The 60,948-nt window shown below is 46.3% G+C and overlaps 2 protein-coding genes across 3 annotated transcripts; one reads left to right on the forward strand and one right to left on the reverse strand.

Moving 5' to 3' along the window:
- The first annotated feature begins 25,360 nt into the window (after nt 1-25,360).
- Nucleotides 25,361-53,570, forward strand: IGBP1 (immunoglobulin binding protein 1). 2 transcript variants are annotated; one of them, XM_064574203.1, is made up of 6 exons: nt 25,361-26,068; nt 26,433-26,723; nt 36,206-36,401; nt 38,006-38,085; nt 38,807-38,919; nt 53,101-53,570. In XM_064574203.1, exons 1-6 carry the CDS (start codon nt 25,878-25,880, stop codon nt 53,247-53,249), a joined length of 1,020 nt encoding a protein of 339 aa, XP_064430273.1. In that variant the 5' UTR covers nt 25,361-25,877; the 3' UTR covers nt 53,250-53,570. The 2 variants fall into 2 exon arrangements, with proteins under 2 accessions (XP_064430273.1, XP_064430272.1); XM_064574202.1 differs by having other exon boundaries at nt 25,364-26,068; nt 53,098-53,570.
- LOC123842832 (microtubule-associated protein RP/EB family member 1-like) lies at nt 45,018-46,209 on the reverse strand. Its single transcript, XM_045872025.2, has one exon. It carries the CDS (start codon nt 46,146-46,148, stop codon nt 45,231-45,233), a length of 918 nt encoding a protein of 305 aa, XP_045727981.2. The 5' UTR covers nt 46,149-46,209; the 3' UTR covers nt 45,018-45,230.
- Nucleotides 53,571-60,948: the final 7,378 nt, after the last annotated feature.

The following is a 60,948-nucleotide window of genomic DNA, read 5'->3' on the forward strand; positions in this document are numbered from 1 at the left end:
ACCCACTTCATCATGTTGCTGTGAGGGTTAAATGCACTAACGTGTGTAAAGTGGCTCAAAACATAATAAACACTCAACACTCAATAAATATTAGCTATTAGTATTGCTGTGTTTATTAGTCACCATAGTTGGAGGGCCCAAAGGCACAAACAGTGTAACCTATGAAAAGTAGGTTAGGCGATGGAATATTTGAGCAGATTTGGGAAAATAACCTACCTGGGGAGCAGAAAAGACAGTCTTGTGACCAGAGGAGAGCTCACAAGGCAAAAAGGGAAGTGGCAAAGTGAGGGCTATACCCACTTACTAGGGGCCTGACAAGGTGCACTAGAGCTACCCCCGATGAAGTTAGTGATGGAAGACAAAGTGGGGTTGGTGGGAGTGGTGGGGAGGTGGAGATAAAACTGCTGCTCTGCCCTCCCCAGGTGGATGGGAACCACTGTTTAGACCCTGCCTTGTTTTGCCTCAGATGGGAAGCCCAGGTTCTAAAAATATGCTCAGCGAACAGAAGTCCTTTATTACTCATCTGCAGAGAGGCCTGCCCTTACATTCCAAACTGAGCCTCTTGGGCAGGTACTTGGAGCCCTGTCTCCAGCCATGGGTTCAGGCCAGTGCTTAGCCTCTTGTTCTCTCTTTATGCACCTTTGCACTTGATCCTGCTTGTTAAGGGGAGCACAGATGAGCTGGGGAGAGAGCTGGAACCCAGGTCCCATGAGAAGCAGTTGAAGGAGCTGGAGCTGTTCAGCTTGGAGGAGACTGAAGGCAGGGTCGTTTCTGTACCTCTAAAAGGCTGTTACAAGATAGCAAGAGTAGATGGGTGGGGTGGGGGCAGAGCTAGGACCCATAAATGGATAGAAACCATAGGGAAGCATATTTCAGCTCACACAAGAAATTAACTTTCTAATAGTACTGATCAGCCATGAATCAGAATAGATACCTTGGGAGGTAAAGAGCTCCCTGTCACTGGCAGAGTGCAAGCTGCGGTTGGATGACAGCTTTATACCAGAGAACATTTAAGTGGCTAGTTGAACTTTATAGCATAGAACAGATTGTTCTGTGTTAGTTTTTAGCAGCTTGGTTTCATTTCCATAACCCTTGGCTTTCTTAGCCCTACTTATATATTTTTTTAAGAGTTTATTTATTTACCTGGCAGAGAGAGAGAGAGAGAGCACAAGCAGGGGGAGTGGCAGGCAAGGGAGAGGGAGAAACAGGCTCCCTGCTTGTGCGAGGCTCAATCCCAGGACCCCGGGATCACAACGCTAGCCGAAGGCAGACGCCTAACCGACTGAGCCACCCAGGTGCCCTTAGCCCTCCTTTAATATCTGGTAACCAGGTCACATTTAACATACTAGGGAATGGATGTTGGGGAGCAATCTGAGTATCCCATAGGCCCCAGGAATTAGGTCCATGCGTATCTCTCCCTTCCAGCTACCATTACCTCTCCCTTCCCAGACTGCCTACAAAGTCAGATACATTTCTCTACGTCCCTGCTTTCTTGCTGTCCCCGAAACAAACTCATAGGCCCTTCAGGATTTAGGGTATAGAATCACTGATGGGAGGTGACACAACAGGAAACCTGGCAGGTAATCCAGAGGCCCAAGAACTCTGACCAAGTTCCCACAATGGTTGCCCATGGGCTACTAAACAAGTGCTTCTCAAACTTTATTGTGAATCTAATCACCTGAGGATCTTGTTAAACTGCAGATTCTGATTCAGGAGCCTGAGATTCTGCATTTCTAGCAAGCTTCCAGGTGCTGCTGATGCTGCTGGTCCATGGATCTAAATCCTTATACAGATATCCAGGTTATTGCTGTGGTCCTATGTTCTATGGCAGAGTTGTAATAAGGGTTGCAAACTCAAATGCTTATCAGGATTAATATAAATGGGCAAGGGAAGCCACTGACGCGATGAATTCTAAGCTGTTCAGATTAAGACCCAGCGTAACACCAAATGCAGAGGTAGACACCTAGCAGCCACCAGTCTGGGAGGTCTATGAGTCTGCATCCACTCCGTGTGTGTGTGTGTGTGTGTGTGTGTGTGTTTAATTGTGAGAAGCTCCTCATTTTGATCTAAGTTTGGTAGAGGCCCCAGGGGTTCTGAGAGGAGAACAAAAGGATAAACCATTTGCTTTTCAGGTGCCTCTGGACTCCCGTGACCTAGAGCGCCCCCCCCCCCCCACCACCACCACTTTGCCCAAGTGAAGGCTTCCTTGGCCCTTTCCTCAGATTTCTCCCTTTGAAAAAAAGAGCTCATTTATCTTCATTCAACACAATTAGCAATGGACATCTCTATTTCAAGCCTTACCCCCCCACCCCCGCCTTATACATACATGTTAAACAGAAGGTTTGCTCTAGTCATTTTTGGCCAGTAGACTACAGGACAAACCCCAGGTCAGCAGGGTAAGAGGTGAATTGTGTAAAGCCTCTGGGCCACAGGAGAATCCTACACATTAGTTCTCCCTTCCAGAAAAAGGGTAGATTGGAAAAGAGAGTGGTTGTAACGCTATGGAGATTTGGTGACGGGAACACATATTTTGCCACGGAGAATATGTCCTAATTCTAGAAATCCAGTCCCAAGCCCAGTACTCCGTCCCTAGGTTTGGGGAGAGAAACTCACTTCAGAAGGGAAAGGTGGTTTCTCAAGCTGTGTCACTCAAGCCAGAGAAAAGGCTTGCTGTGAACATTTGCCTTTGCTCTGATTTTTGTGACATCCTTGACTCTCCCAGTTGGAAGAGATCTTAGAGTACATCCTTTAGTCCAGCTTGCCCCTGTCCCCTCCTAACTTGGCAACACCTCAGTGTGTTCTCTAGTCCTTAAGCAGATTTTCGAGTTGGCATTTATTTTTCCAAGTGAACTTTCTCCTCCAAACAAGAATTTTACCTGCCCGGGAAAGTACGGTTCTTGGGCTCAGTTCTTGGGTATAAGTCCGTCTTCAGTAAGCATAAGCCCTTTATTTCAGGGCCCAGTATCTACTGTCAGGCTGTCAGGTGCTAGAATCATAGTGCTCAGCGAAAACACCATTCTTCCACAAGAAGCCCATCCAGTAGGGAAACAGACCTAAGCCCAGGTTTATAAGCACTGATAGGAAAGCCCACCTCACCCCCCTTGGAACCCTTGGGAGGTGGCATTGGAGAGTAAAACCCAGCTCATTTCTACAGAAGAGACAGGATGTTGTCCTTCCTTTTCTCACACCTTCTAGCCCTCTTTCATAATGGAAGCACAAATACCTCCCCAAGAGGAATTGTCCTAACTTTCAAAAGTGGACAGTCCATCGTTGCACACAACCTGAGCACAGAGTCAGACGAGCCAGGAGCGGGAAACACCCAGGATCCCAAGGAAGTGAAAGGGCTCTGAGAACCAGTTGCCTCCCCTGGGGGATGGCGGAGCTGCTTGCAAGGCTCCAGAACATTAGCCCTTTCACACTATGCTCTGGACACGTGGAGGGAGTCTCATCCCCGAGAGGCATCAAATGATAATCTTACAAGACTGTCTCTTACAAGCCCCTCTGTGCTGGATCAAGTCTGATTAGAATTTAGAGGAGCCAAGGTCTCTGCCAGCTGGTCCTTCACAGGTGTGATGAGAATGGTGATGGTAGCCCCAGCTGGACATGAAGTTGGGCCCCAGGATGGACACGAACAAGACCCAGTGGGGTCTGCTCCCAGATAAACTGCTGCTTGGTAGAAACATCACAGCTGTCGCAGAGGCTGTGTTGAACTGCAGGAAAAGCTTGCTCTGAGAATCAACCCCATTAGGTTGGAATTCCTGCTCCCCCACTTTCTAGCTCTGTGACCTTGGGCAAGTTACTTCCCTGCTCTGTGCCTCAGTTTCCCCATCCACAAAACCAAAGAGGTACCTACCTCTTAAGTGTACTGTGAGGATTGAATGAGGTATCTGTTTGGGGGGGGGGCGTTCTTTTTTTTAATTTAAATTCAATTAATTAACATATAGTGTAGTATTAGTTTCAGAGGTAGAGGTCAGTGATTCATCAGTTGCATAAAACACCCAGTGCTCATTACATCACATGCCGTCCTTCATGCCCATCACCCAGTTACCCCATCCTCCCCACCCGCCTCCCTTCCAGCAACCCTCAGTTTCTTTCCCATGCTTAAGGGTTTCTTATGGTTTGTCTCCTTCTCTGATTTCATCTTGTTTTATTCTTCCCAGGTTTTGTTTTGTTTTGTTTTTACTAACAAGAATCATGCCATATATATTGTTCTTTGATGTGTTTGTTGGAGATGTTCTCAGCCTAGCACACTCCTTTTATCCATTCTATATTCCACAGAAGTAGTGTCATTGTTTGGGTTGCTTCATTCTGCTGTTATAATTATTGCCCACTTTTGTGCACAAACTTGAGCACAGGGGTTGGTATTTGAGGGGAAGAGTGCCAGTTTGAGCCCTTGGCAATCTGAGGTGAAGGTGTGTTGACTTGGCATCGAGCAGGTGGCAGGCTGTGCATGCTGACTCAGACAGGAGGGTGGCTGGACTGTGAATTTGGGACCCACAGGCTGATGACATCATGTGTGACAGGGATGTGGCGGGTTTTGCTTTTAACTTTTGTTTTTCTGGGCAACTATCTCTCCTTCTATTCTAAATGAAAGCCTTGCTGGATAGAGTATTCTTGGCTGTAGATTTTTTCCTCCTAGCAGTGGAAATTATCATGCCGCTCCCTTCTGGCCTGCAGAGTTTCTGCTGAAAAACCCACTGATAGCCGTATGGGGTTTGCCTTTGTGTCACTGCTTTCCTTTCTCTTGCTGCTTTTAAAATTCTCTCTTTCTCACTACTTTTGGCCATCTTATTTACTCTGTGTCTTGGTGCAGACCTCTTTGGGTTGGTTTTGTTGGGGGCTCTCTGTGCCTCCTGGATCTGGATTTCTCTTTCCTTCCCCAGATTCAGGAAGTTTTTAGCTATTATTTCTTCAGACAAATCTTCTGCCCCCTTTTCTCGCTCTTCTCCTTCTGGGATCCCTATCATGCGACTGTTATGCTTGACAGTGCCACTGAGTTCCCTGGGTCTTTTCTCATTTTGCGTATTTTTCCCCTTCTCATCTGCTCAGCTGGATTACTTCCCATTACTCTGTCCTCCAGGTGGCTGATTCGTTCTTCTACTTCCTCTTGTTTGCTATTTATTCCAGGTGGTCTATTTTTATTTCCATTTAGTAAGTCCAATAGCTCTAATTGGTTCTTTTTTACATCTCCTATCTCTTGGTGGAGGGTCTCATGGAGGTTCTGCACTTTTTTCTCAAGTTCAGTGAGTATCTTTATGAGCCTTACTTTAAATTCTCTATCAGACATATTACTTATCTCCATTTCTCTTAGGTCTCCTGCTCTGATTTTGTTCCACTCTTTCATTTGGGACATATTCCTCTGTCTCCTCATTCTGTCTATTGCTGTGTTTGTTTCTCTGTTAGGAAAGTCAGCTTCTTTATGAAGAAGAGGTCCTGCAGAAAATGGTGCTTCGGGCGGTGTCTCCTCTGTGTGTTGCTGCAGGGGTGTCCTACCATCATGGCAGAGCTGTGTTTGCCTTCAGTCCAGCCTGCGATGGCTCTCTGCCTGTTGTAGGCAGATTCTGGTACCTGTGGTGTTGGTGGGCTGGTCCGGGGCTGCCTTGGGCTTGAGTTGAGTCAGAGCAGGTGCTTACCAGAGATGAAGTAACACCAAACTGCAAGCACTTTCCGTGTTGTCCCCTGAGAAGCTTTTGTTGGTGAGTGGGACCTGCAGTCAGACCAGCTGCCTGCCCCCAGCCCACTGTGGGGTCACAGTCAGACTGGTGTGTGGTTATCTTCCCCTCTCCCTGGAGCAGGACTCACTTTGGAGTGGTGCTGACCCTTGTCTGGGCTGCACGCACACTGCCAAGCTTGTGGCACCGCTTTGATGAGATCTTGCCAAGAGCAATCAGAGGGCGTGGATCTGCTTCGCTGTGACGTCTTGTCTATGCCAGGCTGTGGAGAGTTTGTTCTGCCAGTTTTCGGGCTGTTTTCTGGGTTATTTATGCCGACATGGGTGCTCTCTAGGCAGCCATGCAGCAAGAGGTGAGCCCAGGGTCCTCCAACTCTGCCATCTTCCCAGCAGCCTCTGAATGCGGTATTTGTAAAAATACTTAACACAGAGCATGTGCTCAGTGAGTGTTCCTTCCTTTCCCTTGGCTTGGCAGAATATGTTTGCTAAAGAAAGTTGAGATACACAGAGGCCAGCCCTATCCCTTGGAGTGGTGACAACCTGGAGGCTTCTAGATGCCATGCCCAAGAAAGAAAAGCAAGATTAGAAAAAGATTAAGTACAGCTGCTCTCCACCCACCTGCCCGCCTGACGGTGTACTGCCTATCAAATACATAGCTGATGCTCCTGGGCCATGGGCTTGCTTGAAGTGGGTGGGGGATTGGGGGTTGTCTACACCAGGCTTGTCGCAACCTGGTCTTGTGACTAAATACAGGCATTTGCAAGACAGCTGACCTGAGGTGCAGTTTTTCTATGAGAACCTAGTCAGTCCTTGAAGTAATCTGAACTTTGCTCCTTCCTGTGGTGAGCCCTCACAAATCCCCATTGCCCTTTCTCCCAGCTAACTTCTCCTATTGGCCTCGACCTTAAATATGAGTTCTGCAGGGAAGCCTTCCAGACTACTGACCTAGGCCAAATATCTGTACTTTGCTTGAATACTTTGCACCTATAAGTAGTGACATGATTGTACATTTCTGTACCAAGACTGTTACCCCGCTGCACCGGAAGCTCCTGAGGGAAGGACAAAGCCTATTTTGTTCAACTCTATAACCCCAGCACCTGGCACATGGCATGTGCTCCAATATTTGTTGACTGACTAGATGATGCCCGCAGTCCTTCTCAGCCTTAAGAGTCTAGGCCACACAGGCAGGTTGTTCCTCTATAACTCCCGATGACAAGGGCACAGCTGACCGGCCAGAGTTTAGTCTGAAAAGAGTTTGGGACACCCTGAGATGTGACATCTTTTTTTCCCCCTCTTTTGCTCTCCTTCCTCTTCACCATCCCTATTGAGGAGGTGACAGAATCTTGAGCAGCCATTCAGCCTCCACCACGGTGGAGAGAGAGCATCGGCCAACAATCACAATAGCTCTTTTGGGTTCTGACAAAGAAGAGCAAAGCAGGATGAACGTAGAACCAGATGTGGGGTGTTTCAGATCCCAGGACGAGGTCTTCAGTCCTGGGTGACAAAAACAGAGTCCCTAATGGTCTCAGCCTGCAATACAGTCTGAGGCTGCTAGATGCGTAAGAGAGGCCTGCATCAGGGAGTCACGATAGCTCAGACTCCGACTGCCAGGAGAAATGTGGTTTCTGAAGTCAGAGGTCAAGAAGCTTCCCTCCTGCCGAGTGCTGGAGAAGAGTCCCAGAATGAACGAGAAGTGCAAAGAGAGAGCCAACCCTGAAGGAACCATCCATCGGAGGCTCAGATTGCAACTGCTCTTCTGTGCATTGGCTTAAAAATCAAATTCCATTCTAGACAAATTTCCTTATTGCATGCAAGCTGCTCTAATTTCAAGAATGTCAAATATGCGGCCAAATGCAATTACATTTTAAGCACAGCACTCACTTGAAATATAGCACAAATTTCTCAACCAATTTTAATCACATTACAGAGAGGGCAGACCTGCTCAGCAATCTGAAATCCCACCTTATCCAGAGAGCCTTTCCTGATTAGTTAGAAGAGTGGCCAATTTGCTGGCTCTGCCCTGCCTATTCTCCTGTTCCCACTCTGCTGTCAGGTATGCATTTATCCTTACACTTGTACATAATGTCGATGGGGTTGTTGATTATTCATTCTGCCTTGGCTACCCATTCACTCGGTTTATCACATGCCTTTTATGCCTCAACGGCCCTTTGGCTGTTTCTTTCTGGTACCCCTCTGTGAGCATAGGCCTGGCCTTAGATTCCTTTCATGCATAGCTCATTCCTGCCCCACCCTTGTCCAGGGGCTTCATATGGGTTCCTTGGGAATGAAAGCTCAGGGAGCCATAGGCCAAACCGGGTGGTTGTAGGGACAATGTGTGGTGGGGAGTCCAAGCTCTCCCAGACTTCAAGCACAGGGGATTTTTGTCTGGTCGGTGGGTCTAAGTGCCAGAGCATCCTCTGGTCTGGGAAACGGACATACTTTTTGCAGGCTAGCATCTCCAGACATGCCTGCATATATATTCTTGCCATGGGGTAGCTGCAGAAAGGCCTATCTGGCCGCTCTCACTGACGCCCAGTCTACTGACCAGGGCCCGAGGGAACCACATTCAGGGGGCAGCTGATAGGAGGGAGACAAGAATCTTGCTAGTTATAGGATCTGCCACTGACTGGCCTTCAGAGTTTGTCTTGCTGGAAAATCTAGGTAGCTGATTATGTTTCCCCAAAAGCCTTCAGGGCCATATTTGGGCGGGAAAGGGTTCCAGGTTCCACACACAGACAGCCTGAATCTCATGCTCACTTACTCTTGCTGGCTTAGGGGTCTCTCTCTCTCTCTCTTTTTCTCTCACTTACTCTTTCTGTCTCTGTGTATATGTGTCTCAGTCTCTATCTCCCTTCTCCATCTTTCTCTGTGTGTGCATGTGTGTGTGTGTGTGTGTGTCTTCCCCTCTCCTGCTCTCTCTGTTTCTGTGTGTGTACGTGTGTCTCTTTTGGTTTCTCTCCGTCTGTCTTCTGTCTCCCTCTCTCTGCCACGCCCACTCACCACTCCTCTCTCTCACTCCTTCTCATCCCTGCTCACTCCACATGCCCAGCCAGACACAGAAACGCCCATTTTGTCCCTGTGACAAACACACATTTAAAAAGGTAATTTCAGGGGCACCTGGGTGGTTCAGTCCGTTAAACGTCTGCCTTCAGCCCGCATCATGATCCCGGGGTCCTAGGATCGAGCCCCGCATCGGGCTCCCTGCTCAGTAGGGAGCCTGCTTCTCCTTCTCCCTCTGCTGTTCCCCCTGCTTGTGCGCTTGCTCTCTCTCTCTCTCTGTCTCTCTTTCTCTCTGTGTGTCAAAAAAATAAAATCTTAAAAAAAATAAATAAAAAGGTAATTTCACTTAGAAATCAAGGGAAAGGAAGTGGCCCAGAGCACAGATGTCTGCCTCAGTCAAGATGCTAGGCTTTTATTTTTTTTTAAGATTTTATTTATTTATTTGAGAGAGAGAGAGAAAGCATGAGAGGGGAGAATGTCAGAGGGAGAAGCAGGGAGCCCAGTGCAGGACTTGATCCTGGGACTCCAGGATCATGACCTGAGCTGAAGGCAGTCACTTAACCAACTGAGCCACCCAGGCGCCCCTATAGTTAGGATGCTAAACCAAACCATTAACTCTTCTTCTGGTGTGTGTTGAGGTCACAGGGCTCCAGCCCCCAGAGGAACTGCTGTCCTCCCAGAACCTGGCTCACTGGAGTATTTATGAGATGGATGACAATTTGTTGGGGCCTGTAGCATCAGATGGATGAGTTGGGGGATGAAGGTGGACCCCGTGGGGTAGATAAATAACTTTTTTTAAAAGATTTTATTTATTTTTGCGAGGGGGGGGAGAGAACACAAGCATGAGCAGGGGGAGGGGCAGAGGGAAAAGCAGACTCCCTGCTGAGCAAGGAGCCCGATGCGGGGCTCGATCCCAGGACCCCGGGATCATGACCCGAGCCGAAGGCAGACGCTTAACTGAGTGAGCCACCCAGGTGCCCTAGATAAATGACTTTTAAGGTCTGTCCCTGATGTGAGATTCTGGGATCCTGAGATTTTACACCTGTGATTTACTTGAACCTGAAATGACTAGACAGTATTCAGTTCTAGGCTTCCTACAGTAAGGGTTACAAGCTAGAATATGTTCAGGGGAGATTGAGTAGAATGGAACAGGGACTAGAGACCATGTCACTGTCTCATAGCCAACATAAATTAAATGCCTCCTGTGTGCCTGACACTGGACAAAGCACTGGGTGTACAAAGACTAGTAAGACACAGTCTTTTGACTTCAAAGAGTGATCAAATCTAGAAATACAAGTTTTTTTTTAAAATGTTGAATTTAAATTTTACTCAAAATCCAGTGCAACATTGGTTTCTGGAATAGAATTCAGTGATTCATCACTTACATACAATGCCCAGTGCTCATCCCAAAAAGCGCCCTCCTTACTACACTTCACCCATCTAGCCCACCGCCCACCGACCTCAGCTTGTTCTCTATTGTTAAGAGTCTCTTATGACTTGTTTCCCTCTCTCCCTTTCCCCCCTTCTCATATGTTCATCTGTTTTCTTTCTTAAATTCCACATATGAGTCAGATTATATATTTGTCTTTCTCTGACTGACTTATTTCACCTAGCATAATACACTCTAGCTCCATCCACATCATTACAAATGGCCAGTAGAAATACAAGTTTAATAACAATAACCCACATTTACTGAGTGCTTACAATATGCCACACGCTGGTCTAAGCTTTTCGCATGTCTTACCTGGTTTAATCCCCATTTTACAGATGAGCAAACTGAGACACAGATGAGCAAACTGAGACCCAGAGAGGTTACATTTGGTGACATTTTAGTACCATAGGATTGATTGGAAGAGCCAGGGCTGTCTAGCCTGGAGAAGAGAGGATCCAAGGGACCATGGGTCTCTTGTCTTTAGACTTCTGTCAGAGTCTAAGAGAACAAATATATTTGTATGTGGCCCCAGAGGGCAGAGCTGGAACCCAAGAGTGGAAACCAATCTGGACTCCATATAAGGAAAAAAAAAACAAAACAAACAAAAAAAAACCCCTGTCTTAGAAGTCAGAACGGGCTTCCAGGAAAGGGAGGGAGATGTCTACACAGAGGCTGCATACGCATTCGGGTAGGGGGAAGGGGAAGATGTGCCAAAAGGTCTCTTGTAGTTCTCAGAGGCTGCACATCTTCATTTTCTGGCTACACACTGGCTTAAAGACCCGAACAAGACCTCTGTAAAGCCCTCTGGGGACCCACGCTCTAGCTGCCATGTGTCCACCTCTGTACACAGGGTGCACTTGCAGGCCTGCTTGTGCTCATCCTCCTTCACATCTTTCCTCATCCTCTTCTCTTGTCTGCCCCCGAGGGGTTTGGGGCCTTGCCTTGCAAAAGAATCCCACCCACAGTCTTCCTCCCAGCTTCCTACTCAGGCCTTGGGCTGACATTGCTGCTTTGGAACTCCAGACCAAGAGCCAAACAATGGCTCTTTCTCAGGACGGTCAAACCACAGCAGATGGCTAACAGGCCAGTCACCACCAGCCAAGTCCACGTAGCCCACAGGCCCTCATGCCTTATACAAAGGTGAACTAGGGCACCCGTTAGTCTGGCCCAAGAGCCCTTCTTACTGCCAAGTTACTCATAAGTCTGGCACCTCACACTGGCCCTAAGCAAAGCATCCAGCAGTGGAGAAGATGACCACACACTGGTCTAAGCTTTTGGGGGGTTTAGACCCTTGGGGTCACCCCTTTCAGGGCCTGCAGTCTATGGTGGTGAAGGTCCAGACTGGCCAAGGGAGAGCAACGAAGGCCCTTGGGACAGCTGATCAGTTTGTGGTCAGAGAAGCCAAGGGACTGAACTCCTGGCTCAGGCAAGGAGGCCATACCTGGGACACTTTCATTTCATTGCCCTACAGAGAAAGCTTCCCTGAGGAGAACTGCAGGGCCTGAAAGGTCCCTGTGGTTAAGGTCAGCCCTGCATTGCCAGAGAGATCCAGGGAATGAAGGGTGGCAGGAGCAGACTCCTGAACGTAAGACGTTGAGCTTGTTCCTCTGGAGGCCCAAATGCTTTGCTAGGAAAGCTGCCACAAAGGGCTGAGGGGGTTGCCTTTTGAGGGGCTGTCCCCCCGTGGCACCATGCCTCCAACGCAGGTGCAACTCCTGGTCCCCTAAGTCCACAGCTTACAGCTTGGGCATAATCTCGGAGAACCAGCATAGCAAATACTGAATCATACTCCCCTGGATATCCAGAGATGTCAAGGACAGAAGGACAGTAGAGAGCTAGGGACTGGCCTCGGAACTGGGGATGCCATGAGGCAGTGGGTTGTTACATTCTGGAGATAGTTCCAGGCCAAGCTGAGGAGACGAAGGGCAGGAAGCTTACCAAGAAAGTGTTTGGGGAAGTCTGCTTACTTTGGACAAATGGGATGTGCCAAGATGATGCCATTCAAGTTGGATGTTATGTCATAGCCACACTCCGATTCCCACCTGGTCATCTCTCGGTGCTACCTGGCAACCTCCCAAAGCTGGGGCAGGGGATTTAAGTCTAGAAGCCAGGTGGTTATCGGGGAGTTTTAAGATAGAGGAGATGGTGTGGGAGAGGGAGAAATGGAAAGGAACTCAGTCAGTGATGATTCAGGCCTGATACCTGAAACTGGTAGGCCCCATCCCCCTCCTCGGCTGCAGGTAACTGCAGGCCACTGGGGCTCAAGGGGTGCTGCCACAGGCTTGGGAGGCAGAGATGCAATGAGGAGAGTTCCCAGCCAACGTGAGCTCCTACCGCAGGAGCAGGCCGGCACATTTTCAGAATGGAGTTGCTGCTCAGGTGGATGTGCAACCGCAAAGAGTGCCCTGGGCCAGGCCAGTCATGTGCTGTCTGAGAAATTCAGGCTCTTGAATGAACAGTTTGGCCACCTCGTAAGCAGTCACGTCACTGTTGAGGCAGTTGGCTGAGAGGTCCAGAACGGGAAGGTGACATGAGAACTGGAATGCTTTGTCATGGGCCAGAGGGTTATGGCCCAGGAGGTTGGATGCCGGGATGGGGGAGCTGGACCAATGAAAGCCAGTGAAGGGCTTCTGAGGCCAGAATCTCCAGCTGGTTGCCCTGAAGGTCTGAGTCTCCGTCTGGCCTCAGTTGCACCATCCCCACCCCTAGGGCTTTCAGAAGGTTGTGAGAAGTTGAGCTGTTCCACCCTCCATGGGAGCCCTGCCAGAAAAGTTTGGAAGCCGAGGAAGCCCGGCAGGAATCAAAGGCCTGGCCATCCATGGGTGGGGGAGAGAAAAGAGTATCCTGTGAACTAGAGAGTGAGCGAGGTGGAGTCAGGGAACAAGAGCTGGGCCCCATTCATCTGAGCGCCTCCGTGGCCCTGTCACACACATGACCTCACTCCGAGAAGTAGGGGTGGTGGTTCCTGCTTTAGAGATGATGAAAGACGCTCAGAGAAGCAAAGTGACCTTCCCAGTGTACGGGATTTTAACCCAAGTCTGGCTGACTAAAAGCCCGTGCCCTTTCCACTATTTATCTTGCCTCCTTGAGTGTATCTTTTTCTAGTTCAAAAGGCCCTTGTTCTCTATGGCAACAGGAAATTTGTTTCTATCCAGGAATGAATCAGGGGATCCTACAGTACAATACAATCAATGCGGTCCTTGAGTGTTAGAGCTGGAAGAGACCTTAGAGACCATTTCTCTCTGACAACGCTCTCATTTTATAGCTGCAATGACAAAAGGCTCTGTGAGAGGAAGAGGCTGCCTAAGGGAACAACAAACCTGAGTGGGCCCTCTCACCCTCTGCTCAGGAGCTCATGGTGGGGGGGCTCCGGGGGGGTGGTAAAGAAAGGAGAGGGGCAACGATGTATCCATTTCTGGATTCCTTGGGTAGACACTGCTTACCCCTCACTACTTTCTTGGAGATGGGGTACCCATCCAGGACAGGAGAACCCTATTTCTAGCCCCTTCTCCCGGGAAAAGGGTCAACCTGGGAGGCCCTTTTCCCACCCCCCAATGAACCCCCATTGTCCATCCTGCCCCACAAATATACTGCTGGGTAAAAATGAGTTTCGAGGTAAAAACATATGAGTAATTCTTGACTTTACCATTAACTAGTCTCATAATCTTAGGCAAATTCTGTCATTTCCCTGAGTCTCAGTTTCCTCATCTGTAAAATAAGGATACTAATGCCTCTCTCATAGACTTGGTGTGGAGATAAAATGCAATGACATCTATAAAACACTTAACCCAAAGTACCCATCTATAGCCATTCCTTTGTCCCTTTCTTAAACACCACAGACTCCCATATTTTCACCCCAGACTGGGCCAGAAAGGCAAAAGTCCCCAGCTTGGGGAAGGTAGCAGCCTTGGGGCTGCTACCCATGGGCTTCAGAGACAGCAAGGCCGGGAGCAGGCTGAGTTCTGCTTGGGCCTTGCTGTGTTTGGCTCCTTCAGTTTTCCTCCAAACCATGAGCTTGGCTGGACCTTGGGTACTTATAAATAGGCCCATGCCAGGTGGGAAATGCTGATACAGGATGAGAAGAGCAAGAACCAACAGTTCTCCCTGGGGGAAACGTAAGGCAGAGAAGTTGGGGAGGGGAACGAAGGCCTTCAAAAGTGAAAAGGAAATAGAGGAGAGTTGCCAGGTCTTTCTAACATCTTGAGGTGCCAGGAAATGAACAACATGGGCTCCCTGCCCTGACTGGCCTATGTTTTCCTCAGTTCTAGGGGACCATTACAGGGAAACCCCTTCAGTGGAAGAGAAAGGTAAGCTCTGAGGAAATTAGCCAGCCTCTGAGCCCCTGTATCATGGGGTTCTGGCTCAGAGATGAGAGGAAAGTCCGCAGATGGTAGCCAGGTTGGATCGGGCATAGGCCCCTACCACTTGGCAGGTATCTGTGCTGGGCGCCCTCCACCCATTCACCCGATTCATTAGTGCCAAGCCCTGTGGGGGATAGAAGAGCCTCAAGTCTCACGGGTACTGAAACACAAAAACTGTACTATGACTTCCTTTTCTGGCTCTGGCTCTCTTTCCTTTTTCAGGCAAGCTCTTAGAAAGACTTGGTTGCCGATTTTCTTCCTCCGAAAACAAATCCCTGGACTTTATCCCTTGGTCTCCATCTCCACTACAACTTCTCTAGCTGGAGCCCAGCTCACCTCTCACCTGCCCTCCTTCACAGCAGCTGGACAAATAAGCCCGCAATTATAGCCAGCTCCTTCCTCACTTTAAGCTCTTTGATGACTCCCCACCGCCCAACAGATCAAGGGCAGCCTCCTTCAGCTGGCATGTGAGGTCCTTTGTGATCTGACCCCTGCTGATCTGTCCTTATTTCTTGTCACTCCCCCACAAGAAACATGCATTTCAGGGGAGCCTGGGTGGCTCAGTCGGTTAAACCTCGGCCTTTGGCTCAGGTTATGATCCCAGGGTCCTGGGATCGAGCCCCACATTGGACTCCCTGCTCAGCTGCAAGTCTGCTTCTCCCTCTCCCTCTGTAATCTCTCTCATTCTCACTCTCTCTCAAGTAAATAAATAAAAATCTTCCAAAAAATGAAATGAAATGAAGTGAAGTGAAATGAAATGAAACATGCCTTTCAGTCATACTTAACTAATTACAGTTCCTGGAATATGCCCACGCGGTTTCATACCTCTCTTTGTTTGCACATACCATTCTTTCTTCAAGGAATGCTCTTTCCAGTTTGGCTTTCCTATAAGCTGCAGCTGAAATGTGATCTCTCTTTTGAAACCTTCCTTGACCTTGTACCTTTTCTTGGTTTCAGACTCCTAGTCACCTAGGTGGCACCTTCTTCATATCCCTGAGCCAGTTCTTGTCATGTCTGGTCTTGTTTATCCCCACCCCAGGCCCTGATTTTTTCCTCTTGAGCTTTATTCTACACCAGGCACTCTGCTAACATTGTACATATATTATCCCATTGAATCTTCACACTACCATTATTGTCCCCATTTTACAGCTAAGAAAACTAAGGCTTGAGGAATCTAGATCAGTTACCCAACATCACCCAAGATATAGGATTAATAAGCAGCACAGGGGAGATCCAAACCCAGGCTGACTCAAAAGGCTTAACCCTGGCACTAAAGTATCTAGTCTTTACCCCTTCAAGGGGTGTAGTAATACTAGGAGAGGCTTGCTGAGGCTGGGCAGAAGCAGAGATGAAATTCCTTTAGGTCCATGTGCCCTGATATCCTAGAGGCTACAGAAGTGAACTTGGGGCAGCTTAATGGCCAGAATCTGTGACTTCTTCCATCTGAGACAGAGAGCAAGGTGAGACAGGAAAGAAACTAGTACCTTTCTCCTATTTTTTGAGGGGCAGGTACAGAGAGAGAGAGAGAGAATCTTAGGCTCCATGCCCAGATCTCACACCCCTGAGACCATCACCTGAGCCAAAATCAAGAGTCAGACACCTAACCAGCTGAGCCACCCAGGTGTCCCAGAAAGTAGTACTTTCCAATAAAAAAAAGATGCACATCTTCAGGTACTGATGCCACTTACTTCAGTAGCCCACAGAATATCCCCTGGCCATGTCTAGACAGAGAAGGTCAACCAGTCCTGGGCAAAACTGACAGGTGGCAGGGTGAAGTGATCGGGAGGAGCAAATGAGGCCGGAGTTCAGGCTCCAACTGCCACCTGGTGGTCAGCCTGAAAGAGGCAAGTGGATGGGGCTAGGGTCCCGCCTTGGCACAAGCCAAGGGGCTGAGAGGCTGCTCAAGTGAGCTGGGCCCTGGGTCACAGCCTTCATTCAGTCACTCATTCATCCATCCATCCTTCCACTCATTTCTTCATTCAACAAAGGTATATCACACCAGGCACAGTCGAGACACCGGGAACACAGCAGTGAACAAAACAAAAACGCCTGCGGTCATTGAGCTCATATTCTAATGGCGGGAGACAGACAAAAACCAAAGAAGTAGATGATGCGCTACGTTAGAGGGCGACGAATGCTGTGGAGGAGAAGCAGGGAAAGGGGAGAGGCAGAGCTTTTGCCATTTTAAATAAAGCCTCGCCGAGAAGGTGAACCTGAGAAAAGACCCAAAGGAGGTGAGGGAGTTAGCCGTTGGAATGTCTGTGGGAAGAAGATTCTAGGATAAGGAAACAGGCTGGGAAAGACCCTAAGGTAGGAGTATGTGTGACATGATGGAGAAGCAGTCAGGAGGCCAGTGTGGCTGGAGCAGAGTGAATGAGGGGAGGGGTAACAGGAGATAAGCACAGAGAGGTAGGGAGGGGTTAGATCGTGCGGGGGCTCTGAAGGCCTGTTTTATATTCTGAGTGAGGTGGGAAGCCATTGGGAGAGTAACTTGCTCGGGATCACCCAAGCTAGCAAGTGGCACTAGGCATTCTGTCTCAAAAGCCTATGCTCTACAGTACTACTAGGATAGACACATAGACCAGAACAGGAATGAGATCCCAGAAATAGCCCCATACAAATCTCCCCAAGTGAGTTTTGACAGAGGTATAAGAGCAATTCAGTAGAGGAAGGATAGTCCTTCCAACAAATGGTGCTGGAGCAATGGGACAACCATAGGCAAAAAAAGAAACTTTGACCTAAACGTCCCACCTTATACAAAATAGAACTCAAAATGGATCACTTGTGGATGACTTCAAACATAAAGTGCATGACTTAAATGTAAAACATAAAATTATAAAACTCTCAGGAAAAAAATAGGAGAACATCTTTGGGACCTGGGGCTAGGCAAAGAATTTTCAGGCTTGACACCAAAAGCACAATTCATAAAAAGAAAAATCGATAGATTGGGCCTCATCAAAATTCAAAACTTATGCTCTGTGAAAGACCTCTCTTATTCACACACACACACAATCAACATTCACAGCAGCTTTGTTTAGAATAGCCCCAAACCGGAAACAACCGAGATGTCCTTCATCAGGTGAATGGTTAAACAAACTGCTACACCCGTGGAATACTACTCAGCAATGAAAAGGAATGAACAGGCAACAACTTGTGCTGAGTGGAAAAAAAAAAGCCAATTCCAAAGGGCTGCGTACTATATGATTCCATTTGTATAACTTTCTGGAAGTGACAAAATTCTAGAGATGGAAAACAGACATATGGCTGCCAGGGGTTAGAGATGAGGGGAGGGAAGTAGGCAAGTGTGGTTCTAAGAGGGCAACATGAGGACTCCTTGTGACGATGGAACAGTTCTGTGCCCTGACTGGGGCTGTGATACGTGAACCTCCACATGTGACAAAACCGCACAAAACTATGCACACACCCCCCATTAGTTCATGTAAAACTGAAGAAATCTGAAAAAGCTCTGTGGACTGTCTACGTCAGCTGACTGGTTTTGATAGTGGACTACAGTAACTCAAGATGCCAACACTGGCAGAGTGGGGTGAAGGATGCACAAGATCTCCCTGCTACTTCCTGTGAATTACTTCAAAATAGAAATTTCGAAACAAACAAAAACCCTAGAAGAGATCTTGAGAGATTCTAAACAAAAACTTGGAGTGTTTGATCAAAAAAGTTTCGGGGACCTCCACTATGCCAGTTTAAAAACAACAAGAACACCTTATAAGATTTACCAGCATTCATACCTGAAAAATCAATGAGAAGATCAGAACTACTATGATCTGATGTTAATAAGGGGGGTATTCAAGATGACAGTGGGTCCAACATTCTTATTTTACAGATGGGAAAAATGAGGCTCAGAGAGAGGAAGGTACTTGTCCAAGGCCATATAGCAAAAGAGAATGGTGGAAATAAAAATCCTTTTGGTCCCCAGTTTCAGTGAGGATGATAAGGGGCTCAGTGGGCGCAACAGGCCAAGTGCCCTCATCTCTGTGAGCTTCTCTTCCTGAAACTCTGTAAAATGGCTGGTTATGAGTTCGAGTACCTAGCCCAGTGCCTGGCACATAATTGGTACTCTATAAACTGTAGTTGCCCAAAGCCCCTTTTTTTGAAAGAGGAGTCACCATGCCTTCAAAGCCAGGAGAGACCTTGAGACAAAGGCTGCAGCCACAGCAAGGAGTCACCCTCACCTTCCTTCCAGTCTTCCCTGAGTTCTAGACCTCTAGTAGAGATTGATCCTGGTACTATGCTGGGGGTAGGGCTGAGGGTCACCATGGAGATGACTGGGAAAGGGGAGATGAGACTTTTAGTTTCTATGGTGACAGCCCGAGAAGCGGGATGTGATTTGGAAGAAAGGTTGGGGAGTATGGAGTTCTTTCCACAGACATGGGGAGGGGGCTTTCCGAGTCTCACTTAGGGGCGGCAGAGGTAGGGGAATTGGAGAAATGAAGCCTCTCAATCTCCATGGCGACAGATGGGGGAGGAGTGGAGTCACCTAGGGAACGGCGGGAAGTGAAGCTTTTCCAATGCTAGAGGGCTACTAGGGGTTCACGTAGACCTATTGAAATGTTTTCAGTGTTCTTCCACGTACCACCTAAATTCATCTCTCACATCACCCTTATGCCTCCATACTCTGGGCAAGGCTGGACAACTATATCTACTATAGTCCCTCTCCGAGCTATGTCTTAACTGTGGAGCTCAGTTAAGACACCGTTTGCCTTAGTTCTTGGGAAATAAGTTTGTTATACAAATAGGCATGCAGTAGCCCCTGCTTGCCTTCCATGATCCACGAGTGCAGGGGTTTTTGTCTGTCTTGTTCATTCCAGGGCCTTAGAACAGTGTCTTGCGTATAGCAGGCATTCAGTAAATACGTGGTGAATGAGTTCATCACCTACCTGTTGTTGCTTCTGACTGTTAAGTTTCAATCATGTCAAAATAGCTCAAGCTCCCTTAAACATGCTGTCACCATTCAAGACTCAGTTTCAGCATCATCTCCTTTGAGAGTCCTTCTGTGAACCACCCCCCGCTAGGCTCCCTTCCTTGGTGTTTCCATCATACCCTCCCTGTGTCACTGTAACCGCATTCACCACATTACACTGAAATCATTTGTTATCTCTCTCTCTCCTTCACCTTAGCCATTAGAGCCTCGGGAGCAAAGACTATGCATATTTATTTCCCGGCAGCTAGCACCGTGGCTGGCACATAACAGGTCCTCAATAAATATTGCATTGAGCCAGATGCCTCCTTATTGTTTATGCCAAATCTACACTCCCCGGGCTGAGTATACATTCTCCATAACGTGGACCGGCCTACTGATTCAATCTTACTTCCTTTTACTTTTAACACAGACCTTTGACATGTTCAAGTCCTCCTTTGTTCTTCGCTGGGTCTGTAAAATCCCCCCTCTTCTGTAGTGGTTAAGAGCTTGAGCTCTGGCATCGGATCTAAATTCAGTGAGATGGGTTCAAATCCCAGTATAAGCAAACACTACTGGGCCAGTTACTTTAGCTTCTCTGAGTCCCAGTTTCCTCTTCTGTAAAACAAGGTTGTAACAACATCTGTTTGTTCTGGAAGTTGCAAGGATTAACAGAAAATGCACATGAAGTACTTTGCATAGTCACCTGGCAGGAGTGAGCGGTCAGAGAAGGTTAGGTATTATTATTATTACGGAACATGATTCTCTTAGCAAAGTGCTATAGTGAGGTAAACAAAGACGAATAAGACACTCCCTGGTCTCAAGGAGCTCTCAGTCTAGTGAGAGACAGCTGTGGGCAGAGAAAACCATTGCCCCGTACTGTCTATCATAAGGAGATGAACAGAGTGCTGTAAGAGCTAAGAGGGTGACTCACCTACAGGCAAAAGATCAGGAAATGCTTCCTGAAAGAAGGGATCCTTGAGCTAAGTCATGAGTAATGAATAGAAATCTGCCAGACAGTCAAGGGAGAGAGGGACATTCCAGGCAGAAGGCACAGCCCACATCCATGCGGGAAGGCCTGAAGGAGCAGGATAGGTTTGGAAAACGAGGAGGGAGTTTGCTAAAGGTGGAGCTTAAGGTCCATGGAGGAAGAGACTGAAAATAATGTCAGCATCAGATCAGAAAGGATCTTTTAAGTCAGGTAGAGTCTGACCTTGGACGTGGTGTGGTTTTGAGTAGCGTTGGGGTCCAGAGCTGATGGCCAAGACAAAATTCTTGAGCCGTCTTTGGTGCAAAAAAGGTGATTTTATTAAAGAGCGGGGACAGGACCCATGGGCAGAAAGCTGCATTGCAAGTGTGAGGGGCAACCGATTATATACTTGAGAGTTGGGGGAGGTAAGGAAAAAGGGAAGTTTCCAAAAGGACTTTTTATCTCAAGTATTTGTCAGTGGGCTGCAGGTCATAAAGAAATGTAATTTTGTTTACATTCCCCTCTGCCTTTGTTTCCCACATCGCTGGTGGAGGGGAGGGTGATGTTAGGGCTCCAGCAAATTGAGTTCTGGGTCTCTGAAAGTAAGGCTCTCCATAAGAATGCTTTTTTCCTTGCGGCGCCTGGGTGGCTCAGTTGGTTGAGCAACTGCCTTTGGCTCAGGTCATGATCCTGGGGTTCCGAGTCCCTGGATCAAGTCCCACATTGGGCTCCCTGCTCATCAGGGAGTCTGCTTCTCCTTCTGACCCTCCCCTCTCTCATGCTCTCTCTCTCTCATTCTCTCTCTCTCAAATAAATAAATAAAATCTTAAAAAAAAAAAGAATGCTTTTTCCTTGTATATCACTAAGACAGCAAATTAATGGAGACTCTTGTCCTGCGGGACTGTGATCTTTATCAGTTAACCATTTGTTTTCCTTTCCCTTAGTTTTAGGGCAGCCAGAAGTGCCCAAGGAATGTCATATATATCACACCCGGAAGTGGTGGGGGGGTTGCGGGATGTCAACTTGTGCTTTGCCCTCCACTTGCCTTTTGCTGCCTCATCAAAGGGAATGTCTCCCTCGGGGCCAAAGCTATTCCCTCCATTCTTACCAAATCATGATTTAGTTATCTGTTTACAGGGTCTCTTTCTTTGAACTATGGGCCCCTTAAGGGCTCAAGCCCTGTCTCTTGTCCTTTGAATTCTCAGTGCTTAATGTCCCTAGTAGCACACAATGAATGTGGAAAGAGGGAAGGAAGGGGCTTCTGCAAGGTCACATAGCTACTCAGTAGCAGAGGTGGGACTCAACTCCCAGTCTCCAGAGAATTTTTTAAGTGCTGAACCACATTCCTAACATTTGGATATGGAAGTAGGAATTGAAATCTTTCATTTAATAGAATCTTTGTTGTATTGGAGTTTTTCCTTTCACAGCTTAATAAACTTCTGGCCACTAGTCAGACAAATTCAGATCTCAGAAATCCTCGGTGAAGGGGCGCCTGGCTGGCTCAGTTGGTAGAGGTCGTGAGCTCGAGCCCGATGTTGGGCATAGAGATTACTTAAAAAAACAAAAACAAACAAACGAACAAAAAAACTCGGTGAAGATAGTTTGAACGCTAAGGATAAAGTAATGATTCCACAAATAATGTTTGGCGAGCTACAGCCTGCTCTTGGCTTTACCCTCTATACAAGGTGATCTCATTTAGTGCTGTTGCCGGCATTTCAGGTACAAATATCTGGAGAGTATTACTCGCTCGGGACAAAACATCAACTGATCCTCTAAAGCAGACTAAAGAAGGTCTAAGCTCCCAAGCACATCAATTCAGACAGGCAGGAAAAGGTCCACTTTAACGTTTCTCTCATGAATCACACAATTGTTTTTCCAAGATAACAAATCTGTGTTAAGATCCAAACATGATAAATGAACATCCATCATGTCTATCAGGGAGTCACATCACAGAATGCTTGTAAAGTCGTCTCATTTCTACAGTCGTGTATAGATTACTTAAACTGCTTTCTGCTATTCTCCTGGACTCTGGTTTCTCCTCATCCCAACTCACTCAGTATGCTGTTGCTCGGTTAAGTGTCTTAGCTGTGTGACCCTGGGCAAGTCACCTAACTTCTCAGCGTCTCGGTTTCTTTATCTGCTAAAGGAGGGGGCCGTGCTAGATTGGTGTTTTCTCTACCGTGTTATTTAGAGCCCCTCGGGTCCCTCAGAGGTACCTTGGTGCCACTGAGCAGGTTGGGGGAAAGGTGGGCCAGAGGCTGAGTTGGAAGGCCTCTGCATATCCACTTCAAAAAGCAGCAGCTCTTTTAGAAATTATGGGCCTGTCTCAAATCTGGTTTGGCAAACGCGTTCTGCTATTACAAAAAGGTTAAGTACCATTATGTTTACATGATTTCCAAGGGCTCTTCTGGCTTCCCTCAACTAGGATTTTTTTAATGAGATAAAGTGTTTACACATAGAAATGCAGTAAGCAACTCATTATTACTTTTTTTTCTAACCACTTTTTAAGCTGCTATCATCTCAAAATAGGATGTGATGCAATACTTAACATGACATTTTGAATACGTACTCTGAAGGCAGTTGGCAACTCCCATGAAGACTGTCATTTTGAAAGCCATAGAAGAAGGGCATACAAAGTTTAGGAGCAAATTCAAATTCTGAGAATATATAACATTCTTTTCTCTTAGGCAACAGCAAATGCACAGAAACAGATTATCTTTAGTCTCACAATTTTTTTAAAGATTTTGCTTATTTGAGAGAGAGTGCGAGTGAGAGAGAGAGAGAGAGAGAGGGAGGGAGGGAGGGAGGGAGGGAGGGAGAAAAGGAGCGGGGGAGGAGCAGAGGGGAGAGGGAGAGGGAGAAGCAGACTCCCCGGTGAGCCGGGAGCCAGACGTGGGGCTCGATCCCGGGAGCCCAGGATCACGACCCACCCGAGCCGAAGGCAGACGCTTAACCGACTGAGCCACCCCGGCGCCCCTCGTCTCACAATTACTGAGTTTCCAAGGCTCCCCCACACCGACTTCTTTGTATTCCTGGCCGAGGCTGACCCTGGAAGTTCAGTTTACTAGAGTAATTAGAGGTGCCAGACAAATCAAACAGGCAGTTCGCCAGAGCCCCCTTTCTTCCTCAGCTTCTACAGCTGGGGGCTTGCCCGGCGAGGTTTATTAGAATCACCTGGGAAGCTCTTCCAACCGACACTTAACGCCCTACTCTCCTCTCTCTCCGGCAAAGCACTGTTTTAGCTTGGGGCCTCCTTGCGTCCCACTTAAAAGGTCCTCTCCATCTTTTTAAGTCCTACTCCATCTAAGATTGACGGGTTAAAAACAATGGAACTTAGAAGCCGCTGGCTTTGTCACAACTGGTTGAGCAAGTCACTTCACCTTTCTGGTCTCGGTTTTTTCCTCTGCCTTTTGCGGTCCCCTTCCAGCTTTGAAATTCTGACCGCATATCATGTCCAAGAAGCTTTCTGAAGTAAGCACTCTCTAGCGTGGAATGACTTCTCATTGCTTAGCTTTCCGACAGCCTATGCAATACAACAGATCCCTTAGTTCTGTACTGTCCTATATTGCCCTCTAGTTGTTTTTACATGAATTTTTTTTCTTCTCAACTATAGTTGGTTTAAAGTACATTGAGTTTAAAAGCTGATTTTCCAGGTTAGGCAGTGTGCATTCTGCTCTACATAAATCCCCTAGGACAACTTGGGGTGTGTCCTAAGTTAATCAGTATATATTTCTGTTGACTCGTTCAAAGCAATGACACCCCGTCCGTCTGTCAAACTCTTGGAATTATATTTTTACATCGGCGCTGCCCAGTAGAAAGATAATGCGAACCCGATATGTAATTTTAAGTTTTCTAGGGCGCACGTTAAAAAAAGTGAAAAGACACAAGTGAAATTAATTGTAATGATATCTTTAACCCAACATATATAAAATACTAGCACTTTAACACATCAGTGTAAAAATTTAGATATTTTATATTCTTTTTTCATCACGTGTTCGAAATTGGGTGTGTATTTTACACTTACAGCACATCTCACCTCAAAATAGCCACATCCAGGGGCTCAAATAGCCCCATGTGGCTAGAGGCTACCCTATTGACCAGCGCAGTCCTGCACCTTTGGGCTGCTTCCCAACTGATCACTTATCTTTCCATTCTTAGGACACCCAGCACTAGATAAGACCCAGGCACTGGGTTAGCTGGAGGGGTGTAAAAATTAATCAGATTCATTCAGGTAAGGGAGATAGATAGCTTGGTAGATCACTAGCTGTGATACATTGTCATAGGTGCTCTGACAGAGAGCCACAAAAAGTGAACATTTTCAGTGGCTTGGCGGGGGAGGGGGCTCAAGGAAGGTTTCACAAAGGAACTTTGGAGAGGAAGTTGGCTGTGGAGTGACTAGAATTGCAGGTTACCGGGGGGGGGGGGGGTGTGGGAGCCAGGTGTGGGTGTGTGTGTGTGTGTAGGAGCGGGCCGAGGGGTGTTTGACGGAGGGGTGGGCATGTGTGTAGGAGTGGGCCGCAGGGGTGTTTGATGGAGGGGTGGGCTTTTGTGGGAGCCGTGTGTGTGGGGGGGGAGCGGGTCCCAGGGGTGTTTGACGGAGGGGTGGGCGTGTGTGGGAGCTGGGTTTTTCACGGAGGGGTGTGTGTGTGTAGGAGCGGGCCGAGGGGTGTTTGACGGAGGGGTGGGCGTGTGTGGGAGCCGGGTGTTTGATGGAGGGGTGTGTGTGTGTGTGTGTGTGTAGGAGCGGGCCGCAGGGGTGTTTGACGGAGGGGCGGGCGTGTGTGGGAGCCGGGTGTGTGTGTGTGTGTGTGTGTGTGTGTGTAGGAGCAGGTCGCAGGGGTGTTTGACGGAGGGGTGGGCGTGCGTGGGAGCCAGGCCGAAAGGACGCAGGGGTGCAGGATGTGCGAGCGTGTAGGAGGGATGACGTGAAGGGGAAGAGGGCGGGCGAGGACTGTCTGGGAGGAGCCGGGGCCGTAGCGGCTGGATGGCCGGCAGCCGGAGGGGGGCGCCACGGGCACTTCGCACTCGCGCGCGCAGAGGCCCGCAGCCGGGGAGCGGCGTGGCGGCTGGGAGCCTCTGGCGGCCCCGGCCCCTCAACCGAGGGGGCGCCTCGCGAGCTAAGGCGCGCGCCTGGCCGGCTCCCTCGGCGTGCCCGCGCCCGCTCCGAATTCAAGCTGGTCCCGCCGGGGGCTAAGCTCAGAGCCCACGGAACTTCCCAGCCCGGCGTCGGCGACGAGGAGCGACCCGCAATAAAACAGCACGCCGGGCTGTGCCTGCTTGCTCGCTTGCTTGCAGCGGACGCCTACTACTTGGCGACAGGCAGCAGCCAGCCAAACTGAGTCTGTGGAACCGGTTGCCAGGGTCGGCGAGCAGCGGCTCCCGGAAGTCCTTTGCCGCTTTGGTAACCATGGAGCGACGGGACCAATACGGCGCTCCTTCCGGTTTCGATCCCGCTCGCCGCGCTCGCCTTTACCAAGTTTACCTTTGACCCCGGAAGTGAGGTCTTCCGCCTTCCTCCCTCCCCCAAGATGGCAACAGCTGAAGACGAGTTACTGCTGCCGCGGCTCCCCGAGCTGTTCGAAACCAGCAAACAGCTTCTAGACGAAGTGGAAGTAGCGACTGAACCCACCGGTTCCCGAGTGATCCAGGAAAAGGTGGTCAAGGGACTAGACCTCCTTAAGAAGGCTGCCGAAATGTTATCGCAACTCGAATTGTTCAGGTAATGGGGGCCAGGGTACTAACGGTTGAGAATGGAGGTAATAATGGTTACCAGGGGTGGAGCCATTGAGCCCGGGTGGAGGAGACCCTTTCGGAAGGCCTAGGAACCTTTTATTCCTACCTCCCACTGCGATCTTATGTACATTGTTTACATTCTCCACCTGCCTTCGAGATGGTTGATATCCCACGTCTGGGCTCCCTAGTGTTGGCTGTTTGCATAGGCACTGGGTGTGAGCGGCCAGCCACTTTCACTCCTCCCGCCTTCTCCCTCCACACACCCACCGCAGCCCCCCCCCCTCCCCTCCCCCAGGAAGTGAGGGCGAATGCCCGTCCAGGCTTCACAGCCTCCTCTTTGCTCTTTCCAGCCGAAATGAAGATTTGGAAGAGATTGCTTCCACCGACCTGAAGTACCTGATGGTGCCAGCATTTCAAGGAGCGCTCACCATGAAACAAGTCAACCCCAGCAAGCGTCTAGATCATTTGCAGTGGGCTCGAGAACACTTTTTAAACTACTTAATTCAGTGCCAGTACTATCATGTGGCAGAGTTTGAGCTGCCCAAAGCCAAGGACAACTCAACTGATAACACTGCTGGTTCCTCCATGGCCTATCCTAGCCTCGCTGATATGGCATCTCAAAGACAGGCTAAAATAGAGAGGTGGGTCAATAGCTATAATTTGAGGACTGCCCAATGGCAGTGCTGTTGGGGCGGGGTGCATGTTTTGGGGGGCAGGGAGGGGAACAGTGATGTCTGTCACTCTTTTGGTTCCTATTGAGCATTAGGACCTGATGAGAGTCAACCCTCTTGAGTTTTTCAAGAAGCCCCTGCTTTTGTTGAGACGGTCATACCTAACCTTCACACCCCTGCTCCCCTGTGGTTGCCAACAACAGAATGTAGTTTAGCATAGTGTCTCCCAGTTTTTTCCCACATCGCAGCATAGCATTATTCATATGTACAGTGGGGTAGATATCTCAGAACGGCACGACATCTTGTAGCTATAATCCATTGATGATCCCCTGAGTGAGAAGTTTTGTTCAAACAGAGTAATGGATCAGGTGTGTAACATCCTGAACTAATCTTAGTCCTAGCACAGCTCCATCGTGTGACCTTGAACAAATTGCTTACTCTCAGTCTTAAAAAAAAAACATGGAATGGGTGCTCACAGTGTCTAAGAGCTACTGTAGGCACTGGAGATACAAACTGAGTGGGGGAGCTAAAATAAGCATGGGTGGTCTCCACCTTGGAGGAGGATATAGTCTGGTGAGGAAAAAGAGGTATAGAAGCAAAGTAGCAATATAAAATGATGTGATAAAGAAATGCACGGGTACTGTGAGAGCAGACAGAAAGGAAACTTGACCAAAGAGGGAGCAGGAGAGAGGAGAAGGCTCCCTGGAATAGATGGCTCCTGTGGCGAGTTGTTTAAGGGTGAATAGGAATATTATTTGGAGGAAGAGGAAAGGAGGGCATTAGCCAGCAGAGCTGGTAGTGTTAGTGAAGCCACAGGGGCATTGAAGAGCACAGTGCTGGGGTGGGGAAACAAGTAAGCGATTAGATGAGGCTGGAACATGAAGGGGGGTGGGTGGAGAAGGAGAAGGAATGATGCTGAAGAATGTTGTGGGGTCCGGACCAAGGAGAGCTTGGGATGTGAGGAAGGTGAAGGAACAGCCCTCCTGCTAAGAACTTGGGGAGGGACTTGAATCCCAGTTCCACCATTTAATCACTCTCACTTTAGGTAAGTTGCTTAATCTCTTGGTGCCTTAATTTCCCCGGCTGTAAAAATTGGATAATAATAGGTCTTTCTTCATAAAGTAGTTTTGAAGATGAAAAGAGAAATACGCGAAAAGCACTTAGCACAGTGGCGGATGCAGTAAGTACTCACAGTCAGCTATTGTTCTGTCTTCGCTGCTGACTACAGGTTGTGGAGGCAGAGGCCTGGGTTTGAGACCCAGCTTTACGTATAAGCCAGTGGACTTTGGGCAACTCATTTCACCTCTCTGAGCCTCAGGATTCCTCATGTGTGAAATCACGTGCAAGTAATAAGGGTACCTGTCTTGTAGGATTAAGAAACAGAAAAAAGATAGAGCACATAAAACAGCACAGCATCTGGCACATAGTTAATACTATATGAATGTCATTTACTAGTAGGCCATGCTAAAGAACCTAAACGTTGGTTGGTGACTGGGTTCCACTGGAGGTTTTTGGTTTGGGGGTTTTGTAAAGAGAAGCGCTGTCATGTTTGCATTTTGACTAGCACACGGTGACAGCAGTTAGGAAGCAGTGTGACGGAGTTAGGTCACAAGTGACGAGGCCTCACTACGGCAATGGCAGAAGAGATGAGGGGGATATATTTATTTAGAAGGGTTGAATCTGCAGAAAACCTGGTGATCAGTTAGTTCTGGGAGGTGGGGTAGACGGAGGCAACAAGGAAGATGTCCATGTGTCTGTCATAGGCGCATGGCTTGTGGAACTCATTAAGATGGGGAATAGAAGAGGAAGAACAAATCGGGATAGGAGAGCATATGAATTCAGTATTGAGCCATGTTGCATTTAAGGTGTCTAGGAGTCATCCACGTAGATGGATCTGGTAGTGTGTGGCTCAGGGGAGAGGTCTGGGCTAAAGAGCCGAAAATCGATTCATTCATATGGCAAATATGTATTGAGCCTTTCTTGTGGGCCAGGAACTGTTCTAAGTAATGGAGAACCAGATGAAATCCATGCCCTCATGAAGCTTTTATTTTGGTGGAGGAGACAGACAGTAAGCTGGTGAATAATAATGGAATTTCAGGTGGTAATGGTCTGTAAAAGAATAATGAAGTATGGTTCAGGGTTAGTTTGTGACAGTGAATAATTTTTGAGGAAATGGGATAGGCTGATAGGAAGTGGAATTCAGCATCCTGTCTTTTGTAAGATGGGAGCAGCCCACTGGCTTGTAACAGGTAGTTTAAGATTTTATTTATTTTTTGACAGAGAGAGACAGCGAGAGAGGGAACCCAAGCAGGGGGAGTGGGAGAGGGAGAAGCAGGCTTCCCGCCGAGCAGGGAGCCCGATGCGGGGCTCGATCCCAGGACCCTGGGATCATGACCTGAGCCAAAGGCAGACGCTTAACGACTGAGCCACCCAGGTGCCCCTGTAACAGGTAGTTTAAACAGTGAGTTTGGTATCCAGATAATTATAGTACACCCCAAAAGAGGACTGTAAATGCCATAGAGATACAGGGTTGTAGAGAAAGACCAGGGAGTGAGCAGGAGGGATGAGGACGAGGTTTCAGCATCTAATGCATGTGAGATGAGCCTTGAATTGTACTTAAAAACAGAAATCACAGATTTTCCTGAATGTAAAAGTAATAATAGCCATTGTAGAAAGTTGGAAAAACAGTATTTTTAAAATTAAAAAGGCCTCAATCCTAGCACTCGGAGATGATCTTTGTTAACTTCCTGGTGTATTTCCTTCCAGATACATAGTTATTATAGTTAATAAGTTTGGAGTAATACTGTATATATATAGTTTTTTTATCCTTTTCAAACCTAACATTATATTGTGAACATTTCCCCATGTCTCTTGAAACCATGCTATTTAATGGTTGCATAATTTTCCATCCCACAGTTGTACCATCATTATTCAGACTAATCTTTTACTGTCAACTACTTAGACTATGTATAGGTTGGGGTCTTCTTTTATTTGTTTTTGTTTTTGCTCTTCTAAGTAGTATTATGAACAGACATCGTTAACTGCATCTGTCACTGTTTCCGTAGGATAGATTTCTAGAAGGACCAGTGACTAGATCAAAGGGTTTGAATATTTTAAGACTCTTGATGGTAGCAACATTGCTATCCACAACAACAGAGTTTTAGAATATATCCCACTGCCCTGGTCTTAGATGTTAACACTTAGAAAAGCCAATTGGGAAAACCAGAAAAGGTATCTCATTGTTTTTATTTGCATTTCTTTGGCTAGAAAGCTTGGTCTTTGAACATTTTTTTTTTTTAAATGTCTGCCAGACAAGATAATAGTGTTATCTTTATGCTAATGGATCCCACATTTACATCACTAGCCCAGACCTTTCCTGACCCTCAGACTCATCCTTCTAACACCCTGTATGGATGTTTCACAGACGTCTCAAACTTAACATGGCCTAAATTGAACCCTTGGCTTTTTAACCCCCAGTGTGCCCCCACACCCAGGTCTTCACCATCTCAGTGAGTGGCACCACCATTCACCAGGGTGTTTAAGCCAGAAGCTAGGAGTCAGCCTCGGTTCCTCCCTTCTGACTCTCCACATCCGGTCCAGCAGCAAGGCCTGCCAGTTCTAGCTACAGAATGAATCTGATGTCCTGTTTCTCTGGACCTCCACTGTCCTACCTCAGTGTGGGCCACTAGCACTTCACCTGGGAGGGCCAGACCGCCAACTCCAAGGCCCTGCACAATCTGGCACCTGCTTCTCTTCAGTCTTACCTTGTTCACTAGATTCTAGCCACAGTTGCCTTCTTTCAGTCCTTTGCACAGACGCAGCTCCCTCCTTCTACAGTCTTGGTACATGTTCTCTTTGCATGAAGTGCTCTTCATTTTTCTGTCTTACTGAGCTTTGTCTCTCTCCTCTCCTGGAATGTATACTCCTTGAGGGCAGGAGCTGTTTCTGTCTTGTTCACTGTGGTATGCCTAGCACAGGGCCTGGCACATAGGAGGTGCTTGAGAAACATTGATTGTTGACAAGCAGGAGGAATAACGAGCAACAGCCCATGGCAGGGTAACTTGAGGTATGTACAGGGCATGCAGAAGAGTCGTTTGGCAGAAGCAGAGAGTACTATGGTCAGAGATCTGCAGAAGGAAGTGATGTGTGTAGAATCCTGAAAGGGAAGAGAGAGGCAGAAAGACAAATTACCATGTTATAATAGTACTTCAGCTGGGAAAAGAGATAAAAATGAAGTGACAGCTGTCAAAGGTACTACTTTTGCAAGAAGCATTGATATGATTAGAAAACGCATTGTTGGGTGTTATGCACAAACAATGAATCATGGAACACTACATCTAAAACTAATGATGTAATGTATGGGGATTAACATAAGAATTAAAAAAAAAAAAAAGAAAACGCATTGTTGAGATCCTTTATGATTTTCTGTAAGTCCTCCCTCCTCCCCCACGTCACGACTTTACGTACTGAGGCCATCCTACGTAAAGCACCTAAATGGTATATCCTCTCTCAAAACCCATTTCTTGGGGGGGGGGGGGGGGCATCATTTTGTTAAGCACCATACATCATTAGTGTTTGATGTAGTGTTCCATGAGTCATTGTTTGCATATAACACCCAGTGCTCCATGCAGAACGTGCCCTCCTTAATACCCATCACCAGGCTAACCCATCCCCCTACCCCCCCTCCCCTCTAGAACGCTCAGTTTGTTTTTCAGAGTCCATAGTCTCTCATGGTTCGTCTCCCCCTCCGATTTCCCTCCCTTCATTCTTCCCCTCCTGCTATCTTCTTCCCCCTTTTTTTTTTTTAACATACAACGTACTATTTGTTTCAGGGGTACAGGTCTGTGATTCATCAGTCTTACACAATTCACAGTGCTCACCATAGCACATACCCTCCCCAATGTCTATCACCCAGCCACCCCATCCCTCCCACCCCCCACCACTCCAGCAACCCTCAGTTTGTTTCCTGAGATTAAGAATTCCTCATATCAGTGAGGTCATATGATACACATCTTTCTCTGATTGACTTATTTCGCTCAGCATAATACCCTCCAGTTCCATCCACGTCGTTGCAAATGGCAAGGTTTCATTCCTTTTGATGGCTGCATAATATTCCATTGTATATATATACCACCTCTTCTTTATCCATTCATCTGTCAATGGACATCTTCTTCACATATCCTCTCTACTCTGATTCCCATCTATGAGAGCGTGAGTCTGGTGGAGTAACTGCACCTCCATTCTTGTGACAGAAACAGAGAAGTAGAAGCTGGGTAAGCAATGAGTGGTGTTCTCCTTACTGAACTTAGATTCTGAAGTCACAATTGGGTACATATCCATAGACAGATGGAAATGTAACTAAAACTTAGGAGACTGGTGGCTAGTGCTAAATCTTTAGGAGCTTTGGTGGATATGGATTGCTGAGGAAAAATATGTAGAGAGAAAAAAAGCCAAGGATAAAAGCTTGGGGCAAGTTAAGGGAGAAGAAAGAGGAAGGGAAGAGCAATCAGAGCTCAGAGACTCAACAAGGTGCTTATAAAAGCCTGGAGAAGAGAGAGAGCAAATGTCTTACACTCTTTGAAATTTCTCCCTGTCAAGCCCTCTCCCAGATACGGTAGCACTTAGTTTGTGTTACTTATCACAGTGTAACTGTCATTCTCTAGACTTGAAACTCCTAAAGGTCAGAGACCTGGACTCATTGCATCTTTACTATCCTAATTGTATCGTCGTATCTTGGGACCCAGCCCAGTAAGTGGATCATGGTAGGTACTTGAAGCATCTTGGGAGGACCAGGTAGTGTTCATCAGAAAAATGGAAGCAATATGGTGTTGCACATAAAGCCTGGACTTTGGAGTCAGATGGACCTGGAGTGGCCAATCCTGTTTCCTCCACTTAATAGATATGGGGCATCGCCTAGCCCTTCCTGGCCTCCTCCTTCCCATCCCCTGACAGTATCTGCATTCTGTTGCTGCTTATGAAGTACTTTCATGTGTATTGTTCCATGTGATCCTCTTAACCCCAGGAAGCAGATCTTCTTATCTCTATTTTAGACCTAAGGAAATGGGTTATGAGAATTTTACTTCTCCAAAGTTACACACCTCACAAGTGTCCAGGCTAGGATTTTAACTTGGGTCTTCAAATTCCCAGTTCTCTCCACTATAGCACAGAAAAGAGAAGAGTGATCATTTGAAAGGATAGAACATGGATTGAGGGAAGGTGTTCTCTAGGATAGGGGAAAGGCACCAGTAGAGTGAAAAGTTGTAACTGCTTGCTGATGGCCCGATGATTGACAGAGTGAAGCCTGGCAAGATGTGGGTAGGGACAGGATCGATAGCAAAAGTGGAATGGTAAAGACCTTGCCCTGGTAAAGACAGCGTTAGCTCCTTAAAGATGAGGAAGGGTGAAACTACAGAGATTTTAAGGTAAAGAGGGACATTGAATTCTCTTGTCGGTTGGCCATCTGGTGAGTGTGATGGTGGCGTGGAATCCACAAAAGATGAAGAGAAGGAGAGCTGAGCATGAGTGACCGACTGCTCGGCCAAAGTTTGACCATTTGAATCTGTTGTTGACTCATTTGACACAAATTTATAATTCGTTAGCTCTCTGCAGCAGCTTGAGAACAGAAAAAGGGAATGGGTCAAGTTGTCCAGAGTCAGAAGGGTGACAGGCGTTGGCGATTCTAAGGTGGTAGGGAGTGTTTTCATGTAATGGCTCACCATGGGAAATCGAGAACAGTAATGAAAGGTCTAGGACAGTGGTTTTCAATCTGTTCCTTGGAGCTCTAAGAATCCACCCCAATGCCTGGGTAGGAGCGATGTTGGGAGCCCTCCTCTGATTTAACCAAGGTGGATTTTGATCTGTTTATTACTTATTGGAGTTCCAAATAAGTTCTCATTAAGAAGAAAGGGTTCCTCGGCTAAGACCAAAAGGTTTAAAAAACACTGGCCTAAAAAAAAGCAGGAGTGGAGGAGCTAAAGTTTTAAAGATGACAGGAGCGAGGAAGTGAAGAAGCAGTCCATGAATGGGGTTAGACCGCGAGCGTGCAGAGAATGGGAAAGGAAGCACAAGGACCTTATTCAAAGGACCGGTAGACTGACCCAGAATTTACCTTGGATTTTATACAGTCTAAGGCCCTGGTAGGGTTTCTTTCCTGCTGTAGGTACAGCCAGGAAAGAGGGCTGGGGTAGGAGTGGGACCAGAATTAAACATTCTCAAGTGATATCTATAATAGCATTTGTGAGCTAGGAGTTTATCTTTGTGGTGTTTTGCTCAGAGACTACTGATGATGGTGTTGTGACGGTTATTTGTAACACCATATAAACTGTTTCACGTGTTGGGTCAAAGGATCAGAAGAGCCTAAAAAGTTGGTATAATAAAGAATGTCTCCAGAGCAGTGGTTCTTGACTTTTCATGGGTCATAGACCTTGCTGGTAATCTGATAAAAACTACAGACCTCTCCCAGGCCAAAAAAAAAAGTCGAATTCTGCATAAAATTTCAGGGAATTCAAGGCCCCCCTCCCCCCAGACTCTGTCTGTGGACCTCAGGTTAAGAACTCCAGATTCGAGGGCGCCTGGGTGGCTCAGCCGGGTAAGCATCTGCCTTCGGCTCAGGTCATGATCCCGGGGTTCTGGGTTCAAGCATCGCGTCGGGCTCCCTGCTCGGCGGGGAGTCTGCCTCTCCCTCTCCCTCTGCCTGCAGCTCCCCCTGCTTGTGCTCTCTCTCTGTCAAATAAATAAATAAAATCTTAAAAAAAAAAAAAAAAAGAACTCCAGATTCCAGTGAACACCTGCAGAGGAGCATCTGATTCTGGAGATCTAGAGTGGGGTTCCAGTCATAGGTATTTCAGAAGACTTCTCTTGGAAATTGTGGAACTTTTCCTTGACTCCTCTCTCTCTCTCCTCCTCTCTCTCTCTCAAGCCCTTACATCCAATACATCTGTTTTATATTTTAAATACATCCACATCTCACCACCTCCCTATTTCAAGTCACTGTCTCTCATCTAGATTGTAGCAATACCCTCTTAATTGATTTCTCTGCTTCCATCCTTGCCTCCCCTCCCCCCCAGTCTGTACTCCACACAACAGCCAGAGTGGCCCATATAAAAAAAGTTTTCATGTCACTCTATTCATATCAAGTATTCTATTCAAAAGCTTCCAGTGGCTTTCCTGTCTCAAAATATCATGGTATTTGATATTTGGGGTCTTACAGCCTACAGGGTTCTACAAATTGTATCCCTGGCTACCTCTCTTACCTCATTTACTGTCATTCTTCTTTGCTCCATGCCAGCCACACTGGCCTACTTTCTATTTCTCAAACACTTCAAGCCAAGCTCTCTCCCACTCCAGGACCATCACATTTCTTTTTTTCCCCCTGAGAACCCTCTTTCAGATATTGGCATGGCTTGCTTCCTGATTGAAGTCTTTGCTCCAACGTCGCCTCCTCCTGATCACCTTGTATATAATAGCACTTCTACTTCTGTGCCATCATTCTGTCCACTTTACCTTGCTTTTTGCTTCTTCATGGCACTTACCACCACCCGATTCATCGTCTCTTTTTGTTGGTTTCCACTAGAACGAGAGCTTCAGGAGAGCAAGGACTTTCTTGTCTACACCGCTTTGTGTCCAGCACTGAGAACAGTGCCTGTCCCATAATAGGTACTTAGTAAATACTTTTCAAATGAATGAATGCATCCTGGAAAAGGCAGGCAGGATGGTTGTGAGTCTTTATATTGGGATGAGCCAGGGGACACCTGGCTGGCTCGGTCAGTAGAGCATGTGACTCTTGATCTCAGGGTCATGAGTTCAAGCCCCATGTTGGGTGTAAAGCTTACTTTAAAAAAAATATGATCGTACAAATAAAAGCACATAGTATATAGCACCTTGTCCTTGAGAAAAATACGATAAAAGAGAGTGTTTCCTTGGTTCAAACAATATGATTCCCTTAGTAAAAGGATGAGCCAGAAGAGCTAAGATTGTTTTGCCCAGAAGAGGAAGAAGAGATGACCACTTTTTTTTAGGCTATTTCCCAAGGAATCCCTGTGTCGGTGGCAGGTAAACAACCCCTAAGATTCTGTGACTCTTTGAAGTGGCAGTTCCCCAATGGACATTGATACTAAGTATCCAACTTAGTAAGGGTTGACATACTAAAATTATTGCAGGACTCCCATCTCTAAAGATGATGGGAAGAGTTGCTCAGATCAGGTTACTTCTGTATTTTTCTGGCTTCAGAAGGTTTTTCGCAGCCCCAGCTGATCCCTTCCTTGCCTTGGCACTCTTGAGGACTTGCAGCCTTGGTGATGAGTTCAGGGGTATAGAATCTGTATTTTTGCCAAAATGGAAACCGGCATACTTACCGCCTGGTCACTTGGCAAAGGTAAACTCTTATTGTGGCCTTCTTTGAAGGAATACCTCTTTATTTTTAACTTCATGGGCAATGCTTTTCTGTGGAACAGATACAAGCGGAAGAAGGAATTGGAGCATAGGTTGTCTGCACTGAAATCTGCTGTGGAAAGTGGTCAAGCAGATGATGAGCGTGTTCGTGAATATTACCTCCTTCACCTTCGAAGGTGGATTGGTATCAGCTTGGAAGAGATTGAGAGCATTGACCAGGAGATGAAGATCCTGAGAGAAAAAGACTCCTCAACAGAGGTAAGCCTGGTCGCTGCCTATCATATAGCTCAAGAAGCTACTGTCAAGAGATTGGAATGTTCTACAGGAGAACGATCAAACTAAAATCCTTTTTAAGTTTTAAGTCTCCCTAAAATCATTGTCCTCATTAAGCTTAGTGGAGGAAGGCTGAAGGTTCACCAGGGTAGCCTCTCTAGCTTGCAGTAGTGTTCCCCAGTGCTCTCTGACCTGTAACACACTTCTAGCCATGTGTAATTTTGTGACCTAAATTGGTTTGGGCTGTGAGACGTCCTGAGTGCTGAAGGAATGCATAGGAAGGTGGGCCTTTAAAATCTGTGCTTGACTATAATAACCAAAGGAGAAAGAGGAAAGGGATGGGAACGGAGAGGGAAAGTGGCACTGGAGGAGGGAGAGAACAGAGTAGAAGGAAGAAGATAAAAGGAACGATCGGGAATATATTTAGGTTGGGAGGAGGAATCCGAATTTAACCTTACACAGTGATGCACTCTCACACCCTTAGATCCCCCAAGTATGAGACACAGAAGGACTTTTCCATACACAAAATGTTGGGTATACTGATAAAGAAAACCTGGTGTGACACAGCTTTGGCTGTCTTTGAAAATCATCACCCTGTTTTGGAGCTGCTGCTTCAGAAGATTGGGCTCTGCTGCCACTTACTTTTTGGTTCAGGATACAAACATGGATTGAGTTGAATTTATCAGCTCTCCACAGGCATTTATTTAAGTCCTCAGAGAGACCTCTTCCTAATTTGATTTGTACTAATTAGCCCAGGAGCTTAGGCCTCCTGGTAACATCAACCGTGCTCCTCCTGTTAAAGGATCCAAGAATAAGCAATTAGTATTCTAAGGCCATAAGGCCCCTAGAGCATATCTAGGTGAATGGCTTTTGGACATTTTGAGGCTGGACTCTTCTGGGTCCTCCCCTGCCCTGTTCGTTGTTGTTGTTGTTTAATGCTCTCTTATTTGGTATGGGGATTGGCTCTGGAAGTGATGAAGCTACAACCAAGTGAACACCTTTTCTCTGATCATACTTTTGTTTCCTCATGCCCCTGGATAGCCAGGGTTCCTTCAAACATTTCTATACGCCACTATATGAAAACTACCAACACATTCTTTCCCCCTTGCCTTTAGGAACACCCTCTTCTAAAAACCTGGATGGGTTCTTGACAATTAATTGCATAGTTACATCGGAAGGGGGTTTTAGAAGAAGGGTCTTAATGATTCTGCTTTAGCACTCAAGGCCAGGCTGAGGAAAGGGACTTCAGATTCAGCTCAAGGGATTTAGCTGGACCATGGAAAAAGCCTTTGGAATCTCCTTCTTTGGAGGGGAAGATTATAAAGCCAAGGAAATTTTTTACTTTTGGTGAGATGATTTCTGGGAGAGCTTTCTCCTCCTTTTCATTCAGCAGGGTACTCTGGCCTCCTCAGGAGAGCTCAGCAGCCTCCGCCATTAGTATTCTGCTGCTATCTCTGAGAGACTGAGAGATAGGGAGCAGGCAAAGTTTGAATCCAGGGCTTTTCAAGCACCTGAAAACTTAAGAGCCTGCATAATGGGGTAGGCAGAATGGCAAAAATGCACTTCTGATAACTTAATTTCCTTTCCAGGCATCAACTTCTCGTTCACCTCGTCAGGACAGGCCTCCAATGAAACCCTTCGTACTCACTCGGAATGTGGCCCAAGCCAAGTAGGTAGTACTAAAAAGTGGGTTGCCTTTGTAGGCCCCCTGCTTTTATGGCTCAATTGCAGTGCATGAGTAATGGACAGAATGGGCATTGTTAAAAGGCCACGTCCTCTCCTGTGGTGGCTGTTCTTTCATCAGAGGGATGTTATCTCTAATACTTTCTATATGTCTCTCTCCATCAGACATTTCTCTCACAAACTCAAGCTTAAGAATAGGCCCAAAAGAAAACCAACAAAAATAAATAAATCAGAAAGAGGAAAGGAATCTATTGGAGAATTGCCTACTTCAATTGTTTCCCATTATTGCCTTCAGCAACAATTCTCAGAAGGACATTATTTGCCTACTTAGGATTTAATTCTGAGTTCTTGAGATACTTTTCCATAGGGTGGCAGGAAAGTCTCCTTCCTATGTGTACTTTTTAGACCCACCAACTATAAAGACCCCTTCCACGTTGTCATCACTGCTTTGTGGGACATTGGCCTCTGGGATTGCCTTCTGGGCAATGATCCTGAGCTATTTATCTTCTCATGAAAGCTCTTGGCTTTAATGCACCTTCCTGGATGCCTGTTTTTACATATCCTCACAGGAGTTTACACAACTCCTCAGAAGATACCTGGGCAGGGGAACAAGGATGAAACAGACACAGGTTTTGTCACTAAAGAGAAGAGGCTTTTTAGTAGTGCTATTTATGTTTAGTGTTCTAAATGTAATGTGATTCTTGCAGAGTATTTGGAGCTGGTTATCCAAGTCTGGCATCTATGACGGTGAATGACTGGTACGATCAGCATCGGAAATACGGAGCATTACCAGATCAGGGCATAGCCAAGACACCACCAGGTATGAAGGGGTAGGAGGAAAGTAGTTATATTCTTGGTTCCTTGCTCACTAGCATTAAATTCCGACCAAGTACTGTTGCCCTTTAGGAGCAGAAGTAATCTGGACAAAGATTCTAGGCGGTATTCCCTTTTTTTTTTTTTAAGATTTTATTTATTTATTCATAAGAGACAGAGAGAGAGGCAGAGGGAGAAGCAGGCTCCCCACTGAGCAGGGAGCCTGATGCGGTACTCGATCCCAGGACCCTGGGATCATGACCTGAGCCGAAGGCAGACGCTTAACCATCTGAGCCACCCAGGCGCCCTAGCCGGTATTTCTTTATTTATTGTTAAGATAAATAGCAGATGATTCTGGGAGGATGGAAGCAGCGGCTGCATGATTTTGGAATCCTTCCAGATGTCCTGCTTAGCAGACTAAGCAGCTAGTTACAAAAAGCCAAAGTCCCATGGAGGGCAGTTCCACTTCTGGTAATGGCAAAGTAGGTTGTACCAAGGCCAATCCCTCCCACAGATAACAGGTACAAACTGAAGAAATTAAAACAACTACCCAGGGGCGCCTGGGTGGCTCAGTCGGTTAAGCGTCTGCCTTCGGCTCAGGTCATGATCCCAGGGTCCTGGGATCGAGCCCCGCATTGGGCTCCCTGCTCCACGGGGAGCCTGCTTCTCCCTCTGCCTCTCTCTCTCTCTCTCTCTCTCTGTCTCTCATGAATAAATAAATAAAATCTTTAAAAAAAAAAAAACAACTACCCAAAGGAACTAGAGAATGACCAAGAGCAGACACAGGCTGGAGGGCAGTCAACACTTAGAAGAAGGGAATGGTTGGAATTTCTTGAGGGCAGGGTCTTTGACTTAACTGTATTCTTGGTGCCCAACTTGGCAATTAGATCATGGTATATACTTGGAGGCATCTTTGGAAGGAAAAGGTGGAGAGGGTGGCCATTATGAAGATGGAAGCAATATGGTATATTAGAAAAAGGACAGACAAACCTGGGGTAAGCAATTATTCCTGCCACTTAACAGATAGGACATCATCTAGCCCCTCTGAGCCTCTGTTTCCTTATCTTGTGTATTATCGCATTTGATCCTCTTAACAGCCCTGTGAAGCAAGCATTCTTATCCCCGTATTAGGATGAGGAAATGGTGTCTGAGATCTGACTTACACAAAGTCAACAAAGCTAGAAAGTGGCCAGGCTAGGATTTGAATTCGGGTCTTAAAATTCCCAATTCAGGGCTATTTCCACTTTAGCACAGAGAAGAGAAGAGTGGTCATTTGGAAGGGTTGCCTATTTCTTACAGCTTCTCACCCATTGGGAATCTGCAGTCATGGTGATGTGGGGGTAGGTGAAACTTAGAAACATACAGTCTTACTGGTTAAGAAATGAGACGATATCCCATAAAGGAGAGAACCACGGAAGAGGAGCCCTGATTCTCTATATACACCTCACCTAAATCTCAGGCTGACACCTAAGCTGTGTGTGCCCGGGATGGACTCCAAGCATCCTAGCTAGGGCTAAAATAACTGAATGGAGGATTCAGCTGCTGCCCAATGCAGAGGAAAGAGAATTTGGAATTTTGGTTCTAGACAAATGAACTGCCTGCTAAAATGAAAAATCAGTACTCTTTAGAGGAAAGAAACAGAATTCAGAGTCTCTACAACATAAAATTCACAAAGTCTGGGGTTTAATCCGAAACCACTATACATATGGGGGAAAGAAAAATAGGAAAACGTGACTTACACTCACGAGGAAAAGCAGTCAATGGAGACCAACACTAGATGATGCAGATGTTGAAATTCGCAGACAAGGACTTTAAAGCAGCTTATTTGCATATTCAAGGGTAGAGGGGAAAATATGCCTGTAATGAATGCAAAGAAATCTCAGGAGGTAGTGTGTAATATAATTTTATATTTACAAACATACCTGCTACCCCGAGGCAAGTATTATTTTAGTCCATGTGGACTGTTGACCCCTCTTGAGATTACAACGTACACATTCCTAAATCATTGTGGGTAGACTTACAAGTATCTTAACTTGTTTCTGGACATGTAACGTGTTTATAAACCTCTTAATTTTTAGCAACAATTAGAAAACACCTCCTATGAAAAACACTTCACAAGTTCTACTTAGTGTCAGCCATTGCTGGCAGTCTGTCACTAGAGAATCCAGCAATATCTGGTATGTTACGAGCTCTCAAGAGAGCCTGAACTTCAAAAAGTTGTATCTGATGGATGTAAATTTGCCTCCTAGTTCACTTTGAGTCAGGAGCTAGAACTGTGAACCTAACTTTGTCTTATTGGTGGGTAATAACTGAAAATAAAGATTTTATTTTCTTGCTCAAAAAAAGAAACAAGGAAAAAAGAGGAATAGCAGCAGCAAAGTAGGAACTATACATAAAAAATTCTGAAACTGAAAAATACAGTATCTCAAGTTTGGAAACCCATTAGATGAGCTTAATAGCAAGTTGGCAGTGGCAGAAGAAAGTGTCATGTAACTCAAAGACCAGTACCAGTTAGACAGTCTGAAAAACAAAAAATTGGAAAACAGTGAAACAGAGCCTCTGTGACCTGTGGAATAAGGTAAGAAGTTCTATCATATGTACAATTGAAATACCAGTAGGAAAAGAGAGAGAGAAAGAGAAGGGGCCAGGAAAAAAAATTGAAGAAATGATGGCTGAAATGTTCCCTAAATCAGTGAAACACAAATTTGCAGATTCAGAATAATCAAGCCCCAAGCAAGTTAAATGCAAAGAAAACCACGCATAGGCACATCATAGTCAAACTGCTGAAAACCAAAGAAGAAGAAAATCTTGAAAGCAGCCAGGGATAAAGTACACGTTACACTTAGAAGAACAGTGATATGAGTTGTTTCTGACTTCCCATTAGAAACAGTGGGAGCCAGAGACAGTGGAACAACATCTCATAAGTGTTGGGGGAGGGGAGAAGACCTGTCACCCCAGACTTTTATACCCAGTGAAAATATCCATTAAAAAAATGAAGGCATAATTAAGACATTTTCAGATAAAGCTGAAGGAATTCTTCACCAGGAAACTGGCGTTACAAGAAATTCTGAAGGAAGTTCCTTAGGCTGAAGGGAATGAACTACGTATAGCTTCTTCAGGCAAAAATTATAATATCGTCCCATGGGGATTATACTGTATGTAGATGTAATACATATGACAGCCATAGCCAAAACGATGGACTAGATGGAACCATTTTGGGGGAGCTTCTCTTGTTTTATGGAAAGTGGTACGTAATATCTATTGCTGTGTAACAAATTACTGCAAGATGTTGCAACTTAATAAACATTTATTGTCACATATTTTCTGAGGGTGAGGAATCCAGGATCAACTTCACTGGGTGATTCTGGCTTAGGAGCTCTTAAGGTCGCAGTCAAGCTGTCAGCTGGGGCAGCAGTCTTCTGACAGTTTGACTGAGGCTGGAGGATCTGCTTCCAGCTCATTGGCTCATTCATGTGGCTATTGGCAGAGGCCTCCCCTTGTGGATCCCTCAATGGGGTCGCTCACAGCTAGGAGCTTCCTTTCACCCAGAGTGAATGATCTGAGTGAGAATGATCAGGATAGAAGCCCCAGTATCTTATAATCTAACATTGGAAGTAACATCCTGACTTCTGCCATATTCTGTTGGTCACATAGTATGGGAGGGGACTCCATAAAAGCATGACTACCAGGAGGCTGAGATAGTTGGGGTCCATCTTTGAGGCTGCCTCCCACATGGTTCAATATTAACTCTAAGTAGACTGGAAAGTTAGGAAGGAATATTGTATTACCTAGAGCAACCACTTAAAAAATAATGCCTCAAGGGGTGCCTGGGTGGCTCAGTCGGTTGAGTGTCCAACTCTTGATTTCAGCTCAGGTCATGATTTCAGGATCATGAGATCAAGGCCTGTGTCAGGCTCATGCCCTCTGCTTGGGGTCCTCCCTCTCCCTCTGCCCCTCCCCCTGCTCACACTCCCTCCCCCCCAATAAATAAATAAATAAATAAAATCTTTTTAAAAAATAATGCATCAAGAGAATAAGAAGACAAGCCACAGACAGGCAGAAAATATTTACCAAAGACACATCTGATAAAAGACTCTTATCCAAAACATACAAAGAATTCTTAAAACTCAACAATAAGGAAACAGACAGCCGCAATTAAAAAATAGGCAGAAGACCTGAATAGACACCTCACCCAAAGAAGATCTACAGAGGGCAAATAAGCATATGAAAAGAAGCTCAACATCACATGTCATTAGGGAATTGCAAATTAAAACAACAGTGATACCACTACGCCCATGTAAGAATGGCCAGAATACCAAACGCCAACACCACCAAATGCTGGTATGGAAATGGAGCAACAGGGACTCTGATTCACTGCTGATCGCGATGCCAAGTGATACAGCCACTTTGGAAGACAGTTTCTTACAAAACTAAACATTCTCTTACCATACAATCCAGCAGTCCTGCTCCTTGATGTTTACCCAAATGAGTTGAAAACTGAGGTCTACACAAAATCCTGCACACAGGTGGTTATGGCAGCTTTATTCATAATTGCCAAAACTTGAAGCAACCAAGATGCCCTCAGTAGGTTGAATGGATAAAGTATGGTACGTCCAGACAATAGAATAGTATTCAATGCTAAAAAAAAAAAAAAGCTATCAAGCCATAAAAAGACATGGAATAAAAAGACATGGAAAAACCTTAAATACAGATTACTAAGTGAAAGAAGCTGATCTGAGAAGCTACATGCTACATGATTCCAACTATAGGACTTTCTGGAAACGGCAAACCTGGAGAGACAGTAAATGGATCAGCGACTGCCAGGGGTTTAGAGGAGGAGGAGGGACAAATAGGTGGAGCACAGAGGATTTTTAGGGCAGTGAAACTATTCTGTATGATGATATAACAGCAGATACATGTCATTATATACATTTTTCCAAACCCACAGGATGTACACCACCAAGAAAGAACCCTGTTGTAAATTACTGTGGACTTGGGACAATATTGATGTGTCAGTGTGGGTTCATTGATTGTAACAAATGTACCACTCTGGTACAGGATGTTGGAAGTGGGGGAAGCTATGCCTCTGTGAGGGCAGGGAGTATATGGCAACACTGTGTATATTCCATTCAGTCTTACTGTGAACCTAAAACTACTCTTTAAAGTCCACTTTAAAAAGTAAGGCAAAGAGACAAAGCTTATAAAGTCAATAGAGAAAATAAAAGAAGAAAGCAAGCAAGAATGAATAGAGAGGCAAACAAAACAAAACAAAACAAAACAGATGAGGTGAACAGAAAACCAATAGCAGCATGGCAGATCCCATTCCAGTCATATCAGTAATTATCCTAAATGTAAATGGAATAAACCTCCAAATTAGAAATCAGAGATTGATGTCAGGCTCAGCTGCATGCTGTCTGCAAGAGATGCATTTTAATTATAAAGGCACAGATTGGTTGAAAGTGAAAAGATGAAAAAGGATATACCAAGCTGACAGCATAAGAAAGCTGTAGTAGCCAGAGGAACATCAGATAGACTTCAAGACAGAAGGTGTCACTGGATATAAACAAGGGCATTTCATACCAATAAAAGGAGCAGTTTATCTGGAAGAGTTTGTGTCTAATAAGCTTTTTTAAATTACATGAATTAAAAAGTGACAGACTTAAGTGGAGAAACAGGCAAATCTACAGTCATAGTTGGAGAGTGTAATACTTCTCTTGCTCTAATGGAAAGAATTACTAGACAGAAAATCAGTGAGGACGTAGATGATCTGGACAACACTAGCAGCAGCCACCTTAACCTGTTCTACATGTATGGGACAATATATCCGACAACCGCAAAATACACCTTTTTTCATATGCACATGGCACATTCACCAGATATTCTGGGCCATCAAAGAAGTCTCAGAAAGTTTCAGAGGTTGAAATCACACTAAATATGTTCTCTGACCCCAATGGACTTAAATTAGCAATCAGTAACGACATACCTAGGAAGTCTTCAAAATATTTTTTTTTTTTTTACTCTTAAGGCATTTATTTATTAAAACGTTCTCTGCCAAGATTTCACATTAGCTTAAAATTCAAATCAGTCTTTACATTTCTCTACTGAGGTTTCCACTTCAGAGTATCACATAAAAACACCTCCAGCAATCAGTGTTACCAGCGTCCACACGGTGAGCCCCATGGTCAGCCTCTTTGTTCCCTAGGTGACCCAACTAGATGTTAATACTGCTCTGCTACAGGGTAAAAGCTCCTAACTCAAACTCATTGGAAAAGGGGTGAAACTTCTGCAAAGTGCACTTTAAGAAGAGGTACTGTTTGCTCATGAAAAGAAACCAGTGAGTCCTCTAAGAATAATAAAAGGGGGTATTTTACAGTTAAGCACATGATTTGGAGTGAAGAATTCGGATGTTGCTCTGCTGGTCCAGGCCATTAATACTACTTCTTGTTCCTCCTGTGGGCCCCCTTCATCAGGTATCACAAGGCCTTCATCTGTGGCATATAGAATGTCCACGATCCTCTGCAATACTGGGTTGTTTTCCCCTTCGTTCTCCTGGCAAATCAATTCCGTGTTCCTTAGCTTTCCAAAGTAGAAATCTCTTTCTTTCTCCAAGTCTTCGACGGTAAGTTTCAATACATTGACCTGCTGCATCAATTCAGCTGCTTCGTCATCCCCGTTGCCCACACCAGGATTCTTTCGCACCACACCCGGGCCAGCCTTAGGGGTTGCAGTAGTTCTGTGTGTTGCAATGGGCCTCTGTGGAGCTGCACTGCTAGAGCTGAGAGGTTTCTTCGGTTTGTTCAGAGCTGGAGCAACAAGGGAGGGAGCCGCTGCAGTTTCTTGACCTTGTCTGGCAGCTACGGGGTCATAGTCTTTTCCATCATAGTTTGCATCAAAAAACTTCTTGAACCACTCAACAAATTCAAAATTGTCCTGAAACTTTCCTTTTACTAATTTGTCCACAGGAATTATTTTGTCAACACCCATTCTCTTAAAACCTGCTTGTAGTATTTTGAAGTTCTGGATGTATTCATGTTCTAGCTTAGCCTGGAATTTCACTTTCTTCAAGGCAATGGAGCCAGGGAACAGCATGTCCATAAACTGACAGTAGGCAGCCCCTGAGCACAACTGTTCGATCTTCGTCAGAGTCAGCTGCAGAGACTCATTGATCCAGGCCAGCATGTCATGTCGACTTAGGTTATCACTGGTGACTGATGTTGAATATACGTTCACTGCCATCTTCGGCTCTCGGCGGGACCGCGTCCACGGCCTGTGCCCGGCTTCAGTTCCGTCTTTGTCTTGTTCCCAAAATATTTTTAAATTAAACAACATACTTCTAAACAACTCACTGGTCAAAAAAGACATCACAAAGAAAATGAGAAAATATTTTTAACTGAATGACAATGAAAATAGATTAAAATTTGGGGCGTACAACTGAAGCCGTGCTGACAGGGAAATGTGTACCTTTCAGTCCTTAATCTTAGGAAAAAAGAGAAAGGTAGAGTTAATTACCTAAGGTTCTAGCTTAAGAAGTTGGGGAAAACAAAAACAGAATAAACCCAAAGTAAAGCGAAGAAGGGAAACAATAAAAGGTGTAGAGACTCTAGGGGTGTCGGGGGTAGTGATGCACGCAGGTCGCACCTAGGTGCGCCCTTGGGGCCTGGCAGCTGTGCTCCTAGGTTTATATCTAAGCGTAATGAGAACATACATCCACAGAAGGCTTGTACAAGAATGTCCATGGCAGCAGCATGTGTAATACCCCAAGCTGGACCCTACTCAAATGCCTGTACATAATAGAATGAATGAAGAAGTCTGGGTGTGTTCACATAATAAAATACTATTTAGCGGGCGCCTGGGTGGCTCAGTTGGTTGAGCGACTGCCTTCGGCTCAGGTCATGATCCTGGAGTCCCGGGATCGAGTCCTGCATCGGGCTCCCTGCTCGGCGGGGAGTCGGCTTCTCCCTCTGACCCTCCCCCCTCTCATGTGCTCTCTCTCATTCTCTCTCTCAAATAAATAAATAAAAATCTTAAAAAAAAAAAATACTATTTAGCAATAAGGTTAAACTACCTCTGGTTCTTGAGCTATCTGTGGCACATAGAGCAGAAATTTTGCAGACGTAATTATGAGTGAGAAAAGCCAGACACAAAAGAATATATACTATATGATTCCATTCGTATAAAGTGCGCAGACGGGCGGAACTTGTACCGGCTGCTTAAAGGCCAGTATAGTGTTCACCCTTAGTGGGGCATCATGAATGGAATTGGACCTGAGGGGGACTTGTGTGGAGTTAGTGTTTTGCGTCTGATCTGAGTACTGATTACATAGCTGTGCTCAGATGCGGAAATTCATCGAGCTGTGCTACGTTTGTGTATATGTCTACATGGATATTTCAGTAATAACACAAAAAGAAACTCATAGACAACGTTTTCTTTTTTTCTTTTTTTTTTAAAGATTTTTATTTATTTATTTGAGAGAGAGAGCACAGCAGGGGGAGAGGCAGGGGGAGAAGCAGGCTCCCTGCTGAGCAGGGAGCCCAACTCGGGGCTGGATCACGGAACCCCGGGATCATGACCTGAGCCGAAGGCAGACGCTTAACTGACTGAGCCACCCGGGCGCCCCTCCTGGGCAACATTTTCAACAAAGTAGGTGACAGCGTATCCCCATGAACTTCAAAATAAAAACAGATAAGGGCAAGTCACTCATAGCCACAAGGTCAACAAGTGGTTGGCATAGGTGTAGGAGAAAGCAGAAAGCGTTGACAGACCCACCTGCAAGACCTGACAAACAGCAGAATTCCAAAACAGCAAACAGGCATTCCCTCCACCGTGTGGCAGTCCAGTGTAAGGACAGCAGTTGAAATGGGAGGGGTTTTGCCCTGCAATAAAAACCAGGTGAGTAGAAGGGACCTGTGGTCAGAGTCCGAAAAAGACGAAGTCCAATCTTTAATGAACTCTTGAAAAAGACCCACCAGATCTTGCTTCCAGGAACAGGGTCCCACACTGAAGAGAAATTGCTAAGGATAGAATTGACATTGAGTAGAACAGGGACCATAAAGAAGGAGGAAAGGGGAGGTTCAGATAAAAGTGGACAAGAGGACCAGAGCCAAGAACTCCAGTGAAGCAAGTCATCATACTTCTTTAACAGACATAAAAACAGCAGAAGGGGAGCCTCTGAAGTTAGAAAAGCCGCCCTGAACCATACTTTCTAAAAGTTCAGGAGAACTTATTACACGTAAGAATGAACAACAGATGGTGGTGCTGGTTGCACAGCTCTGAATATACTAAAACCGCTGAACTGTACACTTTAAATGGGTGAATCTTATGGTTTGTGAAGTATGTCTCAATAATGCTGTGGAAAAATTGAACACAAAATTATCAAGGTCACATCCCACACAAAATCATTATGAAGGGGTGGGGGGGAAGGGGGAATCGAAAGCATTCCAGAAGGACACACTCAAAAAACAACAAATCTAAAATATATACTGTTTGTATTTTTTATTTTATTTTATTATGTTAGTCACCATACATTAGATACTCTTTTTAAAAATTGGATGAAGTTAATATGTTTACTGCTAAAAACAAATGCTGTTTAAAAATTAATTGGTAGGCATTAAGAAAACTGTGTAAGACAGGGACAAACAATATAAAGCGGGATTCATAAAACACAGAAATGTGGTGACAACTTGGGAGATAGAAGAATTATTTCGGAAGTGAAAGCTAAACCAGAAGAAAACAAGAATGGGTAAACATTACAGATAATGCCTGGCTAAGGGAAAAGGGAAAATGTTTTAAATAAAAAAGCAGTAAAGATAAACACAACTTGAGAAAAAGTGGCAAGTATTAAAGATAGCAAAGAAGATCTGACTTTTGGATAATAGGATTATCTACAGAAGAAAACCAAAGCAAGGAAAAAGAATAAATGCTAAAAACTAATGTTAAGGAAACTTTCCTGGAATTAAAAAAAAAAAAAGGTTTACTTTGATAAAGCATACCATGTACCTGAGACCAACCCACAAGACACACTGTCGTAAAATTACTAGACTTTAAAGAAGAAAAAAAAAAAATGTCTCAGACATTTCAGCAAAAACAGCAGATGATTTATAAAGGAAAGAAAACTAGATCACCCTCCAACTTTTGTGACACCAGTGCTTTATGCCAGAATAAAACGGAGTAACATATATTTAAGATACTCAAGGGGAGGAATGGGAGCGAAGGACATGATACCTGGTAAAACTGTTAAGTATAAAAAGTACAGACATTTATCAACATACAGGAGCTCAGGAAATGTTCTCATGATCCCTTCCTAAGAAATTTGCTAGAGAATGAGCTTCAGACAACCAAAATGATGAGAAAGGCATCAACTAAGGACTGGTGGCGAGCACTAGTCACTTGCAGAACTAAGACTAAATGGGGGGTTAAAAGGGGAGAGAGTAGAGTATGTAGTGTTTATCTGCTCAGTGCTCAGGTAATGTAGATACAGTACAACTATTTTTAAAAATGGAGAATTGGGGAAAGCATATGCAAAAAAAAGAACTGTTTTCAGTAATTATATTGGTGGAAATGTTAGTGTGTAATGTGAGATAATATAAGTGAGCAGTTAGGAGATACTCTAATTCTATCATCCTCTGTCCTTGAGAAGTAAGACTTTTAGTGTGGAAAAATACAGATGAAAAAAGTTTAAGTTAGAAATAAAACACCTGTAGTGCTGAATAGGAACTCATGAGAAATTGTATTGAAAAGTAAACACACACACACACACAGCTTGTGGTCTTGAAATACCATTCCCATTAGAAGAAACCAGGATGTCTTAGAGAAATAGCTAATTCCAAGTCCAGGGCAGGAAATAAGACAAGATGAGCTGGGAACATCTTGTTATAAAGACAGGGAAGAAATTTTCAAAGATAACTAGGGTCATAGCAGTAGGACTCGGAAGCCAATTTGAAAATGTTTCCACTGGCCAGAGACAGTTTGGCTTCAAAAAGGGTGATTGTCAGTAGCAACAAGCACTTCCAGAGCCCACATCTGGGTTTCTAATACCATTCTCTAACTTAAACAAAACAAAACGGGGTCCCTTAGGGAAATGGCTGCTTCTAGGCTGGGGCAGAGAATATACAAGATGAGCCTGAAGCATTTTTTAGTACTAGAAAACAAGCACTAAAAAAAAAAAAAAATCTGTTAATGGGGACACAGCCCAGCTGAAAGAACTCTTGCTGGCCCAAACTGGAAGAATTCTAGCAGGAAAATAACAGTATTGGATTACAATACAAAAAATCAAATAAATCTCCATGGGTCTATAGTGAAAGAAAGAAATGATCAAAGAAATAAATGGAGAAGAGACCAAGCTCCCCTACAGAAAAATTCTAAATAATTTGTGTATGTATTCCCGTCTCAAGGACGTGGAGCATAACTCCTCCTTAAGTGTGGGCTGTTTAGTGACTTGCTTCCAAAGATGACAGTTTGGAAGTGGGGGTGGGGGGAGTTCACAGTTGGGAATCTCACAAACACTGCCTTAGGTTAACCTCAGCAGTGAGAAGTGATGTTGACGGTGTGTAGCCTTAATTTGATGTGATAAGAAGGGCACTTCAACCTTTATGATACTCTTCCAAAACCCATAACCCCGGGTCTAATTATGAGAAAAACATCAGGCAGCCCTAAATCAAGGGACATTCTGCACAATACCTGCTGAGTACTCACCCAGACTGCCCAGGTCCTCAAAAACAAGGAATATCTGAGAAATTGTCACAGCCAAGAGGAGACTAAAGAGACAGAGGACCAGAATGTCCCATTCTGGAGGGGATCCTGGAACCAAAAAGGATATTAGGTAAAACCTCAGGGAAAAAGTAGTATAAGATGCTAATAATAGGGGAAACCGGGTACAGACAGAAAGGAACTCCATACTACTCAATTTTTCTATAAATTTAAAACTATTCTAAAATTTAAAAGCTTATTTTAAACATATTTTTTAGAAATCATTGCAGTTGGTTAAAACCCATCAAGTCCATGAGTCATAATTATATTTAAAAACAAAAATTGTTCAGTTTCAGAGGATAAGGAACCCATTGATTACCTTGACAAGTGGTAAAGTGAAAGAATCAAGTGTCGATATTGTCTTTTTTTTCCCCCTGGGTAACTACATAGTAGTAGATGAGGGGAAGCCTCTCTTTGGAAAAGCATTCTAGTTAATAAAAAAAGAAACGTTAAAATTAGGAGTATCAACTTTTTGAAACCCCCAGAAAATCAGTGAATCCAGGCATCAAGCATCATCAGCTGCTAACATCGCACCACGTGAGACACAGGTGTTACGCGCCACCTGATGAGGGAACACGGCCCCTGCTAGAGTCATGCCGAAGGGATCAACCCTGAGTCACATCAGGCCTCTGTATCTACTTGCCAGTTGGCAGAAATACAGAAGACCCTGTCCGACTGCAGCACGACTATGCGGTCAGCAAGATCCAGATTTGGGGAAACTCAACAGGTCAAATGCTCCAGTTTTCTTCGATAGATAACTTGTAAGGAAAGAAAGGGATGGGATTGGAGCCTGTAGATTAAGAAGATATCAAAATGGGATGCCTGGGTGGCTCAGTGGGTTAAGCGTCTGCCTTTGGCTCAGGCCATGATCCCGGGGTCCTGGGCTGGAGTCCTGTATCGGGCTCCCTGCTCAGCGGGGAATCTGCTTCTCCCTCTCCCACTCCCCCTGCTTATGTGCTCTCTCTCTCTCTGACAAATAAATAAATAAGATCTTTAAAGAAAAGATATCAAAATATTTGTAAATGAGCAAGACTAACCTTAAAAACGTTATGCTAAGTGAAAAAAGTCAGAGCCAAAGACCATATATTGTTTGATCCCATTAATAGGAAATTTCCAGAATAGGCACATCTGTAAGAGACAGAAGGTAGCTTGCTGGCAGCCAGGGGCTAGGGAGAGGGAAGAAATGGGAATCAACAGTACGTGGGCACAAGGGAGCTTTTGGGGGTAATGGAAATTGTTTTTCATTGGTGATGGTTTCACAACTCTGTAATAAAAAATCATTGAGTAAAAAAAGGTACAAACGGACATCTCTGGCGTCTAGGGATGCACTCTTGGGTCATAAAGCTATAATAAACTTCAGGAAGTTACTACTATAAAAGTTGGTATAGTGGTTACGTTTTGGGAGGAGAAGGGGAGCAGTTCTCATTTGGAAGATGCTCCTAGAGAAGCCTTTGGGATAGGTACAAAAGCTCTATTTCTTGGCCCAGATGGAGACTACAAATGTCTAGCTTCCTTATAAAAACTTAAAAATTATACATATATATTTGTGTGTGTGTGTGTGGTTTCCAGTATCCTTTGTTTTACAATAAAAATTGTTAAAAAAAAAAAAACACAAAGCTTTTAAGCTGTTGGAAGAGATCAGATCCCCATTTGTTTCATTTTTTATCATAGTAATAAGTCTCTTTCTCATGGGCAAACTCAGGGTAGCCAGGAAATGCTCCTTTACGTCACAAAAGGAAAACAAAATTAATGCAAAAGAGGGAGGTGACAAATGGTTGAATTTCTTTTGGGTGTACACCGCATAACAAGCACCATTTGGACTTCAGACCTGTTCCAAACAAGTGTCAAATAGCACAGATACTCTTTTCTAGTAGGTTCAACTGCCCGGTGATTTACAATTTCTTTCTCTCTCTCTCTCTCTCTCTCTCTCACACACACACACACACACACACGCACGCACAGAAATGTATAGCTGTAATAAAGGAGCTGGATGGAGGGGGAAAGTCAGCTGCAGTCCCTCCTTCCTGACATACCACAAATCATTAAATCATAAATATTTTTTGAGTCTTTTTGGCTTGCTGGGGTTCTGTTGGGCAGTTGGTGTTTTTGTTGTGTGTGGATGGCGGGGGCGGGGTGGGGGGGAAGGGGCGGTGTTTGGCCTTTTTAGCAAGACCTCTTTCCCAAAATGGAATTCATTCTGCGAATTCAGCTTGTTTGTTTTTGCTTTCTTGTGAAGATCACTCGGAGCATCGTTCCTTAACTATTATTTAACAGGTCCTGTATTAAGTAACAGCAGTATTCTCGGCAACTCTGCTGGCTCCGGGGCAGGCAGCTAGCTGCCTTGCTTGTTCTCATTGTATGCGGTTGTGTTCAGAGTGGAGCCAAGGCCTCTGACATTCCCTCAGTTTCTCACCCCTGCTTTCTCATTTTTCCACTGCAGCAGAGCTCAAAAGAAGTACTCAGCAACAGGAAGATCAGGAACAAAAGGAGGAGGATGAGGATGATGAACAAACACTGCGCAGAGCTCGGGAGTGGGATGACTGGAAGGACACCCATCCTAGGGGCTATGGCAACCGACAGAACATGGGTTAGTCTTCCCACAACAAGACGGGACTACAGGGGTCACATCTTCCCTGCTGAGGAAAGCGGTACCGTCTTCCCCTCCCTGAGCTGCTTCAGCTATGTGCAACGAAGGCAAAGATGCTCAATCTCGCTTTGCATTCAATAAAGTGTCAAACAGTTAAGCGTGTATTTGTACCCCAGGTAATCTTGTTTTGGCATTCTCCTCCTCCTCGTGGTGTATTCCAGTTTCTTAAGTGGAAAGAAAAAAGTACTGGGAAGTGGCTCTGTATAATCAGTGGCTGTATGAATTCTCTTAAAAAAAAATAGTAATAATAAAAGTCCGTTCTGTTACATGAGCCTGTGCAAGAATTTGGGTATCAGCTGCTTTTTTTTTGAGGGGGAGGGGGTCAGCTCTGGGCACCCGGGAGCTTATGGGGAGACCCTTTGGTGTGGGCAGTGCATTTTCTACCATCAGAGCTGCCCAGAGGAGCTGGAGCTTTGCTTTCTCCTTCACGCCCTCGGAACGAGCAGCTGTGCGATGGCCCAACACTCTGCCTTACAGGGGCGAGTGCGAAGGCCAGGACTTCTCCCTGCCGCACAGCACTGTTCTCAGCAACTGGAGCTGTAAACAGATGAACCAAAGCACTCCTCTCCCTAGTCTGCCTCGGCCAGGAGAAAAAGGAGAGAAACAGATAAGGTGCCGTGAGAGTCGCCCTTGTGTGTGCCGCTGGGGCTGGGACCTTGGCTCTCACAGAACTATTTGCCATAACCCTTAGGGGGAAGAGCAGCTCAGGCTGTAGCCCAGCTCCCACGTGGGCTATTGGAAGACCATCCTGGCCCAGCACGGTCTGCAGTGGGAGCTGGGCCACGGCAGTCATTTTGCCGCTTAGGAAGGTGCTCGCAGCCATGCCGATAGCTGGGTGTGGAGGGAGGAGGATAGCACGGATGGACGTGGAGGGAGGAGGATGGCGCGGATGACGTGGAGGGCTACCTACTTTCTGCTGTAGAAGTCCTCAGCTCTTGGGTTGATACCCTAAAAAAGCAGCCATGTGTTGAAACGTGATCTGTGTAGAAAACTCGCTTTTGTTCTATGTGGCTTAGGCATGCTTAGGTTTTTGGTTTTGTTGTAAGATTTTATTTGAGAGAGAGAGAGAACAAGCAGGGGGGAGGGGCAGCGGGAGAGGGACAAGCAGACTCCCCGTTGCGGGGCTCGATCCCAGGACCGCGAGATCATGACCTGAGCCGAAGGCAGACGCCCAGCCGGCTGAGCCACCCAGGCGTCCCTTAGGTTTTCCTTTAAGAGGAAGATGACTCAGCCTTCCCATTCTAGCCTCTGCAGTCTGGCTTAGGTTTGAACAGGAGACTCAAGTCCCCGTTGTTTACGGGGTGGTGAGTGGAGGGCTGTCAGGCGATGAGTAAGAGGTCGTGTTCAGTCAGAGAGGACAGAAGACCACCAGTACTCTGTTTGTATACCGTTTCATGAAGGACTCCCCTCACCCTCACAACATAAGCTCCTGAAACTGCTAGAGCACAGATTAAGTTTCCCCAAGGATTTGGGAAGCAAACATTCATTTTTAGCTCTCTTCCAATTACTGCCAGGTTTCCTGTAGTGATGACCTATTTCCTGCCCTCGAAACTCCACCCTGAGTTCCTTCTCAAAATGGGCCAGGTTGGGGTTACCCCCTTGGCCTGAGTCTATTTAAAGATGGGCCTTCCAGAAGACCCAGCTCCATGAAGCCTCCTCACACATTCTGATACCTAAGAGGTAACCTAGAGGAGGTGGGTTTCGATCCCGGCTTTTACAAATTGCAAGCGGTGTGATCTTGGGCGATACGATTTCTCGGGACTGCTCCTGTTGCCTCCCTGTCTAGGGATGGGCTGTAGCAGGGGGTTGTTCAATAGTGGCAGCCATGAGAAGAGCCTGGAGCAGCTGAAGGGCAAGTGCTTTCGCTCTAGGCTCAGTGATTACAGTCAGTCCTCGAGGAAGGGAAAGGAAACGAAAGGAAACGGACAGGGACAGGGCGCTGAACCCAGCACTTCCACACACCGTGAATGCAATGACCCTGCGAGGGAGGTAGCATCGTCCCCACCTTACAGAAGAGAAAACAGGCCCCGGGAAGCTGATTGCCTCAAGTTCATACTAGTCAGCTGGCCCTCTGTCATTTCCCCCATTTGCTTCCCAGTTGCGTGTGCTTGTGTGTGTCTTAAAGCTGCTTAAAAGGGAGGGAGTCGCTTTCAAAACTCCAAACCCAAACCACCACTTACACATCACTGGAGCTCTAGAAATGCCTTCTTGGTTGACTCACCAAAGAAAAAGGTTATGCCAGCTCCCCCGCCCCTTCCCCCTCAGCTGGGGCATAGGAAGACAGAGGGGGCGAGCAAGCCCTTCTTCCTCCATTTTCCTCCGAGGCACAGTCGTCCCGAAAAAAGAACCACCTTCTCGACTCCCACCGCGGCCGGCTCTCTCCGGGTCCTAAAGCGAGCTGGGTTTGGCGGACTCCCGGAGGTGAGTTCACCAGATAGTAGTAATACGGCTTCTTAGTTTACCGAGTGCTTTCCTTCACAAACGCTGCTTATTTCGTCCTAACAACCAGTCAGGCAGGAGACGATACCTTCATTTTACGAAGAAGGAAGCGGGCTCAGGAAGAAACGGCTCAGCCACGCAGCTACTAAGTCGATGGTGCAAACCTATCAGTGTCGCCAAAATCTTTGCCCTCAGTAGCTCTCCGGTGGAGGCCAAATGGATTTTTTAAAAGGTGAATGCTGAGCACTGCCTTTTCGTGCCGTTCTGCGGTGGTTTGTCCCTTCCACGCGGGTTCCTCCCAACGTCCCTGTGAGAAAGACAGGGCAGGGCACTGGATGAGCCCATCGCAAGCGCAAGAGGTTGGTGGCAAGAGTCCTGAGCTGGGCTCTCCGTCCGCCACTCCCGAGCAGAGTGTCCCCAGGCCACCCTGGTCACCCAGGTCACTCCTGTCATTCAAAACCACCTGCAAAGGGGGAACCTTTTGGAACTAAATCCACCTCTCTGTACCCCCTGAGCTCCACAGGTCTCCCCCATTTACTCTGCGCCTCCTGCTTTGCCCATTAGCACAAGACACCTGGCCAACCATCTCTGTTAGACACTCTAGGGCAGGACGGTATTGTTACCATTGTCTCCGTGCCCAAACAGCTCCCTGACAGCTGCAGAGGGTTTCCTCACTGTTTGTTTTTAACCCATTCAAGGAAGGTACAGCTTAACCTGGCACGGTTCACTCATATGTCATAACAAGCACATGTGGGTTCTAGTCCTAGCTCTGCTGTTTACCTTTGCCCCTTCCAGATGCACACAGCCTCTGCCCTCCTTACCTCACAGGCTCAAGGGAGGCGCAGGTGAAATCAAACACGTGAACACCCTTCGAACAGTTATAAAATGTGGCACAAGGGTGAGGAATAAGAGCCGTAGGCTGCTGGTAAGCGACGTGGGGTTTTTGTTGTTGTTGTTGTTGTTGTTGTTGTTGTTGTTGTTGTTGTTGTTGTTTTAATCCAGGGTTTCCCAACCGTTTTTGAACCCCTGCCTCTCTAACGCTTTCTCAATCTATTGTCCGTATATCACCACCGGCAAGAGGGGTTGTGAAATGCTTTTCTTTGTGTGCTGACATGACCCGCAAAGGGAGAGGAATGGTTATGCGCAGTGGAAACGGAGAACCAGTTTTTACGCATCTGCTCGCCAGGCCGCCTTTGCCAAATGTGTGTGAGAGGATGGTGAGCGAAGTCTTAGACTTCATGGGGGCATAGGAAGGTGGGCAGCAACAGCTCGGTGGCACGATGCTCAGGGAATAACCCCTCTCCTTTCTCTCCGTTGTTTTGTTTGTTTGTTTTCTAACAAAGCACTTCTTTTAAAAAATATTTTATTTATTTATTTGACACAGAGAGAGAGCCAAGTAGGCAGAGCGGCAGAGGGAGAGGGAGAAGCAGGCTCCCCGCTGAGCAGGGACCCGGGGCTCCATCCCAGGACCCTGGGATCACGACCTGAGCTGAAGGCAGACGCTTAACCCACTGAGCCACCCAGGTGCCCCCCACCCCGTTTCTCTAAGTTTTGAGCAACAATTCCATGCATTTTGCCCCACAGGACCTGGGGGAGGCACATCAGAGACCTGCTCGCTAGGGGGGAAACCCCTACTCAGAAACCTCCCCTTCCCGAGGCCCCCACATCCCTCAACCTGCACGGGAACACCCCTGCTTCTGATGCCAGGCCCACCTGCTCTCCCCTTCCAGTCCTAGCTGATCATTAATCTTTTTTGTTCCTTTTTTTTTAATTTAAAGATTTATTTATTTATTTGAGGGGGGGTGAGGGACAGAGAGAGAGGGAGAGAGAACCTCCAGCAGGCTCCACGCTCAGCACGGAGCCCGACACAGGGCTTGATCTCGAGACCCCAAGATCATGACCTGAGATGAAATCAAGCCACCCGGGTGCCCCTGATCTTTAATCTTTTAAACCCTCTACCCCAGCCTCTTACTTAAGGGCCCCTACATATTTTTAAGCCAGTCGAAGCCCCCCTTGGTCCAAGGCCTTCCTAGACAACTAAAACCAGACCCAGGCCATGAATGCATGAGGCTTGGAGGCCAAGTGCTGGGAGGAAGGGTTTCTGCCTGGACTCTGAGGCCATTGCACACTGAGGAGCAGATGCCACCTCCGCTCTCCTGCTGCCCTTGGCCCTGGCTCAGAGAGATGGAGAGATTTGCAGAATGACCTCTCACCAGCTTTATGTAACCTGTCTTCTCCCTACCTGTCCACCTCCTCCCTGGGTGAGCTCCACACACCTGTGGCTTCCCCAGTGGCTAGCGCTGGCCCCGACCTTTCTGCTCAGCTCCCAGACCTAGATCCTACCATCCACTACCCAGCTCCCCTTGAGGAACACACATAACTCAAATTCAACAGCCTTGAAATGAACTCATCGCACTCCCCACCCCTCTCGCTCCCTCAGAGCTGCTTAGGTCCCCAGAGCCTGCTTAGTGCTTATCCAGAGAAGCTCCGCATTGTTTCTAGCTCTTTCCTCCTGACAAAGCATGCATTCAGTGTCTGTGGAATGAATTACTGAGTGAATGAGTCCCATCATGAATCACACTTCTTCATCAGGCAGATTCACAACAATCCGGCCTCTCTCTTTTCATATTCAAACAACTTTACATAAAAGACAACCCAGAATCTCTTCACCTTAAAACAGCAATCATTTCTCTCTCAGACATCCTTTCATCCTATCACTGAAGATACCACATTTTTACAAAGTGCATTCAGTGGAGAGGTCTGCTTTTACAGCTTAGCATATCGTATACTACAGAGTCTGCCTTACAATAATTTTAATGACATTTTTAAAAAGATTTTATTTATTTATTTGAGAGAGAGCAAGCATGGGGCTGGGGGGTGGGGAATCAGAGGGAGAGAGAGAATTTCCGGCAGCTCTGCGCTGAGCACGGAGTCTGGGGGCTCAATCCCAGGATCCCTGAGACCACGACCCGAGCCAAAACCAAGAGTCGGATGCTTAACCGACTGCGCCACCCAAGCGCCCCTAATTTTAATGACTTTGAATGACGGCAAATTTGTCTAAAATATTGCTATATAAGAGCTTACTTACCCAGCTCCTGATTGTGAGCATTCGTATTGTTTCCAGGTTTTCCCTGTTTGTTCCTGTATTCATTTAACAAAGGAAATTACCTTATTTTCTGTGTGCACTTGAGAAAGATCCCTAGAGGGAGAAAAGTGTGGGGGTGCTTAGAGGCCAGGAGTGGGAAGGAGACTTTTCACTGAATTCCTTATAGTCCCTTTTGAATTTTGAATCACAGGAATATACTGACTATTCAAAATAAATATACCAAAAGCTTACCAAGCATTACAGTAGAAACTGGGTGTAGGGCGCCTGGGTGGCTCAGTCGTTAAGCGTCTGCCTTCGGCTCAGGTCATGATCCCAAGGTCCTGGGATCGAGTCCCACATCGGGCTCCCTGCTCCGCGGGAAGCCTGCTTCTCCTTCTCCTACTCCCCCTGCTTGTGTTTCTGCTCTCACTATGTCTCTCTCTGTCAAATAAGTAAAATAAAATCTTAAAAAAAAAAAAAAAGAAACTGGGTGTAGGGGCGCCTGGGTGGCTCAGTCGGTTAAGCGTCTGCCTTCAGCTCAGGTCATGATCTCAGGGTCCCGGAACCGAGCCCCGCGTTGGGCTCCCTGCTCGGTGGGGAGCCTGCTTCTCCCTCTCCCGCTGCCCCTCCCCCTCGGCTCAGGCTCTCTTGCTTTCTCTCTCTCTCTCAAATAAATAAATAAAATCTTTAAAAAAAAGAAAGAAAGAAACTCGGTGTAGAAGTGGGGTCTACGATCCCAAACTAACCCCTGATATGCGCTCTCCCAAAAGTAGCATAATGTACCTTGGGAACCGAGAGGGGAGAGCAGGGTAGAGAGAGCAAGGGTAGGAGTGAGTCAGGCTGCTCAGAGACAACCAGGGGCCAAGACCCAGAAGAGGAAGGGGCACTTCCTGTTTGGGGAAGGAGGCTTTATCTACCAGGGTGTGAAATCGATGGGAAACGAGACTCTCAAGGAAGGCAGAAACCAGTGTAGAAAGGGCTCTGGATGCCAGGCTCTGGGGTTTGAACTTGCTCGCAGAGACCTCGGGAGCGTTGGGAGGGTTTGAACCAGGGCGGATGCAAAGTGCTGTGTTCGACAGCAATCCTCTAGCTGTGGCGTGGAGACCAGAAAGGAGGGAGATCTGCGGGGAGCAGCCTGCTGAAGTCTAGGAGACAGTGACAGTCACCTGAACTAGGGGACAAACTGTCCCGGTTTTAGCATTGAACATTCCATGTCCTCAGTCTCTGGCAAACAGACATGGTTGGTCACCTTAGCCTGAACCAAGGCCCCAGATGCCACTGTCCCCCAGGACCTGCCTACCCTGAGAAGTGATCCAGTGACTCCCATGGGATTTTGAAATACCCGTGCCGTTCCACCCTCCCCTCCCCCTCCTCATCAGGCTCCTCCTCAGAACCATCCGGCCGGGTCTACTTTCACTAGACTCTAGACCCCCTGACCTACGGGCATGAAGAGGTTTGTGAGAAAAACATCCCACTTACAATTGCCAGCCTTCTGTCCTTCTACTCCCATCCATGAACCCGAGGCTCCAGTCACTGGTGCCGGAGCAAACCTCCCATCTCCTCTCATGGAGGGCACCACGGGAGGGGGGGGATCATATTCCCTCCTTCTTTGCCCGCTGGAGCCCATTGCAAATACCACCTTCCTACAGCTGAATACCAGTCCTATCAAGCAGCTCCTGGGGGTCAGACACTGACAAGGAGTTGACTAACGCTACCACTAATCCTCGCAGGGAGTAAATATGATTAGTCCCTTTTTCCAGATGAGGAAACCGAGACACAGAGAAGTATCTTGTCCAAGGTCACACAGCTACTAGCTGTCTCCTCTGTGTTCTTTGTAAATCTCTGATGGCCCCCATCCCTGCGTTGATGCTGTGTGTGCTGCTTTTTTTCTCTGCCTGCCCCCCGCCCCCCGCCCCATCTCACACACACACACACACACACACACACACACACACATACAGAGTTGTCAACCTCTAGAACAATACCAGGCTTATGGCAGGACCTCAATAAAAATGTGGTGACTGAAGGACTATGCATGTACGTTCTAATAGTACCTCGCCTAGGACTTGGCATTAAGTAGGCTCTCCATAAATACTTTTAATCGAACTGAAATCGCAATA

Source organism: Mirounga angustirostris, unplaced genomic scaffold (genome assembly GCF_029215605.1).
Source record: "Mirounga angustirostris isolate CCGP_5_RB_7025 unplaced genomic scaffold, mMirAng1.0.hap1 SCAF_11, whole genome shotgun sequence".
NCBI classification, from domain to species: Eukaryota; Metazoa; Chordata; class Mammalia; order Carnivora; family Phocidae; genus Mirounga; species Mirounga angustirostris.

Coding starts and splice junctions, on each gene's coding strand:
- IGBP1 (XM_064574202.1), top strand. CDS start 25,878: ATGGCAACAGCTGAAGACGAGTTACTGCTGCCGCGGCTCCCCGAGCTG. Junction 26,724..36,205: donor AGACAGGCTAAAATAGAGAG/GTGGGTCAATAG, acceptor TCTGTGGAACAG/ATACAAGCGGAAGAAGGAAT. Junction 36,402..38,005: donor AAAAAGACTCCTCAACAGAG/GTAAGCCTGGTC, acceptor TTTCCTTTCCAG/GCATCAACTTCTCGTTCACC.
- LOC123842832 (XM_045872025.2), bottom strand. CDS start 46,148: ATGGCAGTGAACGTATATTCAACATCAGTCACCAGTGATAACCTAAGT.